The sequence below is a fragment of the Bidens hawaiensis genome, unplaced genomic scaffold (genome assembly GCF_021521415.1).
Source record: "Bidens hawaiensis isolate Kalapana, Puna unplaced genomic scaffold, B.hawaiensis_p1.1 tig00054800_1, whole genome shotgun sequence".
Classification (NCBI taxonomy): domain Eukaryota; kingdom Viridiplantae; phylum Streptophyta; class Magnoliopsida; order Asterales; family Asteraceae; genus Bidens; species Bidens hawaiensis.
In genome coordinates, this window is record NW_027499865.1 from 1 (window position 1) to 72,089 (window position 72,089).

The 72,089-nt window shown below is 37.8% G+C and overlaps 1 protein-coding gene across 1 annotated transcript; it reads right to left on the bottom strand.

Moving 5' to 3' along the window:
- Positions 1-14,496: 14,496 nt before the first annotated feature.
- LOC143600697 (uncharacterized) lies at positions 14,497-15,102 on the bottom strand. The gene has a single exon (XM_077078316.1). It carries the CDS (start codon positions 15,100-15,102, stop codon positions 14,497-14,499), a length of 606 nt encoding a protein of 201 aa, XP_076934431.1.
- Positions 15,103-72,089: the final 56,987 nt, after the last annotated feature.

Here is a 72,089-nt window from a genome sequence, read left to right on the forward strand (position 1 = left end):
ACGAATAGATACTTATTTACAGCAGCACTCATATCAGAGAGTCAGATGCGAGTCAACCGTTTATGTCAAAAAGGTTAGTGTAAATGATTTAATCATAGTATGTATATATGTTGATGATATTATTTACACTAGCTCATCAAGAGATTTGTAACGAGAATTTAAAGATAAAATGGTGCTAGAATTTGAAATGTCAGATCTTGGTAAGCTTGCATATTTTCTTGGCTTAGAAGTAATACAAAGACACGATGGTGTTTTTGTATCTCAAAAGAAATCTGCAAAGGATATGTTAGAAAAGTTTGGAATGGCGAAGTGCACACCTGCTACGACACCTATGAATACAGGAGAGAAGCTATAAGTTGATATAGATGGTAAAATTGATGAAAGAATGTTTAGAAGTCTTGTTGGTGGGCTGCTGTATTTAACTCACACCAGACCTGAACTCGCTTACTTAGTTGGTTATGTTTCGCAGTTCATGCAGAAACCAAACATAACCAACTGAGTAAGCTAGTTCAGGTCTGGTGTGAGTTAAATACAGCAGCCCACCAACAAGACTTCTAAACATTCTTTCATCAATTTTACCGTCTATATCAACTTGTAGCTTCTCTCCTGTATTCATAGGTGTCGTTGCAGGTGTGCACTTCGCCATTTCAAACTTTTCTAACATATCCTTTGCATATTTCTTTTGAGATACAAAAACACCATCGCGCCTTGTACTTTTGAACCTCTCCTTCAGCTGTAAGCTTTACTTTATAGACCCACTTCAAACCAATAGCTTTCTTTCCTTCAGGCAACTCAGTTAGAGTCCATATATTGTGATGCTCTAAAGCTTTCAATTCAACTCCATGGCATCAACCCATTTCTTATGCTCTACTGCATCATCAAAGGTTGTGGGCTCCATAGAAGAGAGTGCAAGCTGACACGCTTGGTAATCTTCCATGGGAATAGTAGACTCATAAAGCTCATCAAGAGTTCGTTCCTTTGGCATGTTGCTCGCAGATGCATGACTTGCGCTTATCTTTGAACGAGTCTGAATAGGAGTTCTTACCTTTTCAATGTTTGGAATAGGGTGGTTACCACTTTGCTCACAATCTGATTCATTACTTGAAGAACCATTAGAATCATTATTTTTTTATTTTTTTTTAGGATAAGTTAACTTCAATAATAATAAAAAACAACCAAACGATTTACAATGAAGTGGCAGGTAAGCGGGCAACAAGCTGTGCCGCAACCCCCTTTTGGATAGCAAAAGGGCTAATCACATTAAAAATTAGATCACTGCCCAGTTTATGCTTTCCTTCACCCTTTGAACTCCACCTAGCTAGTTCATCAAACGTAACATCACGGCTAATCACAACACTTCTGGTAACCGGATCGTATAATATATAGGCCTTAGAATTAGTGGCATAGCCTATGAATATACACTTTCGGGTTTTTGACTCGAATTTCTTGCGGTGTTGTTTTGGGTTTTAGACCATAAGCTACGCAGCCGAAAACCTTTAGATGATGAACCGAAGCCTTTCGACCATACCAGACTTCATATGGAGTTCGATCATCTAAAGCTTTTGTGGGTGACAAATTTCTGATGTAAATTGTTGTGGCAACGGCTTCCCCCCAAAATTACTTACTTAAATTCTTTTCTTGTAACATACTATTAGCCATTTCGACTACTGTTCTATTTTTCCTCTTCGATACCCCATTTTGCTGGGGACTATATGGAGCTGTCAAGTGTCTCCTTATCCCTGCAACTTCACAATACTTCATGAATTCGTGTGAGATGAACTCACCTTGCACGATCTGATCTTAAAGCTTTAATTTTTAGCCCTGTTTCTATTTCAACTTTAGCCTTAAACAGTTTGAACTTATCGAATACTTCAGATTTATCATGAAGGAAATAGACCCAAGTCATTTGGCTAACATCATTAGTGAACATAAGAAATAACTTATTACCTCCTATTGATTGAACGGGCATTGGCCCACATACATCAGCATGAATGGGATCAAGAATCTGACTAATTCTAGACCCACGTTGAGGAAATGAATCACAAGATTTCTTTTCTTGCACACACCATTCACACACGTTCCAACTCTTCACCTTTGGCAGCCCATATACCATCTCCTTGCTACTTAGTGTTTGCAGACTTCTTTCACTTAAATGGCCATACCGTAGATGCCAAATAAGAGTTTCATCATTGATAGCTGATAGACCAACATGATTAGTATTTGCAACATCAAGGGGAAACGTATTATTACATGACATTGGCATTGTGCAAACAACTTTGTTTGTATTCTTGTTGGTAATAGTACACACACCATTATCGAATAACAACTTATGACCCACTGTCATCAGTTGTCCAACGCTCAAGAGATTATAATCCAAATCAGGGGCATATTGGACATTTCTAATGATCTTGTGCCTTCCAGCCATAGCATCAAGCTTAATGGATCCATTCCCTTCAACTTGGATCTTTTTCCTATTACCCATTCTTACTTGTACCTTCTTTGTCAAATCCATATCTTCAAACAAGGCTTTTTGCCCTGTCATGTGATTTGAACAACCGCTATCAAGAAACCAAATATCTTTGCATTTTCTACTAACCTTAGCCTGAGCCATATACACCTGACCTTCTTCTTCTTCATTATCCTCTCCTTCTACTGTAGCACCAGCTTGATTCCAACAGTCACTACTCATGTGGCCCATTCTGTTGCAATTATAACATTGCACACAGCCCTTACCTCGTCCAAATCCTCGGCCCACGACCATGTCCATGACCTCTATACTATGCACGACCCCTTCCTCGTGCAAACAGGCCGGTATTCTCTTTCACTTCCTCCTTTACTTGAAGTACTTGTTCCTCAACAGGAACATGAACACCTCGATTAACCCGGGCTTCATGAGACTATCATGACCCCATTAGTTGGTCATACGACAGCCTGCTAAGATCTTTGGACTCTTCAATCGCAACAACTACATGGTCCCATCTTGCTGGTAAACTTCTAAGGACCTTTTCAACCACCGTCTGATCTGTCACCAATTCACCATATGCCCGTTTTTGATTCACTATCTTCATGACCTTGGATAGAAAATCTGCTATAGGTTCACCTTTTGTCATTTGAATGGTTTCAAACTCCCTTCGGAGTCCTTGTAACTTCACTATTTGAACCATAGAATCTCGTTCATACTCGTTTTGTAGGAGGGTCCATGCTTGTTTGGACATTGTTGCTCCTGCAATTCGAGAGAATATTTCATCATGCACAGCAGACTGGATTATAGATAGTGCCCTAGCATCTTTCTTTCTGTTGTCTCGTAGCCTAACTCGATCACCATCAGCATCATTGTATCCCGTTCCCACAAGATCCCATAGATCCTGAGAAATCATTATTGTCTTCATACGAATCTTCCAGAATTCATAACCATTGCTTTGAAAATTGGAAGAGGAATGGAAGGAATACCACCGGTGTTAGACATCATTGGAGAGTAACACACTGTTAATGTTTTGATAATAACTTGCTACTAGAACAAAGTACTGAAACGGGCTTGATTGATTGCAAACAGAACCTGGTAAAGCTCTGATACCAATCTATTGGATCAGATTGATATATAAAACTAGGGTTGAAAGATTGAAAACTAGATACGTCTCATAAAATAAAAAAGGCCTTATATAGGCAAATTACAACTGAAATAAAAAATAACAAGCTAGCCTATTTAACAGGAAAACAAACGTGCAGAAATCAAACTAACTGATTGCAAAATACTAGGATTCTTTTATTGACTCAATAGGCTGCATCTTCAAACACCAACGTTCACAAAACTACTAACGGTTATCCAATGTTTGAATTAACTTAACACAATCCTTTTTCTTTTCTCTTTTTACATAAATAAAATATTAATGCATAATATCATTTAAGTATTTAACGGCCAACGTACCCTGGCCTCCTCTTGAACACTGGCTAATTTTCTGGCACTGGCGGCAGTTATCAACAACAATTGAGCTGGAACAAAGGCTATCTATGTCATTATGTGTGTATATTTCTCCAGGTGTTCGTTCACATTACTCAACCCTGATCTCCGTTGCGGATAGCCGCTGCCGGTTTTTGACCTTTGTGCCAAATGTTTTCTCCATATATATTGCATACATAATCTACTTGATGCATCCATTTCCGTATCTGTTGCAAACCTTGAATTTGCTTTGAATCGACTAGTATAGTAAAATAGTTTTAGGTACAAATGGTCATTTTCGAGGAGACCTAATATGAACGAAGTTGTGCTATGCAAGAATTTGAACAGAGACTAGAAAAACATATGTATCCCACACTTTTCGTGTAATGACATACTTAAATTGGGGGCAAAATTGCCATGATTGAGCCATAGAATATGGCCAAGACTAAAGTGGCGTCTACTGGCCACAGCAATAGCGTGAAGATTAACAGAAACATAAGCTACAGTGCTGGGAAGGCAACAAAGATGAACGTGGCAAACCCAAAAACCTCAGGCTTCTCCTTCTTGAGTGTATATATGATAAAAATAAACACATAGATAGTCTTGATTGCGTTTTCAACGTTGTTGATAACCATCATTGGTGCCGGAAATCTCGTCGGAGTCCATACCGAATCTGGGTGTTGGGCAGTTGAATGAGAGCATTTATGTCTTTTAAGTTTTTATTTATGTCTCTCTAAACCCCATGTATTACATATCTCCTCATTTCATTAAAATTAACTAATTAAGTGAGTGTTTTACTCTTAATGAACTATTTACATATATCCCTTCCAAAAACATCAATTACATATCTCCCTAATTTTTAAGTCAAACCGAGCCGGTGATAAGACGACATATTGAATGCTAATAAATCAAAATCGTTGTTAAGTAACAGATCTTGATTCTTGAATACGTGGGATCAAATTGACTTTTTTTACTACTGTATTATAAACATAGCTTCTGATCATTCTAAACTTATAATAACTTGTATACATATTTTGAAAATAAACAATGAGCCAGTGGTTTGCAAATTACAAATATGGAACCATGGTAGCTTCAAAATACATATATGAATCAGAAGATTGCTTATGGCTGCCTCTTCCATTCTGCCTCTCAATATATGCTCATGGATTTTCTTAATTTGGCTCAGCTTGCAGCTACAAAACTTTGATTTCCTTCATTATCCTAGTCCACATATGCATCTCTGTTGGTACAATAAATCTGTAATGCTCTTTTATTGCGAGCTCGTGCATCAAGTCTTTTTTTTTCTTTAATATAGGCAATGAAGTTCCTGAAGCTGAAAAAATGCCTACTACAGTAACAGGGGTGCAAATGAACCCAGTTGCTCGCAAGCTACTCGAGCTTGGAAACGAGCCGAGCTTGAGCCTTGTATAGGAAGAAAAGCTCGAAACGAGCCGAGCTTTTTCGAGCTTGAGCTCAAGCTGAGCCTCATATAAAACCCGTTTAGTTATCGAGCCAGAGCTTGAGCCTTGTATAGGAAGCTTGTTTAGGCTCATTAAGTTTTACCTCTTTTAGACTTCTATGTATTATGCTAATATTTCACAACCTAGCTTGAGCCGAGCTTTGGCTCGTTTAAGGTTTTTCTCAAAACATATAAATTATTAAAATATGAATATAAATTAATTAATACATAATAAACGAGTCGAGCCCGAGCTTGAAAAAAACAACTCGCAAAGCAAGCTCTCGAGCTTTCCACATACCATTACACGTACCGTTGTTTAGATCCATCACAAAATCTAGAAAATGTGACTTAGTTTGTAGTTTGATGTCCAAGCCATCCGTGCACTAAAATCAACCAACAAAACGATTTGTATTCAATAAAGATTTCATATCTATATATGTTATTAGACAATGGTTTATGTTAACATAGTTATCAGGGTTTATGTTAACATAATTATCAGTCACAGTGCATACCCTATGCTACCAATTTTGCAAGTAGAGTAATCGAAAAAATAATAAATATAATGCATAAATGATATTGAACCAAACAATGAAAATATCTTACCAAACAATCATACGAAGAAATAGTCTCTTAATTATAGATGACATTAAAGTAGCTTTTGAACAGGTTTTACAAAAGAAACACTAAAACAATATGCTTAATCATTAAACTAAATTCAACTATCAGTCAAAACTCATAGTATTTAAACGAATTGAAATTAACGCAACCATGCCCAAAGAGTAATTGCGATCTCTGAGGCCACTGGAACTGGGCTGTCATGACAGAAAAGGGGATCTTGTAAACTAAAAAGGTAAATGGGTAATTGTATCTTTAAAAGGGATATATGTAATTAAGTTCAAACATTGGTAAAATATGTAATTGATATATTTAAGGAGGGGACATATGTAAAAATCCTAAAGATTTACGTGCTTAATTTCTTGACCAATGTGGTACAATTTTTAGTTTGATGATAAATGAGTGACTAAACACTGTTTAAACTCGCTAATCTTTTATAACAGAACAATAACATATTAACAAACATAGAATATAGTCTAATCCACAAACATTGTTTTAACCTTATTTTGTTTCTACTTGTTGCTATTATAATTATCGTCATTGTTTGAGAAGTAATATAACATATATTGAAGAAACACTAGGTCGAACTGGGTAGTCCGATCGGGTATTTCCCCAAATGTGAGTATTCTGAAGGGTTATGAGAGCATATCCAAGCTAGCGCCTGCAAAACAGAACACCGTTAAGTCTCGTTACGGGAAGGACAGAGTGGGGGGTCTTCCCGTAACCACCCCCCGGCGTGAGAATCGGTATTGTATCTTAATCGGAATTAATACGACTGCCAGTATATAGCGTAGGGTTTAAGAGAGTGAATGAATGTACCTTGAAGAGATGATCTTCATATTTATAGCCGAAGGTAGAGGGAAGGTGATTGGTGGAGTTGTCACTATCAAGTTATTCCTTCTCTGCCTGAATGGACACGTGTTGCCCCTTTATTGGATGTGACAGCCTGGACCCGTTTATGGTGTAACCATTATCTGTGCACGTCATGGGATGGCCATTACGTGTCCAGGTGTCTTCTTTCCATTGGCCGATGTCGCAATCAGGAGGTTTTGAGGGAATCTTCTAGAAGTAGTTTGTTACAACTGCTCTTCCATATCATGTGGGGATCATATGTATGATGAGTCCCTTGAGTTATTCGTGGATTCCTTCCGTGGATGCTCGCATGACCGTCCGCGGGTTATGACGGAGTTCCACGAAGTGTCTTGGATTATGGATGGCTTTACCAATCCACTTGTTCCTTGCGCGGATGTCTTTTGGCGATCTGCGGGTTTGTTGATGGATCCGTGGGTGGCGGATGTATTTGATGAAATGCGGGTCGGATAAGGGATCCATGGGTAGCTTTGCTACCCTCCCTCTATAAGTACCCCCAGTCCATTGTTGCTTCCGTGAGTCGATGTCGCGGGTGGAATTATGGACTTTTGTCTTTTGTCGCGAGTTGCAACTACTAGTCCTTAGGATTCCTGTTGCTTTTGAACTGGGGTACTGTTTAGGCGTCTGCGATGTGACGTCTCCTGTCCGAGTCGTGTCAGGAGTGGTACTCGAGGTTTCTGCACGAGATTTTAGGCGGCATGTTTAAAATCATTTTGTTTTGACAGTTCCCGCCTAACGTGTCACCGCTTGGTTGGTTGCTTGCTGGGGCTGAACTGTCTCCCTCTCTCTTCGTATTAATTGTGATGTGTATATATAGTGGAGGCCGTTTCACTTTCCGATTTACTTGCAAAAAATTTTCCTCTAAGCCTATCCATCTTCTCTTCATCTTCTTCTGAGTTTACTGTTACCCCGATCAGTCATGGCTGGTGGTAAGAAGGGTAGCAAGGCCAAGGACGGCAAGAAGGATTCATCTAGGGGGTTTTTAGAGAACATATGTATCAACTGGAAGTCGTCTGATTTCTAGGATATTGTCAACCTTTATGGGTTGGCGCCGGAGTGGGGGGGGGGGGCGTAACTTCCTTCTCCTGGTTCTACAGCCGACCAGCCGCCGGCCAGGAAGATTGCTTTGTATGGTGAGTCGTTCACCACAGGCAATTTCCGGTTGCCTATCACCAGGTTTTTCGATGATTTCTTGGTTGCTACTAGGATTCATATGTCTCAGTTGAATCCGTTCGGAGTAATGAGGCTCCGACACTTCGAATTCTACTGTAGGTCTCTTGCGATGGAACCTATGGTGGATCGCTTTCTTGCGATCTACAAGATTTAGATCCGCGGCAGCTGGTTTAGTTTCGCCGTCCAGGGGAAGTCAATCGGGACTGAGCCTCCGAGGAGTGCTCACGAATGAAAGAACAAATTTTTGTGGGTCAATGTGGACGTTATTCCGCTAGCCATGACCCGCCGCTCGCTGACCCCTAAATTTTCCCTGCCTGCTGCCAACACTGAGGGTCAGGAGTGGTTCCAGGAGTTGACGCGGACTCCTAATCCGATGGATCTGATCCCTGGGTCCGCGTTGGTCCAGGTGGGGATGAGCCGTCTTTGGCCGTATCCTGCGGAGCAGCCATACTTCTCCCGGGACGATGGACGTAAGTTTTTCTTCTACTGTGCCTGTTAGTGTTTTTTATGCTTTCCATATGTTTGCTTTTTTTTTTACAGGGGAGTGTTCGTTGTTTGAAGTTCTTATTCCCACCGTCGTGGAAGATATATTCAGGATGCCCCTGGAGATGTATCAAGAGCCTATTCTTGATCACTTCAAGGGTAATTTCCTTTTTCCCACCCGCGGCCGCACAGAGCCGGTAATCACCGAGTCCGCGGTGGTTCAAGGTGTGTACATTCTAAACCCTAAACCTCTTAGCATTATGCATCCGGACGGGACGATAATCCTTTCTTCTAGTGATGAATCCTCTAGTGAGGATTCAACTAGTGAGGGTTCCCCTCCCGGTACTCCGGAGAGTTTTCATGCTGGCGTGTTGCGTGCTATTGCAGTTCTTGTCAGCCACAGGAAGAGGACGGATATTGCCGGTGTATCCGGTCTGAATAAGAATTCAGATGCCGATGAACCCGCTGGTGGTGAGGCTACTGTGGACACCGACGATCCCGCTGGTGGGGAGGTGACCTAGACTTCTGACCCCACTGGTGGCGAAGCGGCCAAAGGTACCGGTGACCTTGCAAGTGGGGAGGTTACCAAGGCTGGGGGGAGGGTCCCCCTTTAAGAAGATCAGGTTGACCCGGCTTTAGGATCGGGTCAAGAGCCGGACTACCGCACGACCACCCGCAGGTAACTATATGCTTATGTCCTTGGACTAGTGCTGTAAATAGCTTCAAAGATTTGTTTCCGGATCAACAGCCGTTGCTGCGCCGCATCCACCTTCTCCGCCTCCGAAGGTTTTGCAGAAGGTTGGCGAGGATGTGCCTCCTAAGGATGTCCATATTCCGCCACCTGAGGTAGTGGTGGAAACGAAGGTTGTGCCTCCAAAGGATATATCTACAACTCCTCCAGTTTTCACAGGTGAAGGGGTGGAGTCCTCTAACCAAGGGGACTCCACCTTTCGCCCCTCACGGAATCTTGGTTCTGACGCGCTCTTCACCGATCCGCGTGTGTGCCAAGAACTCTTTGAGCATTGCCTCCCACCCTCCGAGTGTAACAGGATACATTCTCATACTCAGGCTAGTCTGGCGCAAGCACTTAGCTACCATCTGGCTAATGTTCTGTCAACTAGTCGTGAGGTATTCAAGGGTTGGGTGGTTGGTCAAACCGACCTTGAGCGCGCCGTTCAACGCATGGTCGAAGCTGAAGCGGCAAGGGATGCTGCCCAGGCGGAGCTAAGAAGAATGAAGTTGCCCTCCTGATTGCTCGGGAGGAGAATAAGCGTTTGAAGGAGCGGATAGCCGCTCAGGTCGAGTTTATCGCCTCCCGGGATGAGGAGGTTCGGAGGCTTGCGTCCGAGGTTCTGGAGAAGGATACATGCCTTGCCTCTGTTACCGAAGAGAAGGTGAGGCTGGATAAGGCTTTCATTAACGCCTTTGATGAACGGCACTGGCTTATGAAATTTGGCATCCCCAAGGTAAATACTTTGATCACGTTTGTCTTATGAGAATATTATGTTGACTTTTCCTTGGACCAGATTGTCAGGCTTATCAAGAAAGGCCCTGAGCTTGGGGATTGCTTGGCTAACTTGTTGGTCAGCTCGTCGTGGGTGGGTCGCCAAGCTGGCTTACAGGAGGGGTACACCATGGCTCGCGAGGGACGTTCGCCTACAGAATTTGAGCTTCAAGGCCAGGATTGTCAAAAGGAGTATGACGCGTTGATGGAATCCTTTGATAATCTTTCCTTTGACATCCTGAAGTATATAGAGGAGAACCGTCGCGAGCCCACAGCTGTTGGTGAGCTGCGCCTTCATGTAAATAAGCTGCTCGCAGAGGCTGAGGATAAGGAGGCCACCCACGACGAATAGAATGATAGTGTAGATTTATCGATGTACTTTCTTTCTTGTTTTGTAAATTTCATGTACCTATGAAATGGAATGGATTTGTATTTTTCACTTGCGTTGAACTTTTGTATTTGTAGCCCTCTTTGTCCATGACCCATCCGCTTACAGTTATGCCTTGTCTTCTTTTTGTTCTTTTTTGTACCTTGTGTTCCGATAATGTCTGACGTACCAGCTAAAGCATTTAGTTTGTCTGGTTACTATAGAGCTAGTAGGTCGCCGATTATATCTGAGATTTGACAGATGTGACAGGTCTGCCATGCACAGAAAAAGCTCTGACAGCTGGCTCGCGCAGTACGTTGGGATTTTAAATTTTTGACTTTTGGTTTTCCCGCGCTGACGTGTCACAATCTGATTGGTAGCCAGTCGCGTTGCACTTTTCCAGGTATTAAATGCTACCACTATATATATCTGTCGATTTCATCTTTATCTTCTTCACTTTTGTGTTGAAGAGTTGAATTAAGCGTTACCGGAACTATTGAAGTAATTCTCTTCTTCTTTAAGCTTCCTTTATCTGATTACTCAGTAGCCATAGCTCGTTGCAATCAATACTTGGCCGATTATATGGCATCGACAAGACCTAATTATCAAACCATCGATTCTGTACCATTGATTGGGACGTCAAAGGTTTTCAAGACGTCGTCAATGCTTACGGTATAGCTCCAGAATGGGAGCCGGAATTTCCAGCTCCTGGTTCGACGGCGAACCGATCTCCGGTGGGGAAGATGGCTTGTTTGCTGAATATTTCAGCTCCAGGAATCTCCGATTTCTGGTTACCCGGTTTCTGGGTAAGCTGATAACTGGAAATATGATTCATATTTCCCAGCTTCATGCTTCGGCGGTGATGCGCATGCGTCATTTTGAGTTTGTTGCCGGGCGCATGGCATTGTGCCTACTATTGATAAGTTTGGCATGTTCTACCGCTTGCATGGTAGGGGTGGCCTCTACGTTTGCCTTCCAACTGACTAGAAGGCTATTTCTGTGGACACACCTCTCCTGGACCCTCATTGGGCCAGGAAATTCTTTTGGATACGGGAGGACGTGATCTCGTCGCCCATGTACTGGCATTCGGTGGATCAGCCATTGCTTGCCTTGCCATTCGTTGATCGTCCGGAAAGGCATGGGTGGTATCAACAATTGACCCATACCCCCACTCCTATGCGCCCCATCCCTGAATCTACTCTCTTGAGGACTGGGATGAGTCGCCTGTGGCCTTATCTGGACGATGTGCCTTATTTCTGGAAGTCGAATGGATGTAAGTAGACTTGCCATACTTCCTGAGCTTATCCTAGTTTCTAATTTTGGTTTATTATGCAGCTGAAGGTCTTCTACTATCTGTTCTTGTGGCGGATGTGCCTAGGGTTATGCACATTGCTGCCTGCGATAAGAAGGAGCTCCCTATCCTTGACAAGACCAAGGATAGTTTTTTTTGTCCTGAACAAACCGTCCGGAGCCTATAGTCTCTGAGGGCTTGTTCGCGACAGGTAATTTATCTTTGATACGACCAAGGATAATTTTCTGTGTATTCTCGCCGGTTACTGAATATGTATTATAATACAGCCTTTCGTCGCAAGAGGAAAGAAACATCATCCAGCCACGCTCCGTTGGATGTGGCTGGGGAAAAGCAGGGAATGAATCTTCCTCCCCCTTCCTCCGAAAGCGAAGAGGGTTCGCATTTGTGACCGTGTTGCGGTCCTTACTAAAGGTATCGCATATACTTTCCTATGGATTTGTGTTCATTGTTTAGTTGCTTATTTGGCAGTTTATTTTTGTGCAGCCCCAGTTATCCTCTTGGACTCTCCTCCCACCAAGAGTTACCTTAGCCGGTGGTCTTCTGCTGGTAAGGAGCAGTCCAAAGAGGGTTCAACTTCCTCTGGTGCCCAGAGGTTGGAGTCGCCGCCTTCGCCTCCAGCCCATGAAGCTGAGGAGCCTTCCGAGCGGGTGCTGGTACCTCGCCCGCCTCCTCATGAATCCGAGAAGGGGGAGAGGGGCCGTATTACGCAGAGCGGTATTGTTCGGCACGTCCCTGAATGGAATCTGACTCCTTCCTCACGATTTTCTGATGGGGAGGTGTGTTTTGATTTCCTTCATGAGGGTGTGTCCCCTGCGGAGCGCGAGTACCAGTAGAACCAGTCCCGGGTATCTGTTGGCAATTTGTATATATATCATCTAGCCAACCTGGTTTCCACAACCCAAGCGATATACCGGGACTGGAACTTCGGAACTGGGGTCCTCAGGAGAACCTGTTGGAAGAGCTCCGGGCAGAAAGGGAAAAATATTGTCTCGCGGCTAACACCGAAAGGTGGAAGTTGAGAGATTCTGAACGGGCTCTTGAGCAAGAGAGGGAGCGGAAAGCTGCTGCTGCTAAGGAATGGGAGGAGGCGTGTCGGCGACAGAACGTTTCACTTGAAACCGCGTGCTCTCTATCCCGTGTCCGCGAGGCTGAGCTTGCGAAGGCAGAAGAAGCCAAGAGTGATGTTGAAGCTCACTTTGCAGCTCAGGAGGAAGCTATCAGTACCCTTGGCGCTGCTGCTGTTGAAAAGGATCAATTAATTGAAGACCTGATCAAGGAAAACACCAAGTACATTGGTGAGCAGGGCGCTTTGAAGTTAAGTTCTGAGGAAGCTTCCTCTGACCATGCCTGGTTGATGCGGGAAGGTTTTCCCAAGGTATGGGTTCCTCCGTCTTTATCATGACTTGTGAATTCGTTCTGCTGATTCTTGAATTGTTTTCGTAGGTTACCTCCCGTATTCATAGAGGAGATGAATTAGGAGACTGCCTTGATGATATTCTATGCGCGTCTAGTGACTCGGGTCGCAAGGCGGGTTTCTAGGAAGGGATAGCCTTTGCTCGGGAAGGTCGCTCCATTGAAGATTTTGACCTTCACGGAGTGGATGTGGATGGGAAGTATGATGCGCGAATGGATGCTTTTGACCAACTGCATTTTCCCGTCCAGGATGCTATCCAAAGTTTTGCTGAGGCGGCGGATGGCGTTTGCCAGTTCTGCGACTATCTTCGTGAAGAATAATTTTGTTGTATATATATGTATTTTTCTTGTTCCTGTAATCCCTTTTTTGAATGTATATATGGCACGGATTTTACATTTTGTCTTGTATGAGTACACTATAAATGTGTGTGAGCTAAATTCGTCATGTATCCAAAATATAGGATTAGGATAAGTATTGGCGCGCAGGCCTTTCCGTAAAGAAACTAACATTCTAGGAAGTTTTTAAACAGTAGGATAATTGTGCGTTAACCATATTTATATTAACGTTATGGTAAATTAAGTCTGGCACGTAGATCAGAACATTAGGCACGCAGGCCGTTAAAGAGGCGCGCAGGCCCAAAAGGAAATTACACGATTTAGATATAGCACTTCCGCAGTTGCGCAACGTTCCAAGTCCTGGGGATAGGAGTGCCATCCATTCTTTTCAGTTTGTATGCACCTTTTCCCAGTACTTTGGTAATTTGATAGGGGCCTTCCCAGGTTGGTGCTAACTTTCTTGGTGATTCGGCGTTTGATGCTTCGTTGCTTCGGAATACGTAATCGCCATGGTTGTATTTGCATAATTTGACTCGTGTGTCATAGTATTTTTGGAGTTGGCGTTTGTATTTGCTTTCACGTATTGCGGCCAACTCTCTTCTTTCTTCTAAGAGATCCAGGTTTAACCGGAGCTCTTTTTCGTTATCGGCAATCAAAAGCATTCGCGCGGATGGGACCTCAATTTCAGCCGGAATTACTGCTTCCGTGCCATAAGTTAAGCCGACTGGTGTCTCTGAGTTGCTCGTCTTTTTACTGGTGCGGTGTGCCCACAGCACATGGGGCAAATCTTCAACCCACCCAGTTCGTATGGTTCCCAGTCTGGCCTTGATACCTTCTTTGATACTTCGGTTGGCCCGTTCGACTTGTCCGTTGGCTTGCGGGTGGGCAACTGATGTGAACACTTGCTTTATTTGCAACTCAGATAACCATTCCTGGAGGCTGCTATCCGCGAATTGAGTCCCATTATCGCTGACTAGCGTCTGGGGGAGACCAAAATGACAGATAATATATTCCCATAAGAATTTCTTCATATTCGTTGCCTAACATGGGCCAGAGGTTTGGCCTCTACCCACTTTGTGAAGTAGTCGATGGCGACTAACAAGAACTTCACACGTCCGGGGGCCTCGGGGAACGGTCCCATGATGTCTATGGCCCATTTTTGGAAAGGCCATGCTGCAGTGACTGGAACTAGGTCATTCTGAGGTCGCAATGTCCGGGGTGCGTGTCGTTGACAGGCATCGCATTTTCGGATTTCTTTGAGGGCATCCATGTGCATGCCCGGCCAATAGTATCCTGCATTCATTATTTTTGCTACCACCATTCTTGGTCCTACGTGTAGCCCACAGATGCCCTCATGTATTTCTCGGACTACGTAGTTGGCATCGTCTGCGTCTACACATCTGAGCAGTGGGCCAAGGAATGACTTTCCGAACAGAACTTCATCATGCATTTGATACCACAACGCCTTATGGTGGATCTTTCGAGCCTCTGCCTTATCTTCCAGGAGGATGCCGGAGGACAAGTAAGGCCTGATTGGTTCCGTCCAGGACGTTGCTCCGGTCTGGATGACCAGAACTTGGTGTTGAGGAACAGACGGAGCGTTCAGAACCTCGATTCTAACGTCTCTGCCCATGTGTTCGAAGCTGGTGGATGCCAATTTGCTCAAGGCATCCGCGGGTCGATTCTCACTTCTTTTGATGTGCATCACTTTACATGAAGTGAATTGTTGCATAGCTTGGGACAGATATGAGGCCATGACATCATTCTTTGCTTCATAAGTCCCTAAGACCTGTCCTGCAATGAGCATAGAATCGACCCGAGCCTCTAAAAATTTCACACCAAGCTTTTTTGAAATCCGCAGTCCAGCCAAGAATGCTTCGTATCCAGCTTCATTGTTTGTACTTTTGAAGTTTAACTTGATGGCATAGGTGAACTCTTGGCCGTCTGGGTTAATCAATTTCAGACCCACGCCTGATCCCTCCCTACTTGATGCTCCATACGTAAATAGAGTCCATTGTTGGCTTTCATCGGAGGGGATCGGGGTTGTTCAAACAGGCATTCCAGGACTTTGCCTGTGGGTACCTCTGTGACAAAGTCCGCAAAGACCTAGCCTTTGATCGCGGGTCTAGGCTTGAACTCAATGGAGTGTTCACCTAGTTCAATTACCCATTTGGCTAATCTCCCGAATAATTCAGGTTTGGCCAACACGTTTTTCAGCTTGTAGCCTGTCAAACCTTGTATTGGGTGACCTTGGAAGTACCTCTTTAACCTCCGTGCCGCATAAACTAGCGCCAGCACAAGTTTTTCAAGCATCGAGTACCGGGTTTCGGCATCCGCTAGCGTTCTACTGACGTAGTATATCGGCGTTTGGATGGCTTTACAATCCGTTAGGAGAACTGCCCCAATTGCAATATCCGAAGCGGATAAGTACAATATGAGAGGTTCTCCTTCTCGGGGTGCGGTCAATGTTGGAATCTCTATGAGGCATTTTTTCACTTCTAGGAACGTCGTTTCTGCTTCCGGTGTCCATTTGAAATGTGCCTTTTTTAGGTAATTTCGTAACGTTGACACGAATGGTTAAGATTTAGCCGCATGATTTGCCAGAAATCTCTTTAGAGCCACTAATCTTCCATTCAACGTTTGGACCTCTTTTAGTGAAGACGGGGAGGGCATCCGGGCGATGGCCTATACCTTCTCCGGGTTTGCATTGAATCCCTCCCCGGTGACAATTACTCCCAGGATCTTTCCCTCTTCAATGCCAAAAGAGCATTCGAAGGGTTAAGTCCCACGGATGGTGCCTATGAAGAAACACTAGGTCGAACTGGGTAGTCCGATCCGGTATTTCCCCATATATGAGTTTTGTGAAGGGTTATGAGACCAGATCCAAGCTAGCGCCTGCAAAACAGAACACTGTTAAGTCTCGCTATGGGAAGGACAGAGTGGGGGGTCTTCCCATAACCACCCTCCGGCGTGAGAATCAGTACTTTATCTTAATCGGAATTAATACGAGTACCAGTATATAGCGTAAGGCTTTAGAGAGTGAATGAATGTACCTTGAAGAGATGATCTTCGTATTTATAGCCGAAGGTGGAGAGAAGATAATTGGTGGAGTTGTCACTATCAAGTTATTCCTTCTCTGCCTGAATGGACACGTGTTGCCCCTTTATTGGATGTGACAGCCTGGACCCGTTTATGGTATAACCATTATCTGTGCACGTCGTGGGACGGCCATTACGTGTCCAGGTGTCTTCTTTCCATTGGCCGATGTCGCAATCAGGAGGTTTTGAAGGAATCTTCTAGAAGTAGTTTGTTACAACTGCTCTTCCATATCACGTAGGGATCATACGTATGATGAGTCCCTTGAGTTATTTGTGGATTCCTTCCACGGATGCTCGGGTGACCGTCCGTGGGTTATGACGGAGTTTCACGAAGTGTCTTGGATTGTGGATGGCTTTACCAATCCAATTGTTACTTGCACGGATGTCTTATGGCGATCCGCGGGTTGGTTGATGGATCCGTGGGTGGCGGATATCTTTGACGATCCGCGGTCGGATAAGGGATCCGTGGGTAGCTTTGCTACCCCTCCATCTATATATATATATGTATATTTTTTGGTACTCGTTTGGGGCACCCGGATTCTAAAAAACGGGACTGATAACTAATAATGAAGTAATAACATACTATGTTTAAATTTTGATTGTATTGATAACTGATGTTTAATTGAGTTTACCTCATGTTAAATAGTCGAATACTTGAAAATAAGAATTCGTAATTGTTGTGGTAAATTTTATTATAGGTTTTGTAATTTTTGGTTGTTGCTGAAAAGCTAGCTGTACAATATGCAGCGATCTTCATCTTAAAGGCTACATGTGACTGGGTTTTTGCTAATAAATTTGCTCGATAGTGATGTATTTACGAAATAAAAAATGTGCAAATTTGAAGCTGTACCGGAACAAGTGGGAAATATTGCATCTTCCTTATTAACTCATTGGTATTTTTTCTACCTACCTAATTCAATTAGGACTGTCCAAACTATCACACCCCAACCTAACCTAAGGCGGAAATGCCGGGGCGTGATCCGATTGCTCATAGCTTGAAGATACTATCATTGAATATAAGTGATAATATCTAATTAATTTTTTTATTCAAATATACACACAATAATCAAATACAACCAAACAATTCAAATAAATAAATATAACAAGTCTTAAACCCACGTATGTCTTCATTATAATCCTAAGGTCTTTCTAAGTGTCCATTCTTCAACTCAGACAACCTGCATATGCATAGAAAATGGAGTTTTGTCAACAAATATGTTGAGTTAGATGATCACCAATTTTGACACAGCAAATAATTATATAATAGATTAATAATAAATGATAAGTGTTAAATGCGCAAACCAATCTATGTGGTAATAATCAATCAAACCTTAACAAACCAAAACCAAGTTATACTCGTGTGCCAATGAATCGTTGCCAAGCGAATAGAGCATTGATTACAATGACTAGATTGTCGGTTTACCTTCGCCAAGCGAATTGGGCTCCGGTTACTAAGACGGTCGTATGATCATACTAATGAGAACCCTATACAAGGGGATATGTTGGACCTCTCCGAAACGTTATCAAGTAAACAATTAAACATGTAGCAAATAGCAAATAGCATTCAACTGATATTCACACAATGATTATATTTGCGATTTTGTGTATATATATAGAATAGAAAATTTGAGTAAATACGCATATGTCCCCAAAACATTTAAAAATAGTGTATAAAAAGGGGAATGGTCAAACTCACCTTAAACGGAAGGCAAGTGATTAATAAATTCGACAAACGAACTAATGATTTAAGCGAGTCGTCCAATACGCGTCCAACAAGATTAGTGATAAGAATCTGAAACTTTTTGATATGAAACTATAAATAAAAACGAACTTAATGTCACTGGAATCAATCCAAACGGATGAGTAGAGCTCTAGTTATGTTGAATTAAACGTTTAAGCGAGCTGGTACTGACCAGAATCAGAACAGCGAGTCGGAAGTTAGATTTTGGTCAGTAGCCTTAAAATCACGTTACGAGAATAAAAGTCTTCTGGACTGAACATTGAATCTGACCAGAAGTGTGAGAAAACGATAAGTCAAACTTGTTGACTGTTTTACCCTTTATCGGGTTTTAAAACAATTGACCAGTCAACACCCTTCAATCACCGAAATTGATTGAAGGCTATTGACTAGGGAATGTGTATGAATGATTCTACAGTTTACAACTTACCTGGAAAGTTATAGGATTGACGAGAAACGGAAGTCAAAGATCCTAAAGCAAGCAAAGTCAACGAACAAGTCTTGAATCTTTAACAAAGATGCAAAAAGCGAAGGGTTGGAGGATGAACAGAGGTGAGGCTATGGGATGTTCTTTAGGGTTAGATTAAACTTTACAGCAGATGGTTATGTCTTGTTTATATAGGAAAACATAAAACGAACTAATTATGGGCTTTTGGCCCGTTTAGGTAAGTAAATCATACTTTTATGAATAAATCACTGAATATAATCAAAAGATTTGATCTTGGATGATAAGAAACGAGATTATACTTATGTTTCAGTTATAGGATTGTTTCTTGGCCCTTAATTCTCTCTAATATGCCTAAAATAAATGATTTAATACCTTAAACGAGTTAACGAACGAAGACGAACCAAGATTAGGTGCAGTGGGGCCACCGCGCTGCGCGGCCAGCAGGTAGGCTAGCCTTCGTGCGGCGCTCCGGAGGGTATGGTGGATAAGTTTCACACGTTGTCACATTTAGTCCTTGTATTTTGGTCTTTGAGCATTTTTATGAACTTTTGATAATATAAACACTATTTAAACTACAAGGGCTTCAAGTGAATTATTAGAAACTTAAATATTTATAATTATTTGGTTTTTGATTAATAATAGTGATCTAAAATATTTTCGGGTCGGGTTATACGCAACGAATACAGTTTCGAAATATCCGAGATGTTACACAAACTATTCTTGGTATATCTCGGGAACCACCCCGGACGATACATTCCAACCCAAAAATCAAATCGAAAATGATTAAAGAAATGAATAGTTAGAGTGCCCATGGATTTCCATAGATTTTTCACCCAACTAAGCATTTAAAATAATTTAAAACAAAAATTTGGAAGTATAACTGTTTAGCCGGTTATGTTTACCACGTAACCGTTTAGCCGATTACAGGTACCACTTGAAGTTATGGTTGTACGAGATTTGTCATTCCCCCACGCTTCAAGGTGAATAAACAAAACAAAGCACGGGAATTCTTAAGGAATTTCCCACAATAAAATATAATCTACCAAAAACTAAGAGGATTTAAAAATATTTTTAAAGTTGAGGCATAACCTCGGAATTTGTGTGTGTGCAACAAATAAACAAGATATATACAATTTAAATCATTAATCTGAGCAAGCTGTAAACAATTTATTTAAATAGCACATAAGGCAAATCAGATAAGCACGTATAGGTTCCTAACATATGTCTAGGACAATTTCTAACGACCTATCTTATAACCTTCGGCTTTGATACCAATAAGATTTAAACACTATTTAAAGTACAAGGGCTTCAAGTGAATTATTAGAAACTTAATTATTTATAATTATTTGGTTTTTGATTAATAATAGTGATCCAAAATATTTTCGGGTCGGGTTATACGCAACGAATACAGTTTTGAAAAATCCGAGATGTTACACAAACTATTCTTGATGCTCGCTCGAAAAATGGTTGTTCAATTTCGGCTTGGTTGGAAATGAGTTGTTCGGCTTGGTATGCTTTTAAAACAAGTCAAGCACGAGCAAAGCCTCACTCGGTTCGTTTAGTTCATAACAACCAAACATTTTTTTAATTTTTTTTTATATATTAAAATTATTTGAGACTAGTTTTATCATACTTAAAAAAAATTGATTACATAAATACATCACAAGTTTACACATGTGCAAAATTTATTTAATAACAAATTTACATATGTGAAAAAAAACATAGATATGTGTAAAAAAACATAGATATGCGTAAAAACTAATTTTCATAATTGTAATCATAAATATATATATAAAAAGTGATTAAACTACACTCCAATAATATTAACACACAAATTTTTTTTTATAAAAAACGTTAGTTATTAAGAGTTCCTTAAGGTTATTAAATAATTTAAGAGTTCTGTAATGATACTTACACCCACACACACACACACACACACACACACATATATATATATATGGTTGAGTTATTCTACAAAGGGTAACAAAAATAAAAATGATGAAAAGACATAATTTATTGTCATGTGTCAAGTGAGGACCAAAAGAGGAAGAGAATAAAAGGAAAAACACATATTTTCTCTGGTCACATGCAAGACACATGTCAATCCCCCCTATTATTTTAAAACGTCTATAACTTTTTGTTCGACATTAAAAAAACGTTCACCATTATAACAAGTTTGTTTTATCTTTAATGTGAGTATGATTTTGTTTTCTAAAAATAAAAAAAATTATGTCCTTGTTTCTTTTTGGTTGTCATTGTGTCTTATGTTCATTATTGTTTCCCTCTATATATCATTGTGTGTTTATGTTTATCATTTTTTTTTTCAAAAGTGATGAAATCTGAAAATTGTAGTAGTGAAATAACAATGTTGTGTAATTCTAATATGTAAACATAAAGATAAAATAATGACTATATCTAATACATAAAAGTATAAAACACAATGATTGATGCAATTACACAATAATATAAAACATAAAACTTAATGGAGAATGCATATTACATAATGATCTGAAACGTAAAACACAATGTTAATTACATAATACACAATAACCTGAACATAATACACAATGACTAAAGCAAAATGATGAGTAGAAAGACACAATAACGGACAAGAGATAAAATAATGAACATAAAGATACAATGACGAACAAAAGACACAATGACGTTATAACATCCTACTTTTATGAATAAACAATAAAAGAATGCTATTTTAATAAATTGTATGTTATTATTTAATTATGTTGAATAATAATAAGTTGAGTGTGGGCTTGGAAAATAAAAGATGGATTAAGGGATGGTGATGGGCCTTAAGGTCCATGGGCTTGGGGGTATTTAAACACCCTTAAACCTCCCTAAAACCCTAAACCCTCATTTCCACCTTCCCTCTATACACACTCAAAAAACACATATAACACTCTCCTTCAAATCCGGATCTAAATCCAAGCTAAAGGAGGGAAAATTTCGTATTCAAGCACCATCAAACAGCAAGAAACACCTCTAGGTCATGTGTTGACTCATATCCGAAGCAAACCGGATCTAAAGAGGTATTTTGTAATTAAAATGATAAGTGTTTTAGGTCAGTTTGCTATGAAACTGAGTAGGATAGTAAATTGGGCCATATCATGTTAGAAAAACCCAAACTTTTCCACAAACTGGTTATCGGACGAGAGACTCCGTTTGGTTCGTGTAAAGGCAAAAAGATGAAGTTGTTATGACCCAAAACTCGTTTTATCGGTAAGACGTGCATAAAGGGAGGAAAAAATCGATTAAAACATAAAGGCATGATAAACCAGCTTTGAATCGAATTCATGAGAATTCCATTCGATTGGAAGAAAATTCAATTCGATTCGTTTGGGATTCTATTCATTTTGGAATTCGATTCGATTCATTTTGAAATTTGATTCGTTTGGGATTTGATTCGATTCGTTTTGGAATTCGATTCGTTTTGAAATTCGATTCGACCCAGATCTGAGGTGAAACAAGGTGTTTTTCATGATTCAATCTCCATCAAACATCCAAGAAAACATACAAGATCCTAACTCAAGCCAAGCTCGAACCGGAATCGAGCCGAACTCTGGAAAAAGTTCATTTTAAGATAAAAGATTATGTATTTGATGTCGGTTTGCCATGAAAATCTATAGGGTACTATATCGGTTTATATTAAGTAGGAAAAATACAAAATTTGCTACAAATGAGTTATGAATGTTGTTTTGGATTAAACGGATAAGGTTAGACTCAAGAAAAAGATGGGTAAATGAAGTTCAGACGATGTAAGAACTGATAGGTGGAGTTGTTATAGACTGGAACTCGTTGTAGTAGTAAAACGGGCCTTTAAAGGAGGAAAGAGAACGATTAAAACCAGAAGGCACGAAAACTAGATTTGGAATAAAACTATATTCGATTCGTTTGAGAACTCGATTCGATTTGTTTGAGAAACTCGATTCGATTCATTTAAGGAACTCGATTCAATTCGTTCAAAAAGTCGATTTTCTGATGAATTTTTAGTAAGGACTTATTAATGAAAATAAAATTTTTGTCTAGCCCCCTGAACCCTGCTTGTGGCTTCCGCCCCAAGGACTCTGCCCCTTGGATCCTGCTAGGGGTTGCCGCCCCTAAAATGTAACATCTCGGATTTTCATTTACATTTAACCCGACCCGAGAATAATTTAGATCTTCATTATTAAACAAAAATCAAATATTTAGGTTTCTAAAGTTCACTTTAAACCCCTCATAATTTATATAATGTTCATTTCTTTTTTATTGCATAACAAGTTCAATATTTGACCAATAATCAAACCACAAGGACTAAAAGCGTCAAAAATCAAAATTCTACCCTAGGAAGGATGGAGCGCCGCGTGGCCGGCTCCACCCCTTCCATCGCGCGGTGCGGTGGTGGTGTTGCATAGATTCATTGTTCAATCTCGTTTCCTAGTTCGTTTTTAGCATGTATATCGCTTATTTTAGGCATAAATCGAGTGAATTAAGGTCCAAGAAAATGATATTAACTAAATATACAAGTCCATACTCTGAAATACTGATCATGAATGAAATATACAACTTATTTCATTGAAATACTGATCATGAATGAAATATACAACTTATTTCATTGATTTAATATACAAGTCCATACTCTGAAATAAAGAACGTATATACAGGTTTCTTGTATTGTAGATTGAAGTTTGGACACGTAGACAGGACCTTAGGATATAATCAAGATAAACATTATTTGAGCTTATATTCATATTTATAGATTGTTTATTATAATTGGATATTGTGTGCATTCTTTTAATAAAATAATTAATTACATATTGTCACATTTTATATATGATAGTATCTTCGAGCTGTGAGCAATCGGATCATGCCCCGGCATTTCCACCTTAGGTTGGGGTGTGACAGATTGGTATCAGAGTCGAAGGTTATATGATAGGTCGTTAAAAATTGTGCTAGACATATGCATAGGGCCCTATACGTGCTTATCTAAACTGCCTTGTGTGCTATTTAATTGTTTACAGCTTAATTAGATTAATTATTTTATTGTATTGTATCTTATCTATTTATTGCACACACACACAAATTCCGAGGCTTTGCCTCACATTCAAAATATTTTCTAAATCTTTTATTTTTGTAGATTGTCTTTTATTGTGGGAAATTCCTTAAGAATTCCTGTGTTCTGTTTTTGCTCTTTCACCTTGAAGCATGGAGGTATGACAAATGTCGTACAACCGTAACTTTAAGTGGTACCCGTAATCGGCTAAAAGGTTGCGTGGTAAACATAACCGGCTAAACGGTTATACTTCCAAATTGTGTTTTTAAATTATTTTAAATGCTTAGTTGGGTGAAAAATCCATGGAAATCCATGGGCACTCCAACTATCCATTTCTTAAATCATTTTCGATTTGATTTTTGGGTTGGAACGTATCGTCTGGGGTGGTTCCCGAGATACACCAACTACTTATATTTGATTTGTTGATTTGATATTTAGTTGGGTCGGTTAAATACCATGTAACGCTCATGGTCCGACCAACTCGATTGATTTGATGATTCGTTAATTAGTTGGGTCAGTTAAGCGCTATGTACACGCTCATGGGCTGACCAACTCAATTGTTTGTTACTCGTGATTTTAATTGGGCCAATAAATTGCCATGAAACACTCATGGGAGGCTCAATTTACGAACTTTATGTTGCTTTATTTAGTTGGGCCATTCAAATTGCCATGGAAAGCTCATGGGAGGCCAACTCATTGAACATGTTTCGTTATTTAAATTGGGTCCTTGAGCTAACATGGAAAGCCCAACCCAATAACACTTAAATTTTGGAAAACTTTATAAACATTGTTTATTCAATTAAATATCTCAAAAATTATTCACATTATTTTAAATCCCGACTCGTCCTCGAGTCATCACTTGCACAATTTTATTTAGGTACACAACTTACCCATCATCTTATTAAAATTTCATCCTTGGTCCTCGTAGAATGTCTTCTCTAGAAAATCATCGTCATAATCAACGTCGTTCACCTATTTCTCGTGATTGCTGTTTGACTACTAGGATCGAAAAGGAGTTTGCTGATGTATTCCGTTAACCAAACGACTACCAATCTCGATAAAACTAAAATACACCGAACAAGAAATCTTATACTAACTCATATCCGTTAAAATATTATTTAAATTATCTTTTCTTATTTATATCCATATTCTCAAACTATAAATTTCTAAGTGTATTTAAGTCCTTACCCTCAACTTTAAACTATAAATATTTTATTATCTCTTGTTTTTCCTCATGTTACTTTTCACAACTTACTTTCCATAAGTCTTTATTATTAAAATTCAAATATTGCAAATGTTATTGATATTAAACTAAATTTTTCATCATCCAAATTAAATTCTCATTATTAAATTAAATTTTCCATTAATTAAATTTTTACCATTAAAATTGACTTTTTGATAAATCTCCATTAAAAATTCATCACTCACTTTATTTATTGATTAAGTTCGTTATTTGAAACTAAACATTGGTTCGTAAATATTTCAACTCCCCACTTTGATTTTTGATACACCTTGAAAATTTTGAACGTTTTAAATTATAAATTAGTAGTTGTTAGAATAGTCATGGTGGTTCATTCATTTCTAGCCTCGCATTTATCTCATTTTTATTAAATATTTCACATCTTATTTTTGTTATCGCAATTAATTTAAAAATTTGTTATTTACTTAAATTTCCATGATCGATAATTCAATTTACATATTTCCTAATAATTATAACGATTTTGTGAAAAAGAAAAAAAATCCACGAATTCACAAATTTAATCTAATTTAATATGTTCAATTACCTACCTTATAATTTATCTAATTTTAAAGGTTTAATTGGAATAGGACTATCTCGGTGATTCGGGAATATCCGCCTCCCAGTTTAATCTATTAAGAATTTATTTGAATAAGTACATTTTCGCATTTTCATTAATATTATTATTTACTAATTATTATAAAATTTAATTATAAAAATCGAATTGATCACATCTCAAAATCACAACTTGAAAAGCTATAATTTTATATTAACTTCTCTTTAAATCTCTTAAGTTCTCAACTAACTAAACTCGACTCACCAAATAAATTTATACTCTCGATCTTAAGAATTTCGTTCCTAATGAATACAATCTCTAAGGATTTCATATGTTATAACTATTTTAAGATTTGTTATAAATTAAACTTTTGTGCATACCATCTCATGAATCAAGTTCCTTTATCTATCATGGTTAACTTTATACTATACTCTTAGCTTATTCTCGATCATCATAATTCATTTCAAATGTCTGCTTCAAGAAATCCATTTCAATATCCAAAATTTTTTAACTTTCCTAATCAAAAGATATAATAGAATTCACCTTGTTTTATTAATCAAATCCGAACATTAAATAAGTACATGTTGAATTTATATTTAAAGTTATCAAAACGTTTGTTTCTTTCAAAATGATGAGTTTAAATGTGTTATAACCCACATGATGGACGAGTTATGCGGACCTTCCGACGATAAGAGTAACTATGGTCCGGAACATAATTATTCAAATCTTCACATGGAAATCATAATGTGTACAATTGTGTGTTATAATTTAGAACCTAAGGTAGCTTGGGTAACGGTACGAATGATAAGATGGTAAGGACATGGTGGATACGCCGCTAGTACATTCTATATATAAGTGTCCTTATCGGATTGTCAATTGAAATGTTGCTTCGGTTATTAGAAGTTTTGTGTTATGATATTTTTCTTAAAAATTTAATTATTTTCAAAACGATGATGTTTTAGTTTTCCTTAATTTCGAGACGAAATTCCCTAAGTAGGGGAGACTATAACATCACGGATTTTTTGTTTACATTTAACCCGACCAGAGAATAATTTAGATCTTCATTATTAAAAAAAATCAAATATTTTGGTTTCTAAAGTTCACTTTAAACCCCTCATATTTTATATAATGTTTATTTCTTCTATATTGCATAACAAGTTCAATATTTGACCAATAATCAAACCACACGAACTAAAAGCATCAAAAATCAAAATTCTACCCTAGAAAGGCCGGAGCGCCCCGTGGCCGGCTCCACCCCTTCCATCGCACGGCGCGGTGATGGTGTTGCACATATTCATTGTTCGATCTCGTTTCCTAGTTCGTTTTTAGCATGTATATCGCTTATTTTAGGCATAAATCGAGTGAATTAAGGTCCAAGAAAATGATATTAACTAAATATACAAGTCCATACTCTAAAATACTGATCATGAAAGAAATCTACAACTTATTTCATTGATTTAATCATTAAATGCATATTTGGTTTCCTAAACGATTAAACCTTCCGAATATAGTTCGTTTTTGTAATCTCTATATAAACACATCATATTTCTCTGCCACAAACCTGTATCGTAACCATCGATAGACCCTCCAGCCATCACCTACCTTCAACCTTCACCATCTTCTTCGGTTTTCGTGTTATTGTTGAAGATACAGGTTAAGACAGTTGACTTTGCTTGCTTTAGGATCTTTGACTCTTTGTTTCTCTTAAACCTTTCACTTTCCGGGTAAATTGTAAACTAAGAAATTGTTCATATACGTTCCTTAGTCAATAACCTTCAATCAATTTTGGTGGTTGAAGGGTGTTGGCTGGTCAATTCGTCTAGAACTCGTTAAAGGGCAAATCAGTCAACAAGTTTGACTATCCATTTTCTCATAATTCTGTTCGGATTCAAAGTTCAGTACAGAAGACTTTTATTCTCGTAACGAAATTTTAAAGCTACTGACCAAAACCCAACTTCCGACTCTCTGTTCGGATTCTGGCCAGTACCAGCTCGCTTAAATCTTTAATATAACATGACCGGGATTATAGACGTCCGTTTGGATTGGTTCCAGTGGCATTAAGTTCGTTTTTACTTATATTATCATATATCAAAGTTTCAGGTTCTGATCATTAATCTCGTTCTACGCGTACTGGACAACTCGCTTAATCTTTAGTTCGTTTATCTTAATTATTAATCACTTACCTTTAATCTAAGGTGAGTTTATCATTCCCCTATTTTACCAAATTTCTTAATGTTTTGGGGACATATGAGTGTCTATCCATATTTCATACTATATATATATATATATATTCAAACAAATGCATACGTGTAATTGTGAATTACTTAATCAAACGTACGTGCTACTTGCTTACTTGTATTACTATTCATTCATTCGTATGATGTGTTACTATTCATTCATTCGTATATTAGGATTACTATTCATTCATTCATTCGTATAGTGGGTTCTCCTGCTATTGACCAACGCCCGATTCGCTTGGCAACGGTCTACATACTTGTTATGGTTTGATTATATTTACCGCACTTATCATGTTATGCTTATTATATTGTTGTGTCAAAACTGGTGATATTCTCACTTAACTTTATGTTGACAAACTCCATTTTATACGCATATGCAAGTTGCTTGTATTGAAGATTGAAGTTTGGACACGTAGACAGGACCTTAGGATATAATCAAGATAAACATTATTTGAGCTTATATTCATATTTCTAGATTGCTTATTATAATTGGATATTGTGTTTATTCTTTTAATAAAATAATTAATTAGATATTGTCACATTTTATATATGATAGTACCTTCGAGCTATGAGCAATCGGATCACGCACCGGCATTTCCGCCTTAGGTTGGAGTGTGACATAAAACCCTACTACTAGGGGTGCTTCCCTCGGACCCCCGTTCGTTAGTGGCTTCACTAACCTAGAAATATGATCTGATCATGAGTGGTTAAGTGATGATTGTAATTTGTTAAACAGTTAACCGTGCCCAACTGAAAAGAGGTGTTATCGTTAACTTTGAGAGAAACAGGATCCAGGTGAGTTTCTAGCCCCATTCCCCTATTATGTTTTTTGGGGCTGTGAGCATACTCCTATGTGTTTAGTTAGTACACTTACCTTAAGTGGTAAGTGTATGCCATATGGAAGTTTATAATGATACTTGAATGATATAGAAAGCGTTAAGGGTATGTACGTAGATGTATGTGAAAATATATAACTAAATGTATGTATAGTTGTATGGCAAAGAATGTATGGTTTGTATGGTTGAATGGTAAAAGGGTTGCAAACCCTAATAAAATATGCGAAGGATAAAGGGTTGCAGATCCTAATAATATCTTCGAAGGTTAAAGGGTTGCATACCCAGATAAACAACTCTTAAAACAACTCTTAAAACATAGAATGATTATGTATGTACTATATAATGAAAGTAAGTTAAGGATATAAAGTATGAAGGTATGAAAGTATCGAAGTTTGAAAGAATGAAAGTATAAAAGTATGAATGTATGTACATATATATATATGAAAGGAAAGTAAACAGGTTAGGTATATAATATGTATCTTCGGATACGTATATCTAAGTATGTGTATGCAATGTATGTTTCTGATTAACTAGAACTCGCTCAGCGTAACTAACTTTTAGTATGCACGCAAGCAAAATATAATGAAGCAGCTGACTTGAGGGAGACACATGTCATTGGACTAAAGAGGCTAGCATCTTGAGAGGAAATGTTATGATGCTTTATGTTATGTTTAAGACAAGTTTGAATTATGTTAAGACAATATTTAACATTTATGTAATGTTAGGGCACGGATTTTCAGTATCCTCAGCAAAGATTATATTCAGAACGAATCCAGGATGCGGTATCCTCCAAGGTAACTGGTATCCTAATTACATTATATAACTAACACGATATTTGCTACTTTCCATGTTTACCAGGTCAAAGACCGTTGCTTGATTTCCCGAGGACTCGCACTTACTGTTATTAGAGCGTGGAAACTATGGAAACATGCTATCTAACGAAATTAACGGCTAATTGATTTAGTCAAAAAGCTTCCTTAAATATAGGACTTCTTATTAGTTTTATTTTTGTAAAAATATAGCTCTATACGGATCATAACACACACACACTCTAGCACTCGAGAACTTACTAGTACTCGCATTCTCTGTAATCACGATCAAGTTTGAGCTCCACAATTGTAAACACCTTTATTATTAATAAACCGGTGGTGATAGTTTTCACCACCCGGGGTTTTTTGCTTGTTATCCTAAGGATAACGGGTTTTTTCCTCCCAACAAATCCTCATGTTCAAGAACTTTTACGTTCATTTCATACAAGCACCAAGTCCTGATTACTAATTTGGTTACGAAATAATTGTTGCTAATTTTTTACCAAAACAATTTGGCACCCACCGTGGGGCTAATGGTGCTTTAATCCATTAAATCCGCTTATTTCATTCACCTTCACTCTCTTTACAATGGCCTCACAACCAAAAACCAGTTCAGTCTTTGCTCCGGTGGTCACTACTGCTTCAACTGTCAACCCAGGACCTCCACCACTGCCAAAGAAAAATACTTAGCCCAGAGGAGAACTTCCACCATTCGCGGGATCCTCTACACGGGTAGACCCGGTTATTTGTAACAATGATATTTTTTCTTTGATGAAACAGGTCAAAACTCACATGGAGCAGTAAAAGAAGACCAACTCAAGGCTATTCAAGGAGATTGAAAGGATCAAAAAGAAACCAGGGTAGGAGGCCACTCCAATCATGCCCAGGGTCCTTGACTTTGATTCTCCAGGATCATCTATCCTTCAGAATCCCGAATCCTTGGGGACACAATCAGCAAGGATTCCATCGCAGCAGCAATCAGGATACTGGGGAGCTTTTCCTTTGGTATCCTCGGAGTTACCCGGACCAACGAAGCCAGGGTCCTTCAACATGTAGCCTCACTCAACCATGCCAGCCGGCATATTCTCATCAGGATCCCCTATGGTGTCCTCGGAAGTGCATGTTGGAGATGACATCCCTATGCAGGCACCACCTTATCCTGGGGATACCATCAATGGAGGAATTAACCACCCAAGCTCAGGATACCAGAGACCTAACCAGAATCTCGATAACAGTTTACTTGATTCTAATTTATACACTAATCATGGATCTGTGCAGGATATGGGGATATCCCTCGATATAGCCGGGGAATTGTAGAAAATGAAGGATATGATTTCCAGTATCCCAGGGATAATCCATCCCATAGCTGAAGTTCCAGTAGGCAGTCATAGATTATCCAGGTTCATTTGGCCCATATGCGACGTGGAGATCCCCAGGAAATTCCAGACGCCCAACATGAAAATTTATGACGGCACTACGGATCCTGAGGAACATGTAGCTCAATACAGGGAAAGGATGGAGGTCAACCCTATCCCTGCTGAAATCAAAGAAGCTTGTCTATGTAAAAGGTTTGGTTCAACACTAACAGGGCCGGCCTTCAAATGGTTATTAAGTATTCGTTCCAATACTATCACTTCCTTTTCTCATTTAATTAACTTATTTAACAATCAATTTTCTTGTAGTAGATCTTTTGAGAAAATGACAGGTGATTTATATAGGATTGTTCAGCATAACAATGAATCCTTAAGGGATTACATAATTAGGTTTAGCAAGGAAGCTTTGGAAATCCCCAACCTTGACATGGCAGCTGCTGTTGAAGCCTTCAAAATGGGACTTAGGAAGGATTTTCCTTTCTATGACGACCTCGTCATGACTCCATGCAGGAATCTTGATGAAGTTAGAAACAGGGCATTAAGATACATTCGGCTGGAGGATGACAAGAAGGCTCATGGAGGTTTGGTTATCCCGAAGTATGAGTCTACCAACAGGAAGTCTGACTCTCCCCAAAAGTTCTTTAGGCCGAAGCCTTATTCCAAGTAGGATAATCCCAAGATCAACGCTGTGGAAGAAGACGAAGATGACGAAGAGTATCCTAAAATATCTGAATATTGCTTTAACCTTGATATTGGTGGTGTGATTTGTGCCATTCAGGATTTAGGTGACAAGGCTAGATGGCCTAAGAAGAATGAGAAGCCCGGATCAAACAAAGACAAGTCAAAATGGTGTGCATTCCATGAAGACTTTGGCCATCGCACTAACGATTGTATAGCACTTCAGAATGAGATAGGATACCTTCTCAGCAAAGGACATCTGAAAGAACTATTTGGAAGAAATAAGAACAAAAGTCAGGATCCTGTCAAGATACCTGAAAGGGCACCTTCTCCATCACCCGGAGCTAAGGTGGTATCCTTCATCTCGGGAGGATCTGGCATCTACGGAACCTCATATTCAGCAGCTAAGAAGCATTCTAAAGAAACGAAGATGGACAACGGAGAAAGACCTCTCCGTACTTCCACATTGACATCTCAAAAAATCATATCCTTTGATGAGGAGGATAGATGTGATCTTGTGGATCCCAACCATGATGGTTTGCTAATTACTTTGTGTATAGCTAACTGTTTTGTGCGCAAGATACTCGTTGATGGAGGAAGCTCTGTAAACATTATCCAGATGGATGCCTTGAAGAAAATGGATATCCCGGAAACGGAAATTATCCCAAAATCCTCAGTCCTTGTAGGATTCGGTGGCAAGACTAAGAACACCTTGGGAGAAATCAAACTTCCAATATATATTGAAGGAACCAACTCCCTACAAAAGTTTTGCATTATTGACTCATTATCTTGTTGTAATATGATATTAGGCAGGCCCTGGATCCACAGCATGAAAGCAGTACCCACAACTTACCATCAATGTGTGAAACTCCCAAGTCCTTGGGGAGTTATCAAAATCGAAAGTGATCAGCAGGATGCCAAGGAATGTTATGCTTCATCAATGAAATGAACTACGAAGCCTACTAAAGCATAGCAATTACAAAAACAACCAGGGAAGGTCCTGCATGCTAGAGACCAAGAAGTGAATGAATTATTCCTGCATCCTCAGGATATCGAGATCAAAGTACTATTAGGATCAGGTATGCCTGAGGATATCGAACAAGAACTGATATCCTTCCTAAAGAAGAGAGCCTCCACCTTCGCCTGGAAACATGAAGATATGACAGGTATCTCTAAATCCATAATAACTCATAAAATTGGTATAGATAAATCTTTCAGGCCAGTACATCAAAAACGAAGAAAGTTTGCTCCTGAGAGAAACGTTATCATACAAGAGGAAGTGCAGAAGCTGCTCAAGACCAAAATGATAAGGGAGGTCCATTATCCTAGATGGTTAGCTAATCTAGTTGTGGTCCAGAAGAAGAATGGAAAGTGGAGAGTGTGCGTGGACTTCACAAACCTGAATAAGGCCTGCCCAAAAGATCCATTTCCACTCCCACACATCGACTCAATGGTGGATGCAACCGCTGGCCATGAACTGCTAACCTTCATGGATGTATCCTCAGGATTTCAGCAAATTCAAATGGAACCTTCAGACCAGGAAGACATAGCCTTCATGACTCCCACAAGTATATACTGTTATACTGCAATGCCTTTTGGACTTAAAAATGCAGGTGCAACATACCAAAGGCTCGTCAACATGATGTTCAAAGACCAACTGGGGGACACGATGGAAGTCTACATAGATGACATGGTTGTAAAATCATAAAAGGCCAAGGATCATCTCAAAGACTTGGAAACATCATTTGATATCCTGGATGAATACAACATGAAGTTGAATCCAGCCAAGTGTCACTTTGGGGTCAAAGCAGGAAAATTCCTGGGATACATGGTCACCAAGAGAGGAATAGAAGCAAGCCCAGAGCAGATCAAGGCTATCCTGGATATCAAATCACCAAGAAATGTCAAAGATGTCCAAAGGTTGACCGGAAGAATAGCTGCTCTCAATAGATTCATCTCAAGATCTTCAGAGAAGTGTAAAGACTTCTATGATATCCTGAGGAAGAATCAAAAGTTCGAATAGGGAGAGAAGCAAGAAAGGGCATTGATATCCCTAAAGGAATACTTATCCTCAGCACCACTCCTAATGAAGCCAGTTGATGGTGAGTCATTATCCCTGTACTTAGCTGTTTCTGGGAGTGCAATCAGTGCCGTCTTGGTCAAGGATCACGAAGGTCAACAACATCCAATATATTATATAAGTAAAAGTCTACTAGATGCTGAATTCAGATATTCTTATCTTGTAAAGTTTAATTTTAGCACTTATAATGGCTTCAACTAAACTAAGACATTACTTTGAAACTCATGCTATACATGTAAAAACTAACTATCCTATTAAAGCTGTTTTTACCAGAAATGTCAGGTAGGATGGCATAATGGGTTGTGAAACTCAGTGCACATGATATCTTGTATGAAGCAAGGACAGCCATAAAATCTCAGGTACTTGCCGACTTTGTGGCTGATTTTAGCCAGGATATACTTGAGGAAGTAGAGAAGGAAGTTCAACAATTAGAAATCAAGGAGAGTTGGACTCTGCATACAGATGGTGCCTCCAACATAAGAGGAACATGTCTAGGTATCCTGCTAAAATCACCACAGGGGGACATTATACCTCTATCCATATCTTGTGAATTTCAAGCTACTAATAATGAGGCTGAATACGAAGCCTTAATAGCAGGTTTACAATTAGAAAAGGATATGAAGGCAAGGTATCTCCAAGTTTATGTTGAATCTTTGTTATTAGCTAACCATTTTAATGGCTCTTATGCAGCGAATGCAGAAAACCTAGCAAAGTATTTAGAAATAGTTAAGAAATTAGCCATGTGTTTCGAAACATTTGATATAGTGCAGGTACCAAGGGAAAAGAACACTGAAGCAGATGCCTTAGCAAATTTGGCATCAGCTCTCAAGATACCAGATGATATCAGGATACCCATCGTTCATATCTTGACTCCAGCAACAAAGGAAAACTATGAAATCATGGAAACTTCAGGAACTGAAATCGATCCAGTATTCTGGACCCATCCCATAATATGGTATCTCCAGGATAACGAGATCCCAGAAGGAGAGAATCCCAGAGCATTCCAAATGAAGGTAACCCAGTATATTATCCTAAATAATGTGTTATATAGAAAATCACTTGCAGGTCCATACTTGAGATGCTTGGAAAATCAAGAAGCACAAGAAGTTCTCAAGGATATACATGAAGGTGATTGTGGAAACCACACTGGGAGCGGGGCCTTAGTATCCAAGATATTAAGGACAGGTTACTTCTGGCCGACGATGAAGAGAGATGCAATGGATTTATCCAAGAAGTGTGACGCTTGTCAAAGACACAGCAACATCTTGCATCAACCAGCTGAACCATTATATCCTATCATATCCCCATGGCCGTTTATGAAATGGGGAATGGATATTGTGGGAAAGCTGCCCAATACACCTGGTGGAAAAGTCTTTATGCTGGCCATGACAGATTACTTCTCTAAGTGGATCGAAGCTAAGGCATTTGTTCAAGTCAAAGAAAAGGATGTGATCTAGTTCATCAAACGCAACATCTTAACAAGATTCGGTATCCCAGCAGAGATTGTTTGTGACATTGGATCACAGTTCATCGGGAGAAGAACGACCAACTTTTGTGAAAGTTGGGGAATCAAAATGGTGAATTCAACTCCAGTACATCCTCAAGCTAATGGTCAAGCAGAATCCAGTAACTAGATCATCATCAACAATCTGAAGAAGAAATTGGGGTCCAAGAAGGGAAAATGGGCTGAAGAACTACCATTTGTTCTTTGGGACGATAGAACCACTTCAAAAAATACAACGGGACAAACACCTTTTTCTCCGTGGTGTTTGGGGCCGAAGCTGTTATCCCAACAGAGATGGTGATCCCCATAGCAAGAACCAGCATCCAGGATACTGAGTCCAGCAACAAACATCTTACCGAAGATCTGGATACCATTGATGAACTCACAGATCTCACCAGGATCAGAATGGCAGCATACCAACAAAGAATAGCCAAGTCCTACAACAAGAATATCAGAATTCAAAGATTCCTAGTAGGAGATATGGTGTTAAGAAAAGCATTTCAGAATACCACTAACCCAACAGATGGAAAGCTAGCTCCAAAGTGGGAAGGTCCTTACCTGATTGATTCGGAGGCAGGAAAAGGGGCCTACAGGTTAATCACTATGGAAGGTGTTCCTGTACCAAGAGCTTGGAATGCTATCCACCTCAAGGCGTATTTTTGTTAGTATACTTAACTGGTATGATAGTATCCTTAAGATGAAGGTATGTTCCCTTATCTATTCTTACATTTTTAACTTTATTATCTCTAAATCAAGTTTACTGACTTAAGCATCGGAGGGGTGTTAGCCAGGCTAACACCCACCCCCTCATCAAGAGCTTAGTGTTTTGCAGTTATCCTAAGTATACGTTATCTCGACAACAGTCAGAGGCTGATCACCTCCCACACGAATATGATATCCCTGATATCCCCAAAGGTTTAGAGGTCTTCACCTTTCCATCGAACGCATGGAGCGCACAAATACGATATCCCGGATATCTCAAAAGGTTTAAAGGTCTTAACCTTTCTAACGCCGCCAGGAGCGCACGATGATTCGGGTATAGTTCGAGGCAGGCAGACTAGACCAGCTGATAATCCGTTTGTTGTTGGCTATATACCGAATCCTTAAGATAAGTGGCAGACGTGTCACACATATGGTTTATAACATTTTCATGTTATCTAAGGTTTATAACACCTTCATGTTATCTAAAGTCTTGGCATTATCATGCCCATGCGTTTGGGACTTTCCCCAGTTTTATCTCAAGTTTAGACATTTTCATGTCTCTATAGTAGTGGCTTAGTCGCCAGTGAAGAGGCTTTATCGCCGGTTAATGGGCTTTATCGCCAAAATTATCTAACTTTGTTTTGACAGATCGCTAAATCTAAGAAGATTACTAAGTTGTTTTTAACCTAGCAAAATCCTAGAAGCTCGATACTTAGAAAAATCGACGATTGGGACATCCCATGTAAGCCTATCAGATTTATAAATAATCTCCACAAAGGTACTCTTTTTACTTAGTTTTATTACACAATTTATATTTCAAGGTATGATCTTTTGGTTTGATTGTGATAACTCACATAAGGCATAAGGATATATTGTCCTTAAGATATATTATTTCATAATTCCTAATAAGTCTTTTGATTATGTCTTCTAAATCTTGAAAGTATTTCAAAACAAAGTCTTAAAGATATAATTTCTGGAAATATAAATATTCAAGAAGCGTATTTTTCAGGATACATTATCCTCGAAGCAAATTATTTCAGAAAAGTGAAGACATATAATATTCCAACTAAAACTTACAAGTTTATGAACACAATGTTTAAAGCCAAATGATTATGTTATTACTAACCATAAGTGCAGGAAATTAAAAGGCAACACCCGGGTTTCGTCTTGAAAAGCCAAGATCCCTCCACCCGAATATTGCCAGATGTCCAAAAGTCAAGATAACATGGGCTTTGTCTTGAAACGTCAAGATCCCTCCACCCATGTATCCAAATATGCTAAGCATAATGTTGTTCAAAACAGAAAAGTAAATTGTTCAACGACCATTACAACCCAACACCAAACACAAACACATAAAAATTGGGCTCAAACTTTTTCTTTACCGCCATCACTGCCCAATTGCACCTCATCACCAACCGCCTTCACTGCTCCCTTGATCGCCACATCCACTGCCTCCTCCGCAACCTTCTCCACTCCGCTCGGACCAGCCTCTTCCACCATTTCCCCATTCAGCTCGGCCAAGACCCTCTTCCAGCCAGCTACATCCCAAAAGGGAGTGTCCAGACCAGCTTCCTTCGCTTCCTTAGCCATCCAGAGCCTGGATTGAAACACGAAAACAACAGCAGACATTTTCGCCCCCTCTATAGCCTCGTAAACCTTTACCAAGCATTCAGCCTCTTGATGGACCAGCTCCTTCTTGGCTAGTGACAGCTCCAGTTTCACGTCGTCCAGCTCTTTGGTCTTCTTATCAAGAAGATTGGTCTTTGTGACCCCTATCTTCATCAGTTCGGAGATACGAGTGTGGACTTCATGGAGTTCGAGGCTCTTGGCAGCGAACCGGGAGGAAATATACTCAAGTCCCTACAAGGATAAAGAATCCTCAATATAAATTATCTTCAAAATATAGGAGATCGTGACAAACTGAAAAAATACATGCTGAGTCTTATTCACGGAATCATGGAAATCAACGTCGTGCACGGGAATGGATGCACTGGTCTCTTGACTCTTCCGCTTTTTAGAGCCCTTTGTGCGGCTGCCTTCAGGTCGAGGGATAGAACTGGGGACATATTTCTTCTTGATGGTGCTTTAGGTGGATACCATGCTGTCAATATCTTCAAGAGCAAAAGCAGAAGCAAACTTGCCTACAAATACACAGGTTAGTATCTCTGATCCTTAAAAATCATACTAAAACTCGAATGTTTCTTACCAGACATAACAGAACTCGAGGATGAAGATGGTTCTTGAAAGCTTGACTGAAGATAAAACGTTCTCTCTTCCTCTCAGTAAGAAAGAAGGAGGCAAGCTTATCCTCGGTTTCTCTGGTGGGAGGAGCGATCTCAAAGAGTTTCAAAGCTGCAAAAAACCAAAGAATATATATCAGTTACAAAGATGTCAGCACGTATTTTCAAGATACAGTATCCTACTTTTGGAAACCCGGAGATACGGAAGGGTATTGGGCTGTGGAAGAAAATCTCTCCTAACAAAGAAAAATTGTCTCTTCCACTGATCATTATTCTGGGTGTTTTTCAAGACCAACGAAGATCGACCGGATTTAATTTTAAGGAGATATCTTGAAGACCCATGGCTGCGAAGGTCATACACCAAAGCAAGCTCCGAAAGGGTAAGATCTAGGGCATAGTCAGCAATTAACCTCTCCAAAACGAACAAGGTCCTCCAAACCATGGGCATGGTTTGGGGATAACTAAGACCTATTTTGGAAAAGAAATCGGTGGTGAAGGCAGGAAATGGGTAAGAAAAACCGATTTTAAACGGCAAAAATGGGAAGCAAATCCAGTTTTAGAAACAAAATCAGAAGATAAAGCGGTTCAAAAGTTCGGAAAACAGTTACAGCAGGAAAACAGCCCCGAGATCGAAGGTTCGCGATATCGGTGTTTCTAAAAATACATATCTCGTTCGCAGGACTAGCGAGGAGATTCTGAGACACAAAATCCTCAATGCCAGAAGAAGAAAGCTTTGGACTCATGATTTCGTGAAGATACAGAAGAAAGAAAAAAGAGAAGTTACCTGGATAGAAGAGGAGATGGATGGAAATGTTATTTATCCAAGTAATTATAAGGCCAGCCTAGGGTTTACCCAAAGGGCGGATGAGTGACACGTGCATCAACAATCTACCATGCATGCGAAGATTTAAAATTCAAAATTCAAAAATTTTACAGCTGTAGTGCATATCTACAGCCGTTAAAATTTGGGGACAATTGTTAGGGCACGGATTTTCAGTATCCTTAGCAAAGATTATATTCAGAACGAATCTAGGATGCGGTATCCTCCAAGGTAACTAGTATCCTAATTTCATTATATAACTAACACGATATTTGCTACTTTCCATGTTTACCAGGTCAAAGACCGTTGCTTGATCTCCCGAGGACTCGCACTTACTGTTATTAGAGAGTGGCAACTATGGAAACATGCTATCTAACGAAATTAACGGCTAATTGATTTAGTCTAAAAGCTTCCTTAAATATAGGACTTCTTGTAAGTTTTATTTTTGTATAAATAGAGCTCTATACGGATCATAACACACACACTCTAGCACTCGAGAACTTACTAGTACTCGCATTCTCCGTAATCACGATCAAGTTTGAGCTCCACAATTGTAAACACCTTTATTATTAATAAACCGGTGGTGATAGTTTTCACCACCCGAGGTTTTTTGCTTGTTATCCTAAGGATAACGGGTTTTTTCCTCGCAACAAATCCTCGTGTTCAAGCACTTTTACGTTCATTTCATACAAGCACCAAGTCCCGATTGCTAATTTGGTTACGAAATAATTGTTATTAATTTTTGACCAAAACAGATATATACCTTAAGTTCTGCATCATACTGCCAAGCTACCAAGTCACCTCTCACATCTTTAGCACTTTTGTACTTCTTCATCTGGTATGCAGATGCTTGAACCTTAGCTAATCTAACTTCCTCCTGTTCGTGATATCTGAAGGTCTCGATCATCTTATTCATACGTTTCACATCCTGTCCAAACATACAATCCAAAGCAAGTTTACGTTTCTTCTCTTTCGTAGATAAGTGACTGGTCTCAGCTTCTTTATTCCATCTCTCTCGTTCTTCTCATAAACGTTGTTCTGCTGCCTCAAAATGTTCTGTTATGAAGAATGGAATACCTGAATCATTGTTGTTGCTGTCGGTATATAGATCAGGATACTCCTCAGCAGTTACGTCTTCTACTTCCATTTCTTCATACTCAGGCACATTCCCACGCGGAATGCCTGGATTTGTACTTTCTTCAAAATTAATCTCAACCTCAACTGTCTAACTCAGTTCCTCAACCTCATCATCATTCAAATCCAAAAGCAGGGCAATTTGTTCTTTAGTCAGCGGAATAATCAACAAACTCACCATCTTCGATCTCATCAGCATTTACCATATTATACACAATCTCGTTCATCACGAAGATCAGATCTGCTAGCTCTGATGCCACTTGAGAGAGGTTATACGGATCTAGATCTGTGATGACATCATGATTTCCATTGATTGATCGATACGATTACGAGGAATACGGTTAGTGCGTGAACTGTGTGTGTTGAGAGAGTATTCAGGCAGAGTAACGAGGCTTAAGATGATAAACAATGAACTGAACTACATTAATGATAACATTACAGATATATATAGATGATGACACATTCGTTAACTTAACCTTAACGAATGTGTCATTCGTTACATTAAACCTAATGAATGAACAACCTCATTCATTATACATTAGTCACTAACGAATGCCCTTCATTCGTTGTCACATTCGTTAAGCTGGGTTAACGAATGTGGCTTACAAACATAATGAATGTAGCTTATTCGTTATGGGATAACGAATCGCTTTACATTAGAGCGAATGTGGATATATTTACCAAAATACCCATTACATTATCATTAATATAATAATACTATTATAAAGACCAAGACGCTCAAGTCGTGTATCAACATTTATCAATTTATTAATAGTTGCACGTTTATCACCTTATTTTAAATTAACTACCCTTATAACTTTTTAAAAGCCAGAACTTTTTCACATGTTATACTTTTTCAAAAAAAAAGGAAAAAACTACCCCATAAAAACGAGCATTTTATTCTCTTTAATTTGAGTATGGTATCGTTATATTTTTTTAATTTTAAAAACTTAACGCGTTATATGGTTAACATTAAAGACCAACAAACGGGTCAGGTCGGGTGGGTTCATGTCATACCCTAACCTACGGTGGAAATACCTGGGCGTGAGCTGATTGTTCACAGCTCAAAGGTATTATCATAAAATAAAAACGACAATATCTATTAAGTTAATTATTTCAAATTAGGTGCACAGATTATCCAAAACATAAACAAATAATCCAAACAAATAAATTATTCCAAACATAAATAAAACAGCAATAGTCTTCATTAAGTTCCATAAAGTATTTCTAGATGTTCTTCACGTCAAACATCAAGCCAACTGAAAACTTGCATATGCGTAGAAAATATAATTGAATTTGTCAACACTAGGTTGAGTGAGATTATCACCAGTTTTTCATGATAATATAATAATGTAAATAAATAAGCAAAACGTAATATAAGCGGTAATAAACAACCAAACGAGGAGTAATGAATGTGTCGGTTGACCATTGCCTAGCGAATCGGGCGTTGGCTACTATGACAGTCATATGATCACACTATAAATGAGAATATGATGGACCTCTACGGACGCGATAAAATAAACACATCAGCATGTAACAAGTATATTTGATCGATCACACACATTTAAACGTTTTCTAGTTTGTGTATATATGTAGTACAAAATAATGATTAGTACGCATACATCCCCAAAACTTATGAAAATCAGTAAAATAAAGGGGAATGATAAAACTCACCTTATTGCGTAGCCGAGTGAATAAAAATAAGAATAAACGACTAAGAAATAAACGAATCGTCCTTTAATGCGTCAAACAAAGAAAATCAAATGAACCTAAAACTTTGAGACAAATAACTATGAGTAAAGCCAAAAACATTGCCACTCGAATTGTTCCAAACTGATGTATAGAACTCTGGTTATGATAATTTAAACGTTTAAGCGAGTGGTACTGACCAGAATCTGAACAGCAAGTAGGGAGTCAGGTTTTGGTCAGTAGCCTTAAAATCTTGAAGCAAAAATGAAAGTCTTCTGGACCGAAAGTCGGTTCGGACCAGAAGCATGAGAAACTGATTATTCAAACTTGTTGACAAATATGCCCTTGAACGGGTTTAATTCAAATTGACCAATCAAGACCCCTCAATCTCAGAAATTGATTAAAAATTATTTATTAGGGAATATATATGAATGATTCACAGCAAAAAACTTACCCGGAAAGTGTATGACTCAACCGAAAAGTGAAGTCAAAGGTTGAAGTAACGGTAAAGTCAGACAACAAAGCTTGTTTATTCGAGTATTATGACAAAAATTAAGAAGAATATGGTGGCTGGAGGTAGGTGACGGATATTTAGGGTTTAGGGAATTTGTGGTAAGTAAAATAACCTTTGTTTATATAATATATCAAAGTATGAGTCAAATTTGGTTAATTTAGTCATTTATGAAATCGAATAAAGCTTTAATGATCAAGTCAACCACGTATGCACCCAAATTTCATCCCTGAGGAAAGAGTAATGTATGTGGACAAATACTTAGTCTAATTTAGTTTTCTTGTGGCTTAAATCACGTGATAAGGTCCAAAAATAAGCGATTTAGTACCAAAAACGAAATAGGAAAGAAAAATATCAAAGAAATCTGTACAAACGTGCCATGGTGGCGCGCGAAGGCCCTATCCTCCCTTGGCCGCACGACGCTTCGGGCCTAGGGGAGGGTTTTGTTGTTTGGCAGATTTGGTCCTTGAACTTTCTAAAAAGGTTAATTTTTGATTATTTAAGAGCTTAAGCAAGAAATAAACAACTTTGCGAACATAAAGGATACAAAATGAAAATACAATCTTAGATACTTATAATTTTATGATATTATTAGTGATAAAGATCTGAATAATGTTTGTTAACCGATAAACAAATGCACATATGAATACAGAAAAACCAAAATGTTACACTATCCCCTACTTTTGGGAATTTAGTCCCGAAATTAGAGAATTAACTGTAAAGAATAGATGAGGATATTTCTCTTTCATTTGATCTTCACGTTCCCAAGTAAACGTTGCTCCTTTTTTTTTATTACCAACGAACTTTAACCAGTGGTATACCACTACGTTTTGTGACTTTATCCTTGTGGTCCATAATCTCAACGGGTCTTTCAACAAAATGCATGGTCTCATCAATACGAACTTTATCGAGAGGTATTTGAAGATTACCCGTGGCAAGACATTTCTTCAAAATTTGATACGTGAAACACCGGATGAACGTTTGAGAGTTTAGAAGGAAGTTTAAGCTTATAAGCAGCAGGACCAATTAGATCAAGGATTTCAAAAGGACCAACAAAACGAGAAGATAATTTCCCTTTCTTCCCAAATCTAACCACTCCTTTCCACGAAGATACTTTAAGAAGAACACGATCGCCAACATTAAATTCTAGAGGTTTCCTTCACTTATCCGCATAACCCTTTTGAGGACTACGAGCAGCGAGTAAATTCTGACGGATTTGAGCAATACGATCAGTCGTTTCTTGAATCAATTCAGGACCAGTAAATTGAGATTCTCCGACTTCGTTCCAACAAATCGGAGATCGACACTTGCGACTGTAAAGGGCTTGGAAAGGTGACATACCAACGCTAGAGTGAAAACTATTATTACATGAAAACTCGATGAGTGGTAAATGAATATCGCAATTGCCCCAAAATCGAGGACACGTGAGTGAAGCATATCTTCTAGAGTCTGAATCGTGTGCTCTGACTGACCTTCGGATTGCGGATGATAGGCAGTACTGAGACACAAACAAGTTCCCAAGGCTGAATGAAGATACTTTCAAAAACGAGAAGTAAAATGACCATCTCTATCGGAGATAATGGTTAAAGGAGTTCCATGATGACAAACATTCTTTTCTACATACATGTATGCCAATTAATCCATAGAATATGTTTCCATGATGGGAATAAAATGAGCAGATTTCCTCAAACAATCAATGATTACCCAAATACTATCATGTTGCTTTCAGGTAGAAGGAAGCTTAGTAATAAAGTCCATAGCAATATCTTCCCACTTCCAAACAGGAACGAGAGGTTGTTCGAGTAAACCAAAAGGTCGATGATGCTCGGCTTTTACCTTAGAACACGTGAGACATTTTGAAACATAAAGAGCAATGTCTTTCTTCATTCTAGGCCACCAAAAGATGGAACGAAGATCAGCGTACATTTTATCCTCACCGGCATGAAAAAAGTATCGTGAATTATGAACTTCGTCCATAATGAATGTGTTAAGTTTATCACGATCGGGAATCCACAATCTATTAAGAAAATAAAGCAGACCATTGGGCTTAAATTCCAATTGAGACTCCACACCACACGACATCTCGTCATATATGTTGCCTTCGGTGATGGATTTGTGTTAGGCGTTAAGAATACGCTCTACGCGGTCACTTTAAACAAGAACACAAGTAAGCAGAATGTATTTGGCTTGTCTCTTACGACTGAGAGCATCGGCCACGACATTCGTTTTCCTGGGATGGTAGCGAATTCCTCAATCGTCGTCGCTAAGCAACTCGGCCCAACGACGTTGTCTCATATTGAGTTCCTTTTGATTAAAGATGTGTTTTGAGACTCTTATGGTCAGTAAACACTGCGCATTTTGTACCATAGAGATAGTGCCTCCAAATCTTCAAGGAGAATACAACAGCATCAAGCTCGAGATCAGGTGTCGTATAATTCTTTTCGTGAACCTTGAGTTGTCTCAAAGCGTAAGCGATAACCTTACGTCGTTGCATAAGAACACAACCGAGACCCCGGGTTAGAAGCATCACAGAAAACGATGAAATCTTCATTACCTTCAGGTAGAGCAAGAATATGAGCATTGCAAAGCATGTCCTTAAGGGTTTGAAAAGATTCTTCTTGCTTTGACCACACTCATAAGGTTTACCCTTATGTGTTAGAGCGGTGAGGGGCAACGCAATCTTCGAGAAGTTACGAATGAAACGATGGTAATATCCCGCCAAACCATGAAAAGAACAAACTTCGGTGGGAGAAGTCGGTGTTTTCTGATTCTTGACTGCTTTGATCTTTGCAGGATCAACATGGATACCTTTATCGTTAACAATATGGACCAAAGATTGAACTTCTTTAAGCCAAAACTCACATTTCGAAAACTTGGCATACAATTGTTCTTTCCGTAAGAGGTCTAGAATAGCGTGTAGATGCTCTTTGTGATCGTTTTCAGATTGGAGTAGATGAAAATGTTATAGATGAGAACAATTACGAATTTGTCCAAGTAAGGTTTACACACACAGTTCATAAGTTCAATGAAAACCGCGGGTGCATTGGTTAGCCCAAAACGCATAACACAAAACTCATATTGCCCATATCGAGTATGGAATGCGGTCTTGGGGACGTCATCATCGTTAATGCGAAATTGATGATAACCCGAAAAAAGATCGATCTTCGAGAAGCATGCGGCTCCATGAAGTTGATCGAAAAGATTGTCGATGCGGGGGAGTGGGTAACGATTCTTAACGGTGATTTTGTTGAGTTCGCGATAATCGATACACAAGCGAAACAAACCATCCTTCTTCTTCACAGATAGAACAGGTGCGCCCCAAGGAGAAGCACTTGGGCGAATAAAACCCTTGTCCGAGAGTTCTTGCAAATGACTAGAAAGCTCTTGCATTTCTTCGGACGGTGCAAGACGATAAGGTGCTTTAGCAACAGGATTTTCTCCGGGTATGAGATCAATACGGAATTCGACTTGACGAACAGGAGGAAGATCAACAACGTCATCTGGAAAGACGTCGAGAAAATTATGCACAATCGGGATATCTTGTATTTTATTCTTATCCTTATCCTTCTCCACCACAAGTGCTAAGAAAGCAACACACTTCTTACATAAATAACGTTGAACTTGAAAACATGACATGAGATTAAGCTTAGAAGTAGGCGTACTACCAAAAACCTTAAGAATATGGCCATATTTGAGAGGTATACGAAGAAATTTCTCAAAACAAACCACCTCGATATGGTTAAGGGTTAGCCAATCCATTCCAACAATAATATCAAAACTACCCATTTGCTTAGGAATAAGATCAATGCGGAACTTGACTTTATTAAGAGTTAAGACACAGTGCCGAATAACCGAATCAATACTAATAGAGTTTCCATTCGCTACTTCTATGGTAAAAGGCTTAGATAACCTATCCCGAGGCTTATCAATAAAATAAGCGAAATCCAAAGAAATGAAACTCTTATCGGCACTAGTATCAAATAACACCAAAGCAGAGTGATCATTAATAGAGCACGTACCATTCACCACATCGCTAGAACTCTGAGCTTGATTCACATTCGTCATAAAAGCACGACCATTAGAACCTTGAGGTGCTTGAGCAGCTTGGTTGGTTGGGGGAACTTGGATAGCAGGGGCTTGAGCAGTTGCATGAGGAGGAGCCATGAGTTAAGGAACTTGTGGGGCATAAGAGTGAGGTGAAAAACTTTGTGGGATCGGAGGTTAGTAGGTTTGAACTTGGTAAGCTTTGCTAGTGTAGTAAGGTGCAAGCACGACTTGGGCTTTGTGAGCATGGGTGGCATAATACGGTGCCGGCATAACTTGGGCTTGATAGGCATGGGCTAGTAGAGGGCACATATTTCAAAGATGACTAGGATCTCCACAATTGTAGCAACACGGGTGTTAGGACTTAGGAGCACCCGGGTTGAGCTTATGGGGTAATAGCAGCAAGCTGAGCAGACCGTTGTGAAACGGCTTATGCACTAGGTGGCACATGACAAGTATTGGCAAGGTGACCATAGCGATTACATTGAGTGCAACGAAGGCAAGGGGATTGAGTCAGATGATGGTGGTTACATATGGAGCATAATGGGTGTGGTCCGGTATAAGGTCTTTTGATCGGAGTATTTTGGTTTTGGAGTTGAGGGTTGGCTTGGTTAACAGCATAGTTTTGGTGATTAGTTTTACATTTGTGGTTATTATTGTTCTTGTGGTAGCGTTGAGAATTGTTGTTTTGGGCAGGTTTAGGTTCAGCTTTGGCATCGGTAGAGGATTCGGCTTTGGCTTTCTCGGCAATAGGTTTGGAATCCTTTCGGGATAAGGTTCCATCTCGAACATGGTCATCAGACAGCAAGGCAGCAAGAGCAATAGCTTCCTCGATGTAAAGAGGATCTCGACTGAAAACAACATCACGGAAAATCATGGGCAGTCCCGAATATACTTGCAGATACCGCGAGACCTAGGGGTCACAAGATGTTGTACTAGCAGGTTAAGCTCCTTAAAATGATTCGAGTAAGTTGAGTTGTCACCATCAATTTATTTGAGTTCCCAAAACTCCGTCTCGAGCCTTTGCAGTTCATGCTCAGGAGAAAACTCCTTCTTCATAGCATCCTTGAGCTCATCCCAAAGCATAGTCATAGAAATCTCCACGCCTTAGAGGGCCTTAAAAGTATTCCACCACGTGAGAGCTCTCTCCTTGAAGACGCTCGAGGCAAACTTATTTTGTTTTTCGTTCGGATATTCCCAGTGGAAAAAACTGTTCTCTATCCTTTCAAACCACCATAGGAGTTTAATGGCATTCTCCTCACCAAGATACAGGGGTGATTTAGCACTAGTAAAGTTTTTGTAGTGAAACTTGCTCGGGGCAACTGAAGTAGCAGAACCGTTTGAGTTAAGGCTCTGGATCTGGGTCACAATCTCATGTATACCAGCAGCAAACTCCTTAGTGATTTTAGTAGCCAGACGGCAATCATAAGAGGTAGAGGGACGACGTTCATTATGACGATGAAGTAGGGAAGACATTCTACGGGGATCGAAGGTGAAATTTTATGAGATGGTGGGTAAGTTGTGTAAATGAGTAAATGTGAGTTAATGAAGAAATGCAGTAAAATATGTGTTGGGGATTTGTCATGACTTGAGGATGAGTCGCGATTTAAAATAATGTGAACAATTTTTGAGGTATTTAAATAAAAAAAAACTATGTTTATTAAAATTCAAAAATAAAATGTTATTGGGTTGGGCTTTCCATTGTAGCTTGAGAACCCAAATTAAATAACGAAGTATATCAAATGAGTTGGCCTCCCATGAGCATTCCATGGCAATTTTAATGGCCCAACTAAATAACACCATATAAACTTTGTGAATCCCCCCCCCCCCACCCCATGAGCGTTCCATAGCAGTTTAATGGCCCAATTAAATAGCGCAACTTAAATTTTGTGAATTGGGCCTTCCATGAGCGTTCCATGGCATTTTAATGGCCCAATTAAAATATCGAGTAATAAGCAATTGAGTTGGTCGGCCCATGAGCGTTACATGGCATTTTAACTGACCCAACTAAATAACGAATTATGAAATCAATGGAGTTGGACGGCCCAGGAGCGTTACATGGCATTTTAACTGACCCAACTAAATAACGAATTAACGAATCCAAATATGAGTAGTTGGAGTATCTCGTGAATTACCACGGTTGATCCTTCCAACCAAATACCAAATCAAAACTAGTTTAGAAATGGATAGTTGGAGTGTCCATGGGTTGTCATGGATTTTTCACCCAACTAGGCATTTTAAAATAAATAAACATAAAATATTGGAAGTTTTTCCTGAATTTAGCTGCGCATCACCATGAATTTGGTTTTTATAAAAGGAATGTAACCGGTTAACCAGTCATGTTGACCACTTAAAGTTACAGTTGTATGACATTTTTCCTGCTTTGGCCAAGTACTGTGGTTAGGTTATCCTCCAGGAAGGAATAGCGTCATACCTTTGGTTCTTGGAGCCATTTTCCAAGGCCGAACTCACAGTTTTCTCCCCCACTTACGGTTACTACCGAGCATGTCATACTCCCATGCTTTAAGGTGAGGGAGTAAAAACAAAACACGGGAATTCTTAAGGAATTTCCCAAAATAACAGGCAATATACTAAAATAAAAGGATTTAAGAAAAATATTTTGAAGGTGAGGCATAGCCTCGGAATTTGTATGTGTGTGTGTGCACAATCAATAAAATAAAATAAAATAAAATAAAATAATTAACTTAAATAAGTAGTAAACAATTAATAAGCACATAAGGCAGTCAGATAAGCACGTATGGGGTCCTAATCATATGTCTAGGACTTTTCTAACGACCTATCTTAAAACCTTCACCTCTGATACCAATCTGTCATACCCCAACCTACAACAGAAATTCCAGGGCGTGAGCTGATTGCTCACAGCTCAAAAGTACTATCATAAAATAAAAATGGGGTCCTAATCATATGTCTAGGACTTTTCTAACGACCTATCCTAAAACCTTCACCTCTGATACCAATCTGTCATACCCCAACCTACAATAGAAATTCCAGGGCGTGAGCTGATTGCTCACAGCTCAAAGGTAATATCATAAAATAAAAAAGACAATATCTATTATGTTAATTATTTTAAATTAAGGTGCACAAATTATCCTAAACATAAACAAATGATCCAAACAAACAAATTATTCCAAACATAAATAAAATAAAAATAGTTTTCATTAAGTTCCCTAAAGTCTTTCTAGATGTTCTTCACGTCAAGTTTCAAGTCAACTGAAAACCTGCATATGCGTAGAAAATAGAATAGAATTTGTCAACACTAGGTTGAGTGAGATTATCACCAGTTTTTCATGATAATATAATAATATAAATAAATAAGCAAAACATAATAAAAGCGGTAATAGGTAACCAAACCATGAGCAATTAATGTGTCGGTTGACCATTTCCTAGCGAATCGGCCGTTGGCTACTATGACAGTCATATGATCATACCATAAATGAGAATATGATGGACCTCTCCGAATGCGACAAAATAAGCACATCAGCATGTAACAAGTATATTTGATCGATCACACATAATTACACGTTTGCTACTTTGTGTATATATGTAGTACGAAATAATGATCATCCTTTAATGCAGCTAACTAAGTGAATCAAATGAACCTGAAACTTTGAGACAAATAACTATGAGTAAAACAAAAAATATTTCCGCTAGAATCATTCCAAACGGATGTCTAGAACTTCGGTTATGATAATTTAAACGTTTAAACGAGCCGGTACGGACCAGAATCCAAACAATAAGTCTAAAGTCGGGTTTTGGTCAGTAGCTTGAAAATCTCTCGAAACAAAAATAAAAGTCTTCTAGACCAAAAGCCAGTTCTGACCAGAAGCATGAGAAACTGATTATTCAAACTTGTTGACCAATATGCCCTTGAACGGGTTTAAGTCAAATTGACCAATCAATACACCTCAATCTTAGAAATTGATTAAGCGTTATTGACTAGGGAATATATATGAATGATTCACAAAAAACAACTTACTCGGAAAGTGTAAGAATCAATCGAAAAGAAGGTTGAAGTAACGGTAAAGTCAAACAATAAAGCTTGTTTATTCGAGTATTAAGACAAAAATGAAGAAGAATATGGAGACTGGAGGTAGGTGACGGATATTTAGGGTTTAGGGAATTTATGGCACGTAAAATAATCCTTGTTTATATAATATATGCAAGTATGAGTCAAATTTGGTTAATTTACTCATTCATGAAATCGAATAAAGCTTTAATGATCAAATCAACCAAATAGGCACCCAAATTTCATTCCTGATGAAGGGGTAATGTATATGAACAAGTACTTAGTCTAATTTAGTTTTCTTGGGGCTTAAATCACGTGATACGGTCCAAAAATAAATGATTTAGTACCAAAAACAAACTAGGAAAGCAAAACATCAAAGAAATCAGTACAGGCGTGCCATGGTGGTGCGCGACGGCCCTATCCTCCCATGGCCGCGCGACGCTCTGGGACTAGGAGGAATGTTTGGCAGCTTTGGTGCTTGAACTTTCTAAAAAGGTTAATTTTTTATTATTTAAGAGCTTAAGCAAGAAATGAACAACTTTGCAAACATAAAGGATACAAAATGAAAATACAATCTTAGATACTTATAATTGCATGGTATTATTAGTGATAAAGATCCAAATAATGTTCGTGAACCGATAAAACAAATACAAATATGAATACGGAAATACCAAAATGTTACAGTTCAGGTCATGGGTTAGAAATGGTTACGGTCATAACGCTTGATACAAAAAAAGGTTAATTTGGTCCAGGTTTTGTTAAGACCTGTTGCGTGCATACCGACACTAAATTGCATATACACCCATTGTGTAACGTGTTTACCAACACCGGCTACATGCCCGATGTCACGTTACACGCACACTATCGTTGGGCTACGCGCATGTCGATGCGATGTCGTGTTTGCACGCATTCCCCGTGGCATCGTGCGGGTACTTAGCTAGTTTATTATTAGAGAGCACTTTGTAGGTTTTCTTTCATCTTTCTTTAGTAGCCTGAATTTAAAAAACCTCCCCCTGTTAGATATGCTAACCAAGAAAAAGAAAAAAAAACATAGTTACATATTGAGTAACAGGTTTCTTAACTACGCTACCTAATTTAAATTATTAAAATTACGAGAAGGACATATTAAGTAAAAAACCGAAACTATACAATCGAAAACAAGGCCTTTCTTATCTAGTTACGAACCAAAAATCGTCTTACTTCGAGTACTCTAAATAAGCCACCAAGCAAGTAAAATAATCACCTCGGCCATATCCTTTTTTTTCTTCATCCATGTAGCCGAATCAAACTAGTTCATAATGTTTTTCGTCCCAAAATTGACAAGGAAAATCTAGCTCCAGCCAACGAACTATTGCTTTTCATATCCTGGATGCAATAAGACACCCACCAAACAAATGATCTCGAACAAAGTAGACAATGGATAGATGGAATATCCACACCTTTATATCTAGGTGGTAACCTATCTGATAACAACTGCAAACTGAAAATGTTAACCTTTTTTTTGAACAAATCTATTACATCCTCTACAACAAGATGCATCCTGTAACTCCCTTTGATGAAGAGACATTCTTATACTTTTAACAGGAAAATTATCGTCATGATCCAATTCTCACAACCAGTAATCATTTAAATTTGATAAAGTAGTTGCATACAAAATCCCGACAAACTCATTTAGTTGTTCTCTCTTAACTAAACTGCAGAGGCGGATCCAAGGCATCACTACGGTGGGCCGGTGCCCACTATCCAGCTGCCGGAATGCCATTTTACGTGTACGCATTATTATATTATGACTCAACAATAAATCCATGCACACCATCCGTGTGCAAGTCTGTGCCCACCGTAGGTTACCGTCATCCGCGGATTTGCAGACCTGCGACTGTCCGACGATGTTGTCATTCGTCTGTGTCCTGTGAATAAGAGAATGAGGAAGATGGAAGATGTAAAGTGCAGACAAAAATGATTTTTTCACTATTCAAGGTTGTGGAGCCATAATTGTACACCTAACTCTATTTAATTGAAAGGTCCATATTATTTTATTATATTGTTTTTCCTTTTTAAAACTTACTATAGTAATTAAAGGAACCATTGTTGCATTTAGGGCTGGCAATTTATATACGAGACGTGTACTTACATAACTTTAACAGATAAGTCCTTAACAGGTTTCGTGTACTAAACAAGTAGACACAAATTTACCTGTTAATTTTCGTGTCTAAACATGTAAAATACATTTTACTTGTTAAGTACATGATAGGTACCTGCATAGATTTTTATAATTAAGCTAGCTTTTATCCCCCGTATTGCGGGGTTGTTTTACATTATTCGTTTCTAATATTTATATATTTTATTGGTTTTTATTTTATTTATTGTAAGAAAATTAATAATATACTTAGGATTTGAAAATGAAAGGGTTTCACAAATAAATGAGATGTTATAACCCGTTTTAACAGCTACTTGGGTTTGGTGAGACCCATAACCCGCTTATTATTTTTTACTATAAAATTGTTTCTTAATTATAAATAATATCTTGTCTTAAACAAATCGAATACTAATTTTTAGTATATTCTTATTTTATAAGATTTTCACATAAAATATTTGGTAAGATTAATTTTTAATTTAATGACTCGTTTAAGGGCTATCTGGCTATGGTAAAACCCATACCCGTGAATTTGGGTCAAATGCATGAGAAGACTTCATTTACAAATAAGCAATATGATGGTTTGAGAAAATGTAGGGAGCAACCAGAGAGCTTTAAAGATTTCGTTTATATATATTTAAGATATATATATATATATATAAGTTGTCCTAAATCCTAAATTCCTAAAACATTCTCACTTTTTGTTTCTCGGCCGTTGGATGTGACAGCCGTCACAACTCACGACATTCCCTCTCCGGCCATCAGCACCATCGTTGGTGCTTCCTCCGGCCCCGCATCCGCCGGTGCTTCCTCCAGTCGTCACAGCTTGCTACCTCATCATTAACCCTACTTAGTAAGTTATTAATCTCTCTACTTAAAATCCAATTTACTACCTACCTATTATTCATCTAGTTTTTAGATCTTTATAGTTCGTCGTGTATTATCATGTTTTATCGTGTATACCAGGTAGTAACAGTTTCGTGTTCGTGTTTGGGATGCGTGTACACGATAAGTTTTTGTATCGTGTACAGATATATACATTTCGTGTTTGTGTCTTATCGTGTACGGGTATACACGATATGCCAACCCTCTCTCAAGATTGAGGATCTACCGTTTTTATTTTAGTCATTTTATTAGTTTTTTTTTATATATTAATAGTATTTGGATATGAAGTTATGAATGTTTTTTCTTTTTATGTTTTTCTTTACAATTTTATAATTGTTTTTATTTGGTTGACCTAGTTTGTCAAAATATACCATTATCATCATTATTTTTAAAAAAAAGTCTTTTTAGAAAGATAATTTGTGACCATCTGATTATTATTAACTACTCGCAAACATATATAAACGAACCCTTTGTTTAAATGTTTCTGGTTCTGTCACTGAAGGTTATAATAATGAGAGTGGTGACTGGTGATAGTGTATAATAATGAAAAAGGTTGATTCAAAATGCAAAGGATGATGTGTAAAAAGACTAATTTCCCTCTTAAGTGTTCCGAAAGTTTATTTCGCTTTGGGCCTTCAAAATAGTTGGCCGACCGTGTTCTAGTTGACCCAACCCGTTTTTTACCCGATCCACTTTTGTGCCTTCCATAATGAAAATTCCTAGATCCATCTCTGACTAAACTAATGTTAAATTCAAGTGTTACACAAACCAACCATTCCCATATGTACGCTTCAAGTCTCTAACTACCTAACAGCCTGGTTCCGTCACACTATTAATAGGGACGTTATTGATATACAAAAAAACAAGTCAGGATACTTATAAAGGTAAACACGTTTTTTTTCCTGATTTGTTAATATCTATCTATAATAATACATATAAACAAACACCCTAAAATCCTACGTGTCGCGATGTGGTCGCTTCCCCTTTTTATTGAAGCCACCAGATTGTTTGATTTTTAAATGGAGTTCTCTCATTGATTTAACCCAAATTCATGGGTATTGGTCTTACCAAAACCCGATAGCTCTTAAACGGGTTATAAGATCTCATTAAATTAAAAATTAATATTACCAATTATTTGATATAAAAATCCTATAAAATAGGGATATACTAAAATTTAATATTCAATTTAAAAAGAAAAGGATATTATTCATAATTAATAAACAATTTATAGTAAAAAATATGAGCGGGTCATGGGTCAACAAATCCAAATAGGTTTTAAACGGGTTATAACATATCATTTATTTATGAAACCCTTTTATCATCAAACCCTAAGTATATTATTAACTTTCTTACAATAAAGAAAATTTAAATCCAAAAAATAAATATTAAAAAAACGAAAAATATAAAACATTAATTCTCTCAAGCCATCAGAACTTTCTTACAATAAATAAAATTAAAATCCAAATATACATATGTAAATATTAAAAACGAATAATGTAAAATAACCCCCGTAATACGGGGGGATAAAAGCTAGTATATATATATATATATATACTTTTACCTCACTAATCTTGTTTAAAACAACAGAATATTTGATATATGTCAGTATAAACTTTCAAAATATGTATAAATGCTATTTTATTTATTTACGTGGTTCGACAAAAATTTCAGTTGCAAACCCCTTTTTCTTCCTTTTTTTTTCAAAAAATGTCGGTTGCAAGCCCTTTCTTTTTTTTTTCCTGTTTCTAAAAACACTCTTAAAGTTCATTATTTATTATTATTATTATTATTATTATTGTTGTTGTTGTTGTTGTTTCAATTCACATATCTAAACATGATCATTTGTTTTGTTAAAATTACTGTGATTGACCAAATATAATTTTGAGTGGAGTTTTAGATATAGCTCTATAGCTCCATATATGACTGAAAGTTTTATCAATAGCGAAGCTATTAACAGTGATGAAGGATGATGGAAGGTAGGAAAACCTTACCACTTACCTTAAGATATGAAATCATCACCTATTTATAAAGTATTCTCTAAAGCTTTGCATTTGAGATCGATATGAATTTGTCTAAAATATTGGGTACAAAATTATAGTAATCTGAGAAATGCACTTTGCTTTACTTCTAGTAAAATTCAAAAATATTATTGATTTGTGTTCCAATTTGTCAAAGATCGGAAACCTAACTACGTATTGTGGTGACTTGATCATCAATCCTTGTAGCATTGAAAATTAAAATTGTTGCAAAAGCAAAGTTATTTAGGCTGTTGTAAGTTATTCGATCACAATTCCTTCTTCAGGGGATGAAAAATACACTCAATTGAGGATCCTCTAAACTACAAGTCCTTTGTGCAACCATTGTGGGTATGATGGTGTCTTCCATGCTGCGAATCCTGGTCCATCTATTTTTATATCACTTTTTGAGGCAAGTTTGACTCACACATGATATTTTTCTTTATATACCATAGTCGATATCTTCTATTAATTTTTTTAATAAAAAATGTCACTACCAGATAATAGGGCTGAGCACGGTCCGGTTATTAGGTGAAAACGAAACCAAAGTCATCGGTTTTTTGAATATACAAACCAATCGGTTTTCGGTTTTCGTTTTCCAGTTATTTTCGGTTTTGGTTCGGTTATAGTTGGTTGTTTTTCAATTCTACATAGACATTGCAAAAAATATTTTAAAAATGAAAAATGACGATTTTAAGCTTGTAAGAACGTATTAGATGACCACATATTTATTGAATTCAAAAACAAAAATAGATACGTGTTACGAGAAATCATACGAATACAAAGTTGTTAGAGAAGTAAAGTTGAAAATTCAATAAAATTTTTAATCATAACACAATAAAAGTTTAATCCAAATTTTTATTCATCATCTTATTCATTTCCAAAGTTTAATCTTCATAACCTTTATCACCATCAATCTGTTCGCTTGAATTTACTTATGATATTTTAAAAATGAATAACTAAACCGACACCGAAAATTTGTTTAAAAAAAAGTAAACTAAAAATTAGTCGCCGATTAATGGTTTGATTTGGTTTCTTCAATTACTTTGGTTTCGGGTTAATTTGATTTTCTACTCATCCATACCAGATAATTCTAAGAAATAAAAAATAATAAAATAAAAAATGACATAACATCAAGGGTAATCTATTAATTTAATGATAATTAATGGAATGGTAAATCAAAGTCGACTTTTTAGAGAAAAAAAGTTTGAATACCTTTGATGAAAGGATTGGACCGGTTTGATCGGGATTCGGTTCACCGACCGGTCCGGTTTTATCTACATTGTTTGGTTTCCAGAAAATTGGCCGGCTCGAATCTGTTCACCTGACAGGAAAACTAGACCAGTTGAACCGGTTTATTATGAAAGAAAAAAATATTTATTTTGAAAATTCTTTCTTTCAGTCTTAATCGTAATCGTCGTCTTTGAGAGAAAAGTTGTTAGGTCGGTTTGACCGGTTGAACCCGTGAATCGGTTGTCTGTCCGGTTCGCTATCCATTCTGGTTATAAAAACATTGGATGAAACAAAGGAGAAACGGGTACTATCATGCGAAATTTACCTTTTTATTTATTTATTATAAAAAAGGTTGTATAAGTATGTATTATATTTGAAAAAGTCTTTGGAATGCATTTGAAATTCTCTCCTGTTGATATAATTTTTTCATGATTTACTTAAAAACTCTAAAATTATTCACAACTTGTAATTTGTAAAGATACGTATCTTTTTGTTACTTGCTTAATAATTGATACTTAACGGTTAGTCAGTTATATTTTGCAGCAAACTTATAGATATTCAAGAACTACATAGCGATGGGACTCCAAAGAAACCTAAATTTTTATGTCTGCATGGCCATGGCTCAAATACTGAATTACTTAAAGACCATTTAAATAACTGGCCAAATTTTGTGCTACAAAAGATGGATCTTGTATTCATCAATGGTCCGTACACCGTAGATGGTGGAACATCGGCCGATGAGGGTGACGATTGGTTCATGATGGATGAGGTAATAATGCATATGAACCTATTATCCAAACTACTAAATGATCGAGTCATATAATATCGTAGATTCAAGGTGGTCTTGCTAAATTATGTTTATAGATCACCTGTAACACGTTGCCCCAACTAAAGTTGAAGTGTCACTATACAATAATTTAGAGTTTGACGCGCAAATTTTCATAATGATAAATAACGTCAGGATTTAATACAAAACATTGTTTGGTTATATTTGTAACACCCTTCATCTTTCAAATCCTTTTAACACTTTCCGTGATCATAAGACTTTGTATTGTATCAGTTACCTATTAGATACACACATGCATTGGATGAGTTTTATTACCTAACTCTTATATATAATTTATGAACTATAAGAATTCCCAACAAATCCTTTTTTTAACTTACATGTTAATACTTTTTGAGGATAATCTTTTCACTTATAATATGTATATTTATGATTACAGTTATGAAAATTGGTTTTTACGCATATCTAAATTGTTTTAATCATATGTAATCACAAAATTTTATATAAAATAAAAGTTAAAACCATTCTCTAATAATAGTAATATATAAATAAACTTCAAGAAATAATTTTTTGTTGTCTAGAATTCTTAAAGCTTTTAAGTGTTTTAGAATTATATAAATTACGCAACCATATATATATGTGTGTGTGAGTGTGTGTAGGCCCGGCTCAAGGGGAGGGCGAGGAGGCGACGGATCCAGGCCCACTCTCCCGAGAAGGCGATAATTATTAAGTGATTTTTACTATGGAAATAAAGGTCATGGGTTCAATTCCCATAAGTAGTGTTCCTTTTTTTATATAGAAAAAACTGTCATTTATGTTCTATATGAGTTATTTTAGTAACATGTTTATTATTATTTGTTTGTTTTGAGCTTTTAAAAGACTACCTATTGATTAAATTATCAAATTATCTATTACATAATTAAGAACACGATTTTAGAGGCCCAGTTTTTTACTTGTCACATGCCCAAAATTTTAGAAGGTTCTCGAAGACGGCCCTGTGTGTGTGTGTGTGTGTGTGTGTGTGTGTGTGTGTGTGTGTGTGTGTGTGTGTGTGTGTGTGTGTGTGTGTGTGTGTGTGTGTGTGTGTGTGTGTGTGTGAAGATTATAGAATGAGGACTTACTCTAGTTGTGAAAACTTGATGTAATAATCAACTTTTTTTAAAAACTTTTTTGCATGTTTAAAATTTGTTTTTATTGGTCTCAATTATTTCATTTTTGTCGGCGCTGGTCCCAACTTTCATTTTGGCTGGCAACTGTCCCAACTTTCACATACGTTTCTTCCACCAGTCCGCGATTAACGGAGTACTAACTCCGTTATGTCAATGCTGTCGTGTCCATCCAACTTGTCAAAAACAAATAACATGGCTGCCTACTTGTCAAACTTAATCTCTCCAACAACAAGCAGTACTTAACCTCCTCGTTGTCTTCTTCAACTCTCTACTGTTCTTCCACGAACCACCATCAATGGCTCACTCTCTGAACTTCACCATATCAACAACCCCTCACTCACCTGACCTCACACACTACCAATACACCAAACCCACATCCCAAACCCCTCTTCGCATCTTCCCCATCATCAAACGCCCATCAAAACCACTCCTTCTAGTCTCCGCAGCATCCGACAACAACCCCGGAGCCTCGTGCTTAACCACGGATCACATAATCAACAACTGAATCAAACCGATCACAATTACCACTGATTTGGGTTCAATTGAGGTGGATGCGATGATAGATACTAAGCTGAAGGAGAATGGATTTAGGAGTACCCAGCGGATGAAGCTCGTATAATCAAGGAGAATGCTTATTGAAGTGTGATCAATTTGGGGATTTTGAGAATTAGGGCTTGAGAGTGAATGAAAGTTGGGAGAGAGATTAGGGTTTAAGTATAATCTACATAAACAGACATAATATCCACGTTGGCTGCCACGTAATATTTTTTTGACAGGTTGAATGGGCACGTCAGCATTGACATAACGGAGTTAGTACTCCGTTAGTCACGAACTGGTGGAAGAAACGTATGTGAAAATTGAGACTAGCGCCGACAAAAATAAAATAATTGGGACCAATAAAAATCAATTTTCCTTTTTAAAATGTAAAAGAAGGTGAGTACAACGTTCTTCTTTTAATCTCTATATATATACCGAAGAGATGTACACTATACATCGTGAGAATACACAAATTAACTATTCAACTTATAACTTTTTCGGTCATAATAATTTTATATTATAATATGTATTGTTTATCACTCACCTTTTTCCAAAGCTAAGTAAATAAATGCTAACAATTAAATTAGTATTGATTGTTCCTTTATATATCATATTTATCTGCACATGCATAGGTAAATAAAAAAATAAAAAAAAACTCAACAAATTATATACTGGATTGTTTTAATGCACATAACATAATCATGTGTATGTAAGGAGTTACAAAAATTTTAAAAAATTAGTTATTGACAATACATCAATTGTTTAGACTTGTGTGATCTACTCATTTTACAAAAACAAGTTATGAAATAAACAGGGAGCCGTCGTAGGAGGTGCAATGCCAGGAATGCAAGAACATGTAAGCAACTACCTTAATTGTAATAGTACGTTTTTACCGACTTCTTGTATTTTTATAGGGTAGATGTCTCACGAAAGTCGAAAAAATCAAACATGTTATTTTAATATCGCGAGTCAAACTAGGAGATATATTATTTCCTGCACCAAAGATCATTGAAACCGCATTCTCTTCTCAGATAAATATTCCGTCACTTCACATTTTTGGTAAGAATAATAAAAGTACTTTTAATTACAAAGAAATTAACTCGGTCTAATTTAATTTAACCAGCAATTTACAAATACAATGTGTGTTAAAATAGATGGAAATTATTGTTTCCCTATGTATAGGTGAGAATGACTTTGCAAGGCTAACTGCAGTTGAACTCATGGAAGCATATGTTGATCCTCTCGTGTTTTATCATCATGGTGGTCATGAGGTCCCAAAATTAGGTATATACATGTTTTGAATTTTTCTTTATTCTTCTTTGGTTCTATTTCATATTAATGTGCGTATAGTTTTTCTAAAAATTTAATTATAAAAGAGTTTTATATTGTCAAACGCCAAGTAATCAAGCTTAATTTCCGATCTCATGGCATAATCAAACCAGAAACCGAGTTCCTAAGCTGGTTCGGTTAGCTTCTTTAAACCTTAAACCAATATACTACGAGTATTAGTGAATGACACATCCACTATTCATCCGTTATATATGTCTTGGTAATCTTATAGTGACACTATAAGAAAAATGATTATTAGCAGCGACATAATCATAGCGGCGACATTTGGTGATCCGCGTCTGTTTTAATCTTGGCCGTTGATAATTGATTTGATCCAACGGCTGGGGTTTCTTGTTAGCACTGTCGCCGCTAATAGTGTTAGCAGGAAAACAAAACCCTCTTCCCTCTCTTTTTGCAACCTCCACAGTCCACACCTCTCTTCTCTCCCGGCCACTCCCTCTCTTCTCTCCGTCGTCTCCATTCCGACGCTGCCACTCGTCGCCGTCGTCTCCACCCGTCGTCTCCATTTCAGTATGTTTTATTTCACTTTCCGGCCTCTTAGGTATGTTTTATATCTCATTTTTCTTGTTTGCTTTGTGATTGAGGTCACCTCCGACGTCGGCCACCACTCCGTGCACCAGTCCGAAGCAACCACCCCGCCGGCCACCACTCCGACGCTGCCACCACTCCGACGCTACCACCACTTCTGGCCACCACTTCGACACCGGGAAATGTATGTTTTAATCTTTATTTATTTATAATTTTTGAGATTGTTTATTTTACAAATAGCCAGTGAGCAGATGTATTTATTTTAACATGTTAGTTAGGACTTATTTTTGTGTTTGAACAATGGTGTTAATTAGGACTAATATGTGGTGTTAATTAGTAGGGTGTTCACGGTTTGGTTTCACGGTTGTTGTTGTTTTTTTTTGTTAAATTTTGGTCGGTCGGTTATATATATACATTTTTTTATATATATACATTTTTTTTGTTTCACGGTTGTAGTTTGTGTTGTAATGTCGTTTGTAGTTTGGTTTGGTTCGGTTATGAAATTTAATGGTTCGGTTTCGGTTTTTATAATAAAAAACCATGATTAACGATTTGGTTCACGGTTTACTTGTTATTTAAATATTATTCAAATATTATTATTTTATTATTCAAATATTATTTTATAAACAATGGTGCCGATTATTTAAAGTTTACTTATTATTCAAGTATTCAAAGTTTACTTATAATTTTATTATTCAAATATTACTAGTGTAATGAAATTATTATAAAAAAAAAGAAGATTAAACTGACTCATTTTTAATCACCGCGAACTTAGAATACCCGTCCAGGGTTGTCCCCGTTTTGGGACTGCCTTTTGAATACTTTATCTCATTTAGGATGTGAATGTGTTTTACATGATTGTTCATTTAAGAAAGGTTTGGTTGTCATTTTCCTTTTGCTCCTCGGGTATATGTATATATACACACACACACACACACTTGGGAGCTAAGGGGAAATGCTGCCGAATTTTTCTAAAACAAACAATCATGTAATACATATTCATATATGAGATAAAGTATTCAAAATGTGGGTTTAGCAGCCTACCCTTGTAAATACTTAATCGGCCGTCCAAACAATCTTCTAATATTTTCCCGTAGCATGAAACCCTAAATTATGTTTCAGTTGTATGATCATGTCCGCCGATAAAAATTGGATTACCAATCCAAGCATTAGATCAACTGAGTATCAGCAAGGACTCTAGTCTTTTATCGAGATGTGCAAAAACCAAGTTGATAGCAGAGGCTTTGTAAGATGTGCGTGTTCAAAATGTCAGAATTCTTTAGTAATACCTTACAAAACTATGAAAGGTCATATGCGTGCATATGGATTTTGTCGGACGTACACTGAGTGGATCTATCATGGCGAAAGTTTAATTTCTCCAGTTGTGATTGTAGATGAGATTACGCCAACTAACGATATGGCCGACGTTATCGAAGACGTTATGAATGAGCGTAGGGAAGAGGATACCAACGTTGATGATAGGGACTCGGGTTCAGACAGTAGCGATGTCCGTGATGATTTTGAAGAGTTGTTAAAGGAAGCCCAGTCAGAATTATATCCTGGTTGTACCAAGTTTTCTTCCCTCGACTTTTTAGCAAAGCTTATGCATATAAAGGTGAAAAACAAATGGACTAATAGTTCGCTTGATGTGCTCTTCGAGCTGTTGCAATCTTCACATCCAGAAGGCAACAAGATTCCTGCTTCGCAACATGAAGAGAAAAGGACATTAAAGAATATTGGCATGGGGTATGAGTCGATAGATGTGTGCAAAAATGATTGTGCTCTCTTCTGGGCAGAACACCAATCGTTGCAGAATTGTCCTGTTTGTAACGAGAGTCGGTGGGTTGATACAAAAACAAAGGGCAAAAAGGTACCTCACAAGGTGTTACGATACTTTCCTTTGACCCCCAGACTAAGACGTTTGTATTGTTTGAGGCATACGGCAAAAGAAATGATATGGCACGGTACCGGACGATCAGAAGATGGTACGATGCGTCATCCTGTCGATGGATCTTCATGGAAAGAATTTGATAAAAGTACCTTAATTTCTCGAGGGAACCCCGAAATGTTCGCCTAGGGCTTGCAGCTGACGGTTTCAATCCGTTTGGTAACATGTCTTTGGCTCATAGCACGTGGCCAGTTGTACTCACCACATACAATTTGCCTCCATGGCTATGCATGAAAGAGTCCTCATTCATGTTATCCTTGCTAATTCCTGGCCCTAAATCACCCGGAAAGGACATGGACGTTTTCCTTAAGCCCTTGGTGTGTGAGCTTAAGCATTTGTGGTAAGAAGGCGTACGTACTAAAGACGCGGCGACAAACACATTCTTCACAATGAAGGAGGTGCTATTATGGACCATAAACGACTTTCCAGCTCGTAGTAGTCTATCTGGTTGGAGCGGGCAGGGCTACAAGGCATGCCTGACTTGTAATGAAGACACTCCTTCAATGCATGTAACAAATAAAGTCGTATATGTCGGTCACCGCCAATTCTTACATGCTAACCATGCGTGGAGAAAAAGTTTGGACTTTAACGGCGAGCCCGAGACAAGATCCCCTCCGAACCAATTTAGTGCTGCTGACATAGAAGATCAACTCAGTCGTCTACTTTATCGTGTACCGGGCAAGCATCCCGATTTTGGAGGTGTTAAGAGAAAGCGAGAGGATTTCGAGTTGAACTGGAACAAACGAAGCATATTTTTTGAACTTGAGTATTGGTCCTCTCTCCAGCTGAAGCACAAATTAGATGTAATGCATATCGAAAAAAATGTGTGCGATAGTTTACTGGGTACTCTTCTAATGAACGATAAAACCAAAGACACGGCAAATGCACGAGTCGACTTGAAAAATCTAAATATTCTAAGAACACAATGGTTGGAACGAAAGGGTAACAAGTTTTATAGGCCCCACCCAAAATACTCATTAAAGGTCGGTGATTGAAAGCTTTTCTGTCAATTTATAAAGGATGTTAAACTGCCGGATGGGTTTGGATCTAATATCAGCAAGAGAGTCACAGATAACAACTCTAACATTACTGGGTTGAAATCTCATGATTGTCATATTCTCATGCAACGCTTGTTACCGATTGGTGTTCGAGGGTTTTTGACCAAAGATATTTATACGCCTATAGTAGACCTTTGCACGTTTTTTAAGCAGCTTTGTTCAAGAACACTATTGGTAGATGATATGAAGAAAGCAAAGAAAGCCATCCTTTTGATATTGTGCAAGTTAGAGTTGATATATCCTCCAGTGTTTTTTGACATTATGGTTCGTTTAGTTTTGCATTTACCAGATGAAGCACTTCGTGGAGGTCCGTCTGTATGAGATGGATGTATCCGTTTGAAAGGTATATGAAAAAACTAAAACATTATGTCAGAAACAAGGCAAGGCCAGAAGGTTCTATAGCTGAAGGTTATGTTGCTGAAGAGGCTCTATCATTTTGTTCGATGTATCTTCCAGATGTTCAAACTCGGTTCAATAGCCCCGACAGAAACGAAGATGCAGTTGTCGAAAAAACTAAGTTGTGGGTGTTTGAGTCTAAATGTCGCCCGGCTAGCGCAAAGAAGATCAAATATCTTACTATCAACGAGAAGCTCAATTTCGAATGGTTTGTCCTCGATAGCTGTCAAGAAGTTAGGGACTATATGACGTAAGTGCTCATCTCTTTAACTTTTTATAATTTGTTAAGTATTTTCTCTTTCCTTATTGGGTCTATATTTTTGTCGTACACTTAGTGAATTCAAATATGAACATCCCCAAGATGACGTTATAACTAAATTTCCGAAGTGGTTTCTCGAGAAGGTAATCCATATAATCTGTTAGGTATTTCCCTTTTCATTTAGTTATGCGTTTATCTGATGAAGTAATACATTATTCTATATTTGTTAGTTATATTCGATGAAAGTACAAAATTCTCCTGAATTCCACCCAGAGTTGTATGCTCTTTCAATAGGTGCGGAAATAAATGCCTTTACTTACAGTGTTTGCATAGTCAACGGTGTTCGGTTTATGGTGCGTGGTCGTGACGTAGAACGAACAACGCAAAACTCCGGGGTTCTAGCAGAAGGAGTGAACCATGACAAATACTATGGCCAAGTAGAAGAGATCATTGAGTTGTGTTATGGAAATGGGTATTCAACTGTCCTATTTCGATGCAAGTGGTTTGATACTCGAATGGGTGTTAGACATGATAATAATATCACCATTATCAACACAGAGCACGAATGGGACAAAGAAAATCAACTCATATTTGCTTCGCAAGTCAAACAAGTGTTTTACATTCAAGAACCTTGTCGAGGAAACCAAAATAATAACCACCAATGGGTTGTCGAGAATGTTAATCATCGAAAAATTTGGGATCTACCTACATTAAACGATGGCCGCTTTGAAAATGCTCAAAATGTTGATAATGACTTAGTAGAAGATCTTGACGTTGTTCATAACAATTCTTCATCTAATTGTTTACTTTCCATTGACTTTACTCAATACTTATTAAACACGTCTTCTCATGTCACTGTGGGTGAGAAGTCAAGTGAAGTTAATCCGCCAACGATTACCGCTAATACATTGTCTGATGACGAGAGTGATAATGACGAGGATGATTTTGAGTACGACACGGAGAGATCGGAGGCAGACACTGAAGAATTCGAGGGAGAGTTTGATTAAAATAATAGTTGTAATTTGTATTTGTATGTGGTTATAAGAAAACTTTGTATTTTTATGTAGCAATAGAAAACTTGAATCGTATTAGATATTTGTATTGCATATCTTATAACTTTTCAGATCATGGCGGACGTCATACCTCGAGGACATGGCGGCGATGGTGCCGAGGATCCGCCACCTCCAGGTGGTTTTCAGCGAGGTGTTCACGAGGAGGATGGTAAGGGTTACTATAATTTATTTATTTACTATATTTTATTCATTTATTATAAATAGATATATTGTTATAAATATATATGTTGTGACTAATAAATTTTAATTTTATTTGTAGCATTACCTGCTCGACGTAAGGGACGAGGTCCTGCCAAGAATAAGAAATTGGCAGCTGCATACAAGAAAAATGGGGGGCCTTTGTCTCTCATATTTGACAGGAGTGCTACATTCATTCCGATTGATGAGGTTTCCGACATGTTTATTCGCGAGGTGGGAATATACATGGGGAGGAACATCGCCTTTGACAAGGAAAGTTGGGCGAATGTGTCTGAAGCGGAGAAAAATGCTTTGTTCGAGCATCTTGATGTAAGTGATTTGTTAATTTGAATATTCTTCATTTAATTATTTGTCTTTTACTTAATTAACTAGTTTCTTTTATTTGTTTCCTAGTGATACTTCAATTTACAAGAGATAGAAGAAGATCCACAAAAATATCTGTTAAAGGGTGGCATTGACTTTGTGATCTCAAAGCGATATAGAGATCGAAAAAGCAAAGCAAAAGGCCATTATAAGGCTGTGGGTGGATATGCTAATATAGACTTAACAAAGAGCAAACCCCCCACGGAGATGAGTGAAGAAAACTGGAAAAAATCTGTCGACCTTTTCCAGACCGTGTCACATGAAAACCGGTCGTCGGTCAACACAGCAAACCGACAAAAGTAGCAATACACAAACCGGGGGGGGGGGGGGACGGCATCCTATAGTAGCTATGGCTACAAAAATGTAATGATTTATATTTTTACACACACATACAAAAATTATATATATATATATATATATTGTCTGCATATTAATATTTAATGTTATACAGCGCCTGAACGAGCTCCAAGTTTTTAGGAAAGCTCATTGTCGACGTGATGGCACTTTTGATAGTGAGGTGGCGGAGCGTCAATATGTATGTATTTATTAAAGTATATTTTTCACATATATTTATTAAAGTATATTTTTCAAATATATTAATCATCTTTTGTGTTGTTGTAAAATATAGAATGAATTAAGGAGCGAGATCGAGGAGCAAACTGAGCCTAATAGCAAAGAAGAATTTGAAGAAATTGATGGGCCGATTTCAAATGCGATCGGAATATTTGAAAAGGTGTTGGGTCGTCGACGCGGGTGTACGAGAGGTATCGGGCCTAAACCTTCTATAGCCGCATCTTCGAGTGTCGCGGATCATTGTGATAAGGAGCCGACACCACAGCCATTCTTTACAGCGGTAAAAATATATATATATTTTTTATCTTGGTAATTTGGTTTAGGTAATTTTGACCCATACATGTTAGTAATTAATTATTCTTTTTACTTGTAGGCTCAACTAGATCGAATTTTTAGCGACCCAGAGTTTCTAGCTCGTATGTCACAACATAATACCTCGGCCTCATCGAACAAGGTATCAAGGAATCATGATGATCTATTCGACCAAGACGACATGGACGAGGAAGAGTGAGAGTATATTGGACGATGTTTTATCTAGACGATTGTAATGTTTAATACGGTTGTTTTCGTGTTTTATCTTAACTACTTAGACGATGTTTTATGTTTATGATATATGCGTATGAAATTTTTTGGATTTGTGTTGTTTTAAAAATCTGGAAATTATCATGAAATGCAGGAAAACTGGTCAGGAAAGGAACCGAAAATAGAGCAGTGCCGGACTGCATGCCTACTACTATTAGCGGCGACATTTGGCTATTAGCGGTGACAGTGGTCGCCGCTAAAACCTTACATATTAGCGGCGAAAGATATTATTAGCGGCGAAAGATATTATTAGCGGCGACGGGCACTTATCAGCGGCGACATGTGACTATTAGCGACAAATTATCAGCGACGACATGTCGCCGCTAATACTATCAGCGGCGATTTTTACTACTCTTAGCAGCGACATATGTCGCCGCTATACGCAGTTTTCTTGTAGTGTGAACGGATTGCAGGAAAAAAGCTTTTGGTCTCTAGCTACCTCATATGGATCATCAAGAATCCTCCCAATTGCAGTGAATATTTGTCTTGTCCATAACAAGCATTTAGCTAATATGGAGTAGATATTTTATTATGCACAAACAAACAAATGCGCACTCAATGGTTGTTATACTTATCCCAACAAGCCTCTCATAGTTAAGCGTAAACACTTCTCTCATACTTAGCTAATATGGAGTAGATATTTTAATAGCCACAAGCACCCTTATGAATTAGCATACAACTTAAAAAGTGTTTACGAAACTATTTACCATTGTGACAGCATGGCCCTCCTGAGATAAATATATAAACAACCATTGAAGACGTATGTTTCATTATGCATGGTGAGACTTTATGCCATTTATAAACATATACTAGTCATATTAGAATCGAAACACACAAATTAGTACGCATACTCACACCTGTGTAGACATTTGTAACTATATCCTAGTTACTACTTACTAGTTAATTAGATGGAAACTAAATATTTCTATAAGATACATATAATTTGGTGAAGTTACCACCAACGTATCATTGTATTTGAACTAGGTTTACTGTTCACGCGTTCACATCCATTTTATTTGGTCTATACTCTATAACGAAAAAGTTAAGTTGTTAGTGAATAATAAAAGGGCACATGCTAAAGAAACTTAAAACACTTGCTGTTCCTTTTGTTTTTAATTCTGATCTTATCAATAGACGGCTAGGTCATCTTGTTGGGTTTCAGTGGTGATCAGTTAAAATTTTATTTATTAAAATCGGTTTAAGAAACATGACAAATAATAATTAATCTCATTAATTAATAATTATACGCAGCGGAAAGTAATCGAGTAATCAACACCGAAACTATACCGGACAGGATCCGGTTACCAACAATAATGTCGAGTCAAACAATCAGTATATAATTAAAACTTAACAATACATTTAAGTTTACCTCGGTTAATAAATAACCGGTTGAGACCCCGAAGGTTAACGAACTGAGCTAGGTGACACAACGAGACCAACGACCAACGGTGACGGTGCACGATGGCAACCCAGCAACGGTGGTGGAGTGCAGCAGAAGCTGGAGGCAACAGCGGCTTGGCAGTGGCAGCTGGGCACAGCGTGCGGCGGCGGTGCGGCATCCGACGGCGGTGGCTGGACGGGCGGCGGCGGTGAACAGTTGCCAGCGATGAAGCGGCGGTGGTGGTGGAGTTGACCGACGGCTAAGGTATAGGAGGAAGGAGGTATGGACTTGTTATTTGGATTAAGGTTAAGGTTATAAAATATCACATATATATATACTAGTAGTGGTGCCCGCGCGTTGCGACGGGGATGCAACGGGAATGCGGTGGCTAGCGGGTAAGTAGCTTTGTGTGAATTAGTACATACATTTAGCCTTAATATTTTTAGCTTTGCATATGAACAGTAGTCTATCCATACTAACATACATAAAATGATATACTATACATATCAGCATACATACACATAATGCACTACCAAACACATAATCTAAAACTCATTTATATAATGTTTCCTTAAGTGCAATTAGATTAAGCAAAACTTGAATTAGTACTTGAAAAAATGAAAGAATGCACAATCTATTGTGAAATTTGAAAGTCAGATAGAAATGTTTCGTCAACGAGTGCTCTTGTGCTATCTTCCAAATTTTTGGTCTTTCGTTCATTATTTAGTACAAAACAAAGCGAATACCATCATCCCAAACTTTGAAAAATGCATTTTTTGTTACTTACATGTTGAGAAATTCAGAAGTTTTAACACCCTTTTCTGAATAGACGTGTTTTAACCAGAACCTTCTGAACCATAACCTGAACTTGCCGGACCTGACTTCACAACTTTCAATAACCACTAACTAAAAATGCACATATAACTGTTGCGCATGCCATTGGCTTCACATCAAGGTGTGGCTGAACGTTTGACAAAATAAGATAATTTAAAAATTATAAAAAAACATTGAAATGGTTTAAAAAAAGAGAATATATATAAAGGTGAAATAGCTAAGCAAGGCTGAAAATGTGACAATTTTTTACTCCAATGTTGGGGCTTCTAATCAAATAAAAGCACATTTGCTATCTATCTACAACACCAATAAAGTTTTAACAGATAATTACAAATATTAAAAAATCAATGCCTAAAAGTTATAATGGAAAAACAATTAGATTACATGGTTACAGTAATTTGGAAGAGAAAGAATATATGATTGCATGTACTATTATCCTTTAGAAACCTTTTTGTTCCATCTCCACCAAATGAGAGACCTACATCGCGCTTGCTCAATCCTCCACTGGGATTAGGTTATGGATCACTCCATAGTATCTCACACATCAAACCTATAGCATATTAACATAACATAATCATATGATATTAGTACCAATAAATACAGCTTTCTAGACTAAAATACAAAATAAACATAGAAAAACCTACATACCTTTCATACGGGGGGCTCACAAAACATATCAATTGCTCTAATATCTGAGCTCAAACCATCAGTGCTAAAAAGTTCACCATTAAAGAGAAATATCTTATTGCTTAAATCATGGGCTAATGGTAAATACCATAAAGCTTCTACAAATATCCCACAGATTTTCTTCATGCTTTTGCTCAAGTGTTTTCCACGATTAACATTTATAGCTGAAAAAGTCAAATAAGTCGATACAATTGCTTGAATGGAAAAAATGCTAAAGCTGATGGGAACTTTTACCATGATGGTGGCATACACTTGAATGCAAACAGTGTGAGAATAGCCTCAGCCGAAAATGATCCTCGGTCAACAAAATCCCCATTAAATAAATAATTGAACAAAAAAAGATAAACCTGTCATGATTGCAAATGTAATAGTTGTAATATCAAAACATCGGCTTCAACGATTTTGTTCAAATCAGCATACAGTCCCAGAACCACAAACTCTTGTTGTTACCTTTACATTTAAAAACAATAAAAATCAATTTCCATTTAAAACCAATTATAATCAATTAATATCCCCTAAAAATAAATTCATTATATAATTTATGATGATTATAAACAAACACAAACCTCCTGTTGCCAACACACACCTTTGATTGACTGTCATTGTAATAATTATATTCTTCTGTTGAGAACTGCATGCATATAAAATGAAAAAAATGTAGTCAGATATTTGCTTTTTGGTTTGATTTTAAACCAAAATCAAATTGGTTACTTAGTTTTAAAATCCAAATTCAATTCAAACCATATAACAATAATAATTATTTAAGTTATGTCATTTGATACAATATAATATAACCAATCTAATTAAAAAACAAGTAATGGTTAAAAGTAAACATATGCGTTGAATTGGATTATGTTTTATCTCATAACTGATCAAATAAGTTCAAAGTCATTTGAATTGTTCATAAAAACCTTGGACAATTTTTGTTTGTTTTTGTATTAGTATCTTAAGTCTTCAACAGCAGTTAGACAACCTGAATGATCACTATCCACAACAAAAAATCCGCTTTAACTTGAACTGATTACCCAATCCACCAACCCGGTGACCTGCCACCTGTAACAGAGAAGGTAACCGACCTTGCTGGCCATAAGGCGGTATAATAGCGGCTATAAATAAGGCAACTGCTCTGGTTGTTTTCATTATCCAAACTGATGTATTTATTGCCTGCAAGTAAGGGTTTAGCCTAAATTGAATGAAAACGCCAACATATAAGAGTAACTACATAAGAAACCATAAGAGTGTTAACTGGTCTAAACTGAAAAAACATCTAACCGAACTGAATTTGAACCTAGTTTCCAATTCAGTTTGAAATTACGTGAACTCGGCTTGGTTTCGGTTTTAACCGAGAAAAATATTGCCTAGTTGCAAGTCCATTCATCGTAAACAAAATATCGGAGTGACCATGAGCAGCTTTTTCTTCATAGTCCACTTTCTTTATAAGGCTAATAACTGAATCAATCATGGAGAACCATGGTTTCAAAAAAAAAAAACAGCTTCAAAAGCCATCAAGGATTAAAGGGTGCTAAATGAAAAACATCCAAGTTTTAAAATTTGTTATTTAGTGAATTGAAAAAACAAAGAGATAATTAACTGCTAGAGCTTGAAAAAACAATCCATGAGCAGAGTTTGAGCTTTGAAAATAGAGCTTGAAACGACGTGAACTCGAACCCTCGTAAGTCAACACGATAAATTGAATTATAAAAAAATGTGAAGGTGGAATACCCTTACCCCATGCATTTTTCCAGCATCCCGTTCTAACCCAAATACGGTTTGACCGTTTAAAGTCATTAATCTCTAACCCAAACCAAAATTTATAATTTTTTAAAAA

Coding starts and splice junctions, on each gene's coding strand:
- LOC143600697 (XM_077078316.1), bottom strand. CDS start 15,102: ATGGGCAGAGACGTTAGAATCGAGGTTCTGAACGCTCCGTCTGTTCCT.